Raw genomic sequence first — 72,089 nt, forward strand, 5'->3', positions numbered from 1 at the left:
CTGCCCGTATTTCTGTTTTATCATTACTTTTGAGTTCAGAGGCCCATAGGAATGCTCTGTTAAAGGTTTTGAACCAGACTTTTGTTCCGAAAGAGTTGCCCATTGAAAAGTTGGACCGGTTAGTTTCCAATATACAAGTTGATAATTTTTTATCTTTTTCTGAGGATGAGATCCCTTCTGGGATGATTGGTAGTCAGAAGTCTTTGTATATCACAGTTAAGTGTAAAGGGCATGTGTTGTCCCGAGTTTTGGTTGATAATGGTTCGGCTTTGAATGTGATGCCCTTAGTGACTCTGAAGAAACTTCCATTAGATAGTACACTTATGAGAACCTGCCAAAGTGTGGTTCGAGCTTTCGATGGGACTAAAAGAGAAGTGTTGGGCAAGATTGATGTTCCTCTAACTATTGGTCCAACAACTTATGAAGTTGAATTTCTCGTAATGGACATTATGCCTACGTACAATTGTTTGTTAGGAAGGCCTTGGATTCATCAGGCCAGTGCAGTTCCGTCTACATTGCACCAGAGACTGAAATTTGTGATTGGTGGAAGGTTGGTATGTATTCATGCTGAAGAGGACATTATTGCTTCTGTTTCTACTATTTCTCCGTATATTGAAGTGGATGAGCAAGTGATCGAGTTTTCTTTCAGATCATTGGAGTTTGTCAATGCTACGTTTGTGGCTGAAGGCAGGAAGATACCAAAACCTCGATTATCAAATTATACCAAGATGGGACTCAAGCTGACCCTTGGAAGAGGAGCAAATGTTGGGAAAGGGTTAGGAAGTCAGTTACAAGAACCGGTGAATCCAATATGCCCTGTTAGTAAAAGAGATCGGTTTGGTTTGGGGTATCAACCAACTCTGAGGGATAAGCTGAGGGGAATTAAGAAAGGTCAGGAAATAAGAAAGGCCAGATTAGCTGGTGAAGACCTTAGCTGGGAACCCATGACCTTCCCGCCGTTGAGTAGTATTTTCATATCTGAGGGGCATATGTTTCAAGGGAATTCAAGGAATAATAAAGTGATGGTTGAGAATGCCTTAGGATATTTAGGCATTAATGTTATAACTGATGATGAGTTTGAGGAAATGAGATCTATGAGCATTTATCTTGCACCGCCGGGCTTCGTGTTGAACAATTGGACCGTGGAAGAACTGCCTGAAGTTTACAAATCTGTTACAAAGTAATGCACTGAAACTTTCTCCCTGTTGTTCATACCTTGGGGTAATAGGTGATTTTATGTAAAGGGTTAAGCTGTTTGTTTTTTCTTGCTTTCAATAAAAGATGCATTATATTAGTTCCAAATGGCAAACATTCTCTCATGCATTTCATTCATTCATTCTTTGTTGTATAATGTATGTATTTATTTATTTCTATTTATTTATATGGGAAAAGATCCTCCCATATGTATATATGTATATATATCTTCTCTTTCATTATTTTTTCAAGAGCTCAGATATCAATAATATGAATGCTAATGACTCTGACCCGGATATTGATTTTGAGAAGCCTATATGTCAAGGGGAAATTGAGGATTGTGATGATGATGAGGGATGTGAACTACCTTCTAAATTACTGAAAATGGTGGAGAATGAAGATAAACAGATTTTGCCTCATAAAGAGTCTACTGAGATTTTGAATTTGGGGACGGATGAGGATAAGAGAGAAGTAAAGATTGGTACCACTCTGTCAGTTGGAGGACGATATGTGTTGATAGAATTTCTTCAAGAATACAAGGATATGTTTGCTTGGTCATACGAAGACATGCCGGGTTTAGATACAGAATTGGTTGTTCACAAACTGCCAATAAAGCCTGAGTGTAAGCCGGTACAACAAAAACTGAGAAGAATGAGACCTGAGATGCTGCTTAAGATTAAAGAAGAAGTGAAGAAACAATTTGATGTTAGGTTTCTTAAAGTGGCTAAATATCCTGAGTGGGTGGTGAATATCGTCCCAGTCCGAAGAATGATGGGAAAGTTCGAATGTGCGTCGACTACAGAGATCTCAACCGAGCTAGTCCAAAGGATAATTTTCCCTTGCCACATATAGACACTCTAGTGGATAATACTGTTGGAAATTATTTGTTCTCTTTTATGGATGGTTTCTCTGGCTACAATCAAATTAAGATGAACCCTGAAGATATGGAAAAACGATGTTTGTTACCATGTGGGGAATATTTTGTTATAAAGTAATGCCATTTAGATTGAAGAACGCAGGGGCAACATATCAAAGAGCCATGGTGACATTATTTCACGACATGATGCATAAAGAAATAGAAGTTTATGTCGATGATGTGATTGTCAAAGCTAAGACAGAGGAAGAACACATTGTGAATTTAAGAAAGCTCTTTAAAAGACTAAGAAGATGCCAGCTAAAACTCAACCCAAATAAATGTACTTTTGGGGTGACATCTGGGAAACTGTTGGGATTCGTAGTAAGCCAAAAAGGAATTGAAATAGACCCAGATAAAGTAAAAGTTATTCAAGACTTGCCAGCCCCACGAACACAAAAAGAAGTCAGAGGATTTTTGGGGAGATTGAATTATATAGCTCGGTTTATTTCACAGTTGAAGGAAAAGTGTGATCCCATATTCCGCCTTCTTCGCAAGAATAACTCAGGGGAATTGAGTGAGGATTGTCAAAGATCTTTTGAAGCAGTGAAAAGATATTTGTTGAGTACTCCAATCTTAGCGCCACCCATCTCAGGCAAACCATTGATTCTGTATTTGTCGGTTTATGAAAATTCAATGGGGTGTGTGCTGGGGAAACGTGACCAAACTGAGAAGAAAGAAAGGGCTATCTATTATCTCAGCAAGAAATTAACTGAATGTGAGACTAGATACTCACCCATTGAAAAGTTGTGTTGCGCTTTAGTATTGGCTACCCGAAGGCTTAGGCAATATATGTTGTATCATACTACTTGGCTTATATCGAAGCTTGATCCTTTGAAATATCTAATGGGTGTGCCTGTATTATCTGGAAGATTAGCTCGTTGGCAGATCCTATTGTCCGAATTTGACATCCAGTATGTAAACCAGATGACAATTAAAGAAAGTGCTATAGCGGAATTCATTGCAAGCAGGGCTTCGGAAAAATATGAGTTATGAGGATTTAATGTCTATTTCGGTAGAAGAAGCAGTGGCATCCACTAGTAAATATTGCTAGTTGAACTTTGATGGTGCTTCAAATGCCATGGGACATGGAATCGAGGCAATTTTGGTCTCACCAGAGGGAGAGCATTATCCTTTCACCAGTCGGCTTAATTTTGATTGTACAAACAATATGGTCGAGTATGAAGCTTGTGTTCTGGGTCTTAGAGCTGCCGTTGAACGCAAAGTAAAAATGCTCAAGGTGTTTGGAGATTCAACTTTGGTAATCTACCAACTCAGGGGAGAATGGGAGATAAAAGATCCCAAGCTTGTAGAATATCTTAAGTTGGTTATGGAACTTGTTGAAGAATTTGAAGAAGTAACTTTCAATTACCTCCCCAGAGAAGAGAATCAAATGGCAGATGCCTTGGCCACACTGGCAGCAGCATTTAAGATGAGCGAGCATTCAAATATAACACTCATTGAAATGAAAGCTTATGAGTATCCAGCCCATTGTTTTAATATTGAAGAGGAAGAAGATGAAAACCCCTGGTATTATGATATCTTGCAATATATAAGTTATCAGAGTTATCCAGAACAGGCCACTGAGAATGATAAGAGAACCATTAGAAGAATGGCATCAGGGTATGTTCTTGATGGTGAGACTCTATACAAGAAAAGTCTGGATCATGTCTTATTAAGGTGTGTTAACACGAAAGAAGCCAAGTTGATTCTTGAAGAAGTGCATGATGGAATATGTGGTACCCATGCTAATGGGCATGCTATGGCTAGGCAGATTATGAGATTTAGGTATTATTGGTCAACTATGGAAACAGACTGTATTAATTATGCCCGAAAATGTCACAAATGTCAGATTTATGGAGATAAGATACATACTCCTCCTCACCCGTTGCATGTAATGACAGCGCCGTGGCCATTCTCAATGTGGGGCATGGATGTTATTGGACAAATTTCGCCCAAAGCTTCAAATGGTCATCGCTTCATCCTGGTAGCCATAGATTACTTCACCAAGTGGGTAGAAGCTGCTTCTTATGCAAATGTTACCCAGTCTACAATATGCAAATTTTTAAAGAATGAGATCATTTGTAGATATGGTTTACCAGAGAGGATTATCTCCGATAATGCGTTGAATTTAAATAATAAGATGATGACTCGGTCTGTAAACAGTTCAAAATAAAGCATCATAATTCCACCACTTATCGCCCAAAGATGAATGGGGCAGTAGAGGCGGCTAATAAAAACATCAAAAGGCTCATAGAGAAGATGACTGAGACCTATAAGGATTGGCAGGAGAAGTTGCCCTTTGCTCTGTTTACTTATCGAACTTCAGTATGGACTTCAACTGGGGCAACTCCATTTTCTTTGGTTTATGACATGGAAGATGTCTTACCTATTGAGGTGGAAATTCCCTCACTTCGGATTTTATCAGAGGTAAAGCTCAATGAGACAGAATGGGTACAGGCTAGATATGACCAATTGAATCTGATTGAAGAAAAGAGATTGAAAGCTATTTGTCATGGTCAGATGTACCAAAAACGTATGATACGGGCACATGGTAAGAAAGTTCGCCTTCGAGAATTCCATGAGGGAGATTTGGTGCTTAAAAGGATTTTGCCTGTTCAGAAGGATTTCAGAGGAAAATGGATGCCAAATTGGGAAGGACCCTATGTTATCAAGAAAGCCTTTTCTGGGGTAGCTCTAGTCTTAACTGAAATGGACGGATCAGAATTACCCTATCCAGTGAATTTCGACGCTGTTAAGAGATATTTCGCTTGAGGAAAAATGAAAAATGATGAAAAAAATGAAAATAAAAAATGAAGAAAAGGAAAAATAAAAAAAAGAAAATGAAGAAAAGAAAAGAAAAGAAAAGAAAAGAAAAAATGAAAAAGAAAAAATGAAAAATAAATGAAAAATAAATGAAAAATAAAAAAAGAAAAAAAAAAGAAAAAAAGAAAAAGTGAAAAAAGAAGAAAGAAGAAAGAAGAAAGAGAAAAATGAAAAATAAAAAATAAAATGGGGTTCAAGATGAAAACCCGAAAAGGACGTCTTGAAACCAAATGAGGTCTCAAGTTGAAAACCCGCAAAGGGCGACTTAAGTTTTGTTTAAATTCAGAATTCGTGCATGGTGGAGGTTCTGAATTGATTTTGGAAGTGGAAAGAGCTCTTGATATGGGTAGTAACAATGACGTTTAGCGATCAGGGTTAAGACCAAAGATTAATGAGTCTCGATGAAAATAACCAGGAGAGAAATTGAATGCATATGAGATTCAATACTAGTTTAGGGTATCCAATGATGGAGATTTGGGAGTTTAGAAGTAGCTTCACACTCTTAAGCATCATCACAATTTTGGAGATACTTTCGATAGAAGCTACACTCGAGTCATTCTAACGGTGTGCCAGTTCAAAAGCATTTGCATTATTGATATTTGAAGATGCCTACTCTTTTGTTCTTTTGCTTTTTTCCAGTTAAAAGTTTGCCATGTAGTTACCTAAAAATTCTCTGCATTTTATAAATAAAGAGATGTATTTTCTTGTTAATTTCCCTTTTGCAAACATCTTATTTTGAAAAGTTAAAACATATAGCTTAACTTGAAGTACATGAGATAATTTTGTATTATTGTGCAAAAGGTTTTGGAAAATGCAGGTATTCTGAAGCTGACAATGGTTTAAACATGTAAGCTTGTGTGGTTACGGGAAACTAAAATCTTGGAATTCATAAGAAATCTCAGCCATGATAAGAAAACCCAAGGAGATTGTCATTAATCAAGAAGTTGGTTATGGGTACCAGTGGGTTTCCAAAAAAGAAATAAGTCAAGGTCCTGTTAAGCCGAGAGATATGGAATTGAGATTGTTAACTGGGGTAAACTGTTCAAATGTTCTATACTCAAGATGAAACCGAGTTCCATCGAGATCAAAAGGAGATAGAGTTCCTTCAAAGAAGAAAATGCATTGAATTGCATAATTGCATACATTTTAGGCATGAGTAGGATCATGGCATTCATAATCGCATGATGGCTTAAATATCTACAGGTTTCCCATGGATAGTTGAAGATTGAAGATATGAAAGCATCAAGATGAGGATAACTAGTTTTGAAATCTTGAAAAGAATGATGTTTAAACGACAATTGAGCCAAATTAGATTCACATATCCAATGTCTTCCAGACAAGTTTTCACGATGGAGATGGATTTTCAGAAATTTTCTCAAATTATAAATTCTTTAGTATAATATTTTTCAAACATACATTCATGATGGATAATGTTTGATTTTCAGGTTTGACCTTCGAAACAAGTCAATCTTAAGCCTTCACGGAAGAGTAGTGAAGCAAATCATTTATAAGCCTTCAAAGAAGAATAGTGAAGCAAACTCGTTTTATGAAGATTGTTCGAGTTCTATACTGTCTGAAGGAATAGAGAGCGGACCCGTTTTATTAAGATTGTTCGAGTTCTATACTCTCTGAAGGAATAGAGAGCGGACCTGTTTTATGAAGATTGTTCGAGTTATATACTCTCTGAAGGAATAGAGAGCGGACCCGTTTTATGAAGATTGTTCGAGTTCTATACTCTCTGAAAGAATAGAGAGCGGACCCGTTTGTTGAAGATTGTTTGAGTTCTATACTCTCTAAAGGAATAGAGAGCGGACCCGTTTGTTGAAGATTGTTCGAGTTCTACTCCCTGAAGCAAGAGGGAGCAAGCCCGTTTGTTGAGGATTGTTCGAGTTCTATACTCTCTAAAGGAATAGAAAGCGGACACGTTTGTTGAAGATTGTTCGAGTCTTATACTCCCTGAATGAATAGGGAGCAGACACGTTTACTGAAGATTGGTCGAGTCTTATACTCCCTGAAAGGATAGGGAGCAGACCCGTCATTCGAAGATTTTTCAAGTTTCATTTATCCCGAAGTAATAGTGGAGTGCTTTAATCTTTTGAAGTTCTCGTGGCTGGACAAATTTAACCATCTTTTAATCTTTGCTCTATTCTCGTTACACCTGAAATGAGCAGTTCTTTTACCTAGAGGTTCAGTTTTAATGAAATAACCACTCATCATCAGAAAGGGGGGGAGAGAAAAAAAATCACAGACAAAAAACAAAAAAAAAGAGAACACAGAGCAAAAAACGAGATAGGACCAGACATAGAAAAAAAAGACACACAGTAAGAACGGAGGGGAGAATCATTCGAGAGATTATCAAGCATAATAGAAAAAAAGGGAAAAGGAGTTTACACGAAAGGAGGAGAATCAAAGAACCCGATTAACTATCAGCAATTCCACAGTGTAAATAGAATACGAAAGAAAACAATAGTGTAATCTTATAATTCAAAAATAGATAAAGCAGTAAAGGTACGTTTTTCTGAGGAAATCTTCTTCAATTTCTTTTATTTTTTAGTTTGTAATTTTTGTTTGTTTGTTTGTATGTGTGCGATTGTTATTTTAAAACTGAAAATTAAGGGGGGATGTGGAAACAATTTGAGTAGGCTTTTAAGCATCCATCTTTCTTCAGTAAGTCCCCATTCAAGATCAATATAGAGTAATAAAAGAAAGAACTAAGCATTTCTCACATTTTTCTGTTTTTGAAAAGAAAAAAAGCAATACAATCAATTTTCTTACCCATGTCCGATTCACAAAAGAAATAAAATCAATAAGAAGTCCATTTTTCATTTTCAAAGGCTTTTTCCTAATATAATTTCGAACCAGAAAATGGGAATAGAAAGTTAAGGTCGTTTACCTTGGCTTTTGAAGACTGTCAGAGTATGCAGTAGTGCCGGTTTGTAGCGTTCTACATGGTGACCATGCTTGGGTGGCCAATTGGTGGTCGAACTTTTTTGGGTAAGGGGCACCGCTGGTCATGCATTCGTGAGTGAAAGAGAGGGGAGAGTGAAGAGTGAAGTGTGAGACGGCTAAATGGGTGTTTAGGTTTAGCAAGTTAATTTAGGTTTCTTTTAGTTAGGTTACATATTAATTTTTGGGTAAATTAGGTTTTAGTCCTCCTAAGTTTAGTTTTCTTTGCATTTCCGTCACTTTTAAAGTCTGTTTTTGGAAATTTGACATTTTAAGTTTGTCTTGATTTTGTTATTTTACAGATTTAGGTTGTTCAAATTTTTGGATTATTTGAGCTACTGTTCATTTAATTTTTCTTCTAAATTCATTTTAGTCCCTAATCGAATGTTTTCATGTATTTAATTTTGTCCCTTTATTTTACCTGCATTTAATTTCGGTCCCAAGTAGTATTGTTGTATCTAACTTTTATTGTTTTAGACATTTGAACTCAAAATTTTTTTTATTTTACTTTTTAGTCCTTAAACATTTAGGATTAGTATTTTAGGAAAATTACATAGATACCACTTAATTTGGTTTATTTAGGTGTAGATCCCTTGTTTATGTGTGTTGTTTTATTTAAGTCCTTGGTTTAATTTTCGATTTGCATGTTTAATTTTATGTGTATTTAAATTTAGTCATTATTTTAACATGTATATATATTTTTAAAATTTTTAGTTTAGCATGTTATGTTTTTGTTTTTATATTTGAATCATATTTGTACATTATAGGTTAGTATGCATGGTTTATAATTTTAAATTTAGAAATATATGTGTATAAATTTTTTTTTGTATGTCACGTTGTATGTCATTTTTGATTTTGTTTAATTAATTTTGGTATGACATCTTTTTTTGCATAATTTGTATGATACCCTCATGTGCATAACTCGACTTATAAATACATAATCGGACTAAGGGTAATACCCTTTTAATTTAAAATTATCTTGAGTGGCTTGTCTTAACTGATTAGAGAGCCGTTTTGACTATTTTAAATTAAAAGTGTATCCCGAAAGTGAAACCAAAAAATTGATTTGTCACCTAAAATTTGGGAACGAAAGAAAAGGAAATGTTCGTTTATTTAAATTTATCGAGAAAAGGTTTTTATAACTTTTAAGATCTGGTCTCGATATTTGTAAATAATTGAACATTCTTTATCTTTCTAAAACGACTCGATAATTTAAATTTAATTTATTTGAGTGTTTTTGAATATTTTTAAATTTACATCTTTGTTTTATGGGATCAAAAATCAAATTGAATTCAAATTTGTAAAGTTCATTGCAAAGACGCTAATTAATCGACTAGGTACCGTTTTAGGGTGTTGTGGGGGTGCTAATCCTTCCCTGCACGTAACCGACTCCCGAACTCGGATTTTGGTAAAGCAGACCTTAATTTGTTGTTTTAATTAAAATTAATTTTTATTTAAAATAACAAACATTTTTGGGTGCCCAATCACACCCTAATCAAAGATTGATGGCAACTCTTTGAACCGTATTTTTTCGATCGTAAAGGAAATCCAAAATTTTTCAAAACGAGAGGTTTTTTAAATCGCATCTGTTTTTAAATTAAAAATCAATTGAAAGAGGTAAATTAAAAATTAATGTGATTTTCAAAATTTCACATTTTAAAAAAAATCGTTTCGACAAAGGTAATAAGTTGTTACATTTTAGTAATGTATTATAGTCTTTCTAATCTTAATCTAAGTGTAAGTGACATGAAATAGACAATATATTAAACCCCTCACGCATGAGTCTTCTTACATACAATACGTGAATGTCAAGGATACAAGTAGTCTGGATGTCATCTCTCTTGAAAGCCTTCTACTATATTTAGAACCTAACTTCAGTGCTATCACAATAATTCTTGAAAGGCATTAAGGACCCATACAAATTTTGTGGGCTCTTGACCTATAAAGCCTTTTGTAAAATTGATTATTCCATGTAATCAAGAGACATTAAATCACCTGCATGGAATTGGACATTCGAGTCTACTCCTCGTAATCTTGTGAAAATACCTACAAATTAAACAAAGTTATAAAAAAATTCACTGGAAAATTCGTGGTAACACAACATTAAAATTTCAATTAGCAAGTCATTTAATAAATCATTAAAAAATATATTTGGTAAGCCATTAAAAATAAGAGAAAATGAGTAAAGATAAAAAAATAAGTTGAAAACATATTTATATGGAACAAAATTAAGCCCCACTCTATTTTTACAGTAACCCAATAACAGAAAGTGGCTGTCCCTTTTTCTCATATATATGGGGTAGTGGGAGGTAAGATAGTAGGCTACTCCCAACATCAAGTTGATGAGCAGCTTCCGTAAGAGACCTCCGAATTATGAAATATCCTCCGTGAGACTCGATCTCACGACCTCAAGGTTAAGAACCTTGTGCTCTACCAACTGAGCTGGATGGTCATTTCAGTAACCCAATAACAGAGAATGAGAAAAATCAAAGGCCCAAAAGAATCTATTTATTTTTCCAAGCGTAGGGATAATCTTATAATTAAAGGACATAAAAAATGATGTGACATCTTAAAATAATGTCACTGTATAACACTTCCTAGACCATGTGGTCACTATGTATCTCAAAATATATAATATATAGAAGACTTTCTCTCTTTCTCTCTTCTTTCCTTTAAATTATCACTTTCAAAATTTATTCACCTCTCAACCTAATCATCAATGCCTTTCCACTCAAATCAGAAAAGTTGGATCATAAAGGGTAAACTATACCAATAGTTCTCTTTGTTTTCGATCTAAACGATTTAGTCATCAGTTTTCTAATTAAGTGCGTTTGGTCTATTATTTTATCGGTTCATTCGGCTCAAGTCTTTCAACCGTTAAATTTCGTTAATCCATAATAGAAGTCTGAGTTGACAATTAAAAGATAAAAAAAATTCAAAACAACCTACATGTCTTCTTCTTCTTATCCTCCTACTCTTCTTTTCTTTTTTTATATAAATACCAAGTCTCAAATTCCCATTATCACGTCCATTGTCTACACTAGAGATAGGGCAGCTCCAAAATTCAATAGAGTGAGGCTAAAGTTACAACCAAAATAGCATGAATTGTAGAAACGATGTAGCTGCAGAACCCAAAGGGGCGTTTGGAGAAGATTTTTCTGATTAAAACATAAACTATGCCCCATGAGATTACTCTCAACACAATCAAATTCATTGTCACTTGCTGTTGTTCTTTGGCCACACATCGAGTCCATCAGGAAGCATAAATGTACCATCTACCTTAATAAAAATGAACCCATCCTTGCAAAAAGACAAAAAAATCTCTGAAAATCAGAGAAAAACAAGTACAATACCTGAAAGACTAATCCACCTTGACAAGGAACTGTAAAAATCACGGACCGAATCATGAAGGAAAAACCATTGAGTACATGGATAACTGAAGAATTAGCTTGACAAGTTGTGTCCCATGCCATCTTAAACGATTTTGTGTCGTTTGTCACGCCGTCACTTATCGCTCCGAATTGTCTTACGTCAGAAATATTGGTCGAACCATCAGCATTCCCGTCGTCTGGAAGACTCGAAAGCTCAGGTGCAGCCAATGAGGGTGACAAAATTTTAGATATTTTATGATAGTGACTATGATGCTTATGGTGATGGTGCCACCTACCTTGGGTTGAAACGAAAAAACAAAGGAAAAATATGCAGAATATGAACATCGACAAACGAGAATTCTTCATTTCCAAAGCTAAAATTAGTTTAACCAATGAGAACAATTCCCAAAATTCTGTAGGTAACCAAAAATTTACTGAAATTCTTTTCCAATAAAACAAAAACCAACTCAAATTGTGAAGTCACTGTCAAGAACTAGAGAAGGAAGCAACTTGCAGAAAAAAGTTTTAACTGAGTTTGGGTCTAAAATGCATGGTGAACTCAGAAAGGCCGAACGAATCTATCTATATATGTATGTATGTATGTATACACAAACACAAACAGATAGTGGAAAAGAGTATAAAAAACATCAGCAACTTTAATTAATTATTTTATGGAGTTTCTCATGAAGAAGAAGAAGTAATGTGGGTTATTTTGAATTTAATGGGGTTGTTTTAAATTTACACGTGTTTTTTTTTTGTTTTTTTTAATTACGTTAATGAGCTAATAGAAGTTAACGGTCGAAGGATTTAAAGCAGACGGATTGATAACGTAAGGGACTAATCACATTTAATTAAAAAAATCAGTGACCAAAGTCGATCAGAGCGAAAACAAAGAGAACTATTGAAATAATTTACCCAGTCATAAATTATCAATCAGTTGAAAATTTTATTTTTTATTTAGGATATATTATGGAATTGAGGTTACATCTTTAATATTTGTAAATATTAAAATATAATTAATTTTATAAACATATAAGAAAAATATGACATTACAATATTATAAACAAAAAAAATATTTTTAATTATAGTATAGATTCAAATTTTTATGTATTAATTTTTAAAAGAATATTAATGATAAATTTATTATTATGGTTTAATTTTAAAGAAAGTCAAAGTGCTCTATACAATATTTGTTGAGTTTTAGATATTTTTTAATAAAATGGACACTAAATTCACTCTTAGAAGATTAAAAATAAGTGAATTGAGAATTTTGTGGTCTAACCATCAGTGGAGACAATAGTTGATATCGACCGACGGTGATGAGCAACAATAATAATGAGTGATGACAATAACGAGAGACTTCGGTCAAATTTATAGGTCAAATTGATATTTTATTTAAAATTTATGGGTCCAAATGATATTTCATCTAAAGTTTAAGTTCAAATTAGTATCATACATAAAGTTTAGGGATTAAACTAAAAATTAAATCCTTTTAACTTGCCACATCATCATACGAGCTAACGATTTAGTGACTAAAAGATAATATTCAATAACGTAAGTAATTAAAATTTAATAAATCAATAATTTAAGTGACATAAACGTAACTGTTTTTAATTCAACTGGAAAAAATATATAAATATAAATTAAAAGTGATCAATGAAGTAGTTTAACCAAAATATAAACTTAATAATAGCAAATAGATAATCTTTTAAGCCTTCAACGGAACAGTTATTGCGTTCCCTTAATTTCGCTCCAGTTCTTCACCATTTTTTTCACATAACAGATCTCCTTCATCTGAAACTAACTTCCTCTCGTGACTCTCTGCCGTGCCTCCGACTAAAACTGTAGGTTCCGCCGGAGAATTTAGTATTGGCAGGACGAAGGTCTAAGTTCTTTACTATTCTCCCTGCTTTCTTCTCTGTTACCCTGTTGCATATGGTTGAAATGATGGTTTCTTGTAATTGGATTTAGAACCACAAAGATTTCCTTAATTTTCCTCAATTTTTTGAACGAAAAATAGAGAAAATAATCAGTCTAATTTTCTCCCACTTTCTATAATCCGATTTTCTTCCGTTCTTTCCTCAAACCAAACTGTGGAGCAACCGATTTCCTATCTCATTTTTTTTTTTTTGCTTTATAATTCACTTTTTCAGCTTTAAATTTCATTTAATTTGCTCTTTTCTTCCCTACTTTATTTATTTCTTTGTTTCTTCAGCTGAATGGAGTTGTAGAGATTGCTAAAAGTTCACTCAAGCCTTGGTATTCTTCTTATTCTCCATTGCCTTTCAACTTTATTTTGAATCCGTTTTGGAATTCGGTGATTCTTTTGCTTCGTTATTTTCAATTTTAGTTATCTATTGGCTGCAACTTTTGTCATGCTGAGAATATGTAGAGCCGTGATGTTTTATTTGGTGTTTAAGAACATGCATACTTAAATAAATCAAACGAGCGGGTTATGAAGCTGTTTGGCTGAGAATTACTTTATTTATTTATTTTGGTAAAGTTGAAAAATCATATATGCTTTTTATGATTGTTTTCCATTGTCTTGGCATTCAAAGGCATAGGATTCAATTACATTATTAAAAAAGTGATTTGCTGCAGAAGTTTTCCCTTCTGAGCCTTATTCAGGTTATCGAGATCATATTCTTGATTAGATAACTTCTGCATAACTACTAGACACCAACCTTTAAGCTACTGCTTCACACCATCTACCTGCAAAAGTTAACAGGAAAAGTGTCATACACTACCATGGGTTATTCTCATTTCTTTTGATCTAGAAGCGTCCAGCAGATCTACCATTTTTCTTAAACCTTTTATATGACAAAAAGTTGTTATTTAGAAATGTATGTAATTTTTGTATATGTTAAATAATTGTTTATATGCATCTTATTTTGCTAGAACTGTCGCGGGGGTTGGTTTTTTTTCATCCTGCACCTCAAGAGATATAGAGGTTTTAGTGCTTAGAGTACACCTTATGTCATTGGTAACACTTAAAATCACATTAATTCAATAGTACAATATAATAAGTAGGAGAGGTGAAAAGGGGAAAGAAAAGGAAAGAAAGCCAGAAAAAACCATATCAAATAAGTGATTTCAAACCAATTTTCCAAGAATTCTGTTAGCTGCCATCCTGAGCTTAACCCGCATATAGATTGGGCCACATATCAAGCGTAACACAATAACACTACAGACATTAATGCCTCTTCAACCACAAGTCAAGGCAATTATATACGACAGAAGTCTGCCACCCAAAAAGAAAGAATGTATAAACATATATCAAATAAAGTGAAAAGAACAGTCCATCTTTCCATACCTGTTCTTGATAATCTGTATTTTGGGTTGTGAAGAATGCGGTGTGGTTATTCCTATCTTATGCAAAGAAAGATGCAGTGCTGCAGGACAGGAAACGATTTCAAAAAGGAAAAAAAATTGATGATGATTTGTTCGCAGATAGTTGATCTGGATTGAAGGTAAATTGTAGATATTATTATTTGTTGGAACTTCTTAAGTTTAATGTTCAACATGTTCCGTGCTTTTCTATTGTCCATCACGCGTCTGTGCCTCGAAGCCATCACGTCTGTGCCTCGAAGCTCTACAGATAAATTATGATTAGTGGCACTAAAATCTCTCGCATTTACTTGCCCAAAAAATTAAAAATAAATATGTACGAAACATAACAGCCATTATTATGGCAGAAGCAGTTTCCTATTTCAACATTTTGATTTGATTCTGCTGCTGTTGCCTTCTTCGGTGAATATCCTGACTCCATATTTAATATCTTTGTTATTTACATTATGAGTCTAGGCTTAATAGCTTTATTTTTCTTTCTTTTGATGCTCTTTTTCCTGATTTTTTAGAATTGTTCTGACCATTCTAATATACTGATTCTGTTTATTAGTCAAAACTTCGCTCTGCCAGTCTTCAGTCTCCTCAAGACCAAATTTTGCTCCTTCAACTAATACTGAGGTTATCCTTCTCCATTTTCTTATTCCATGAGATTGAAAAGAATGCTTTCTTCTCATATATGCTGCTACATTTGTTTTTTCTCTTTGAAAAAATAAGGTAGACCTGAATTAGATTGCATGAGGAATTCATGTAATTTGCAAGGTTTCAATGGGCTGTTCGGAAACAATATCAGTGCCTAACCTTGCATTTGAATGCCAATTAGTTTTAAATTTACTTAATTGTAACTAAGTCCTTTTTTTCTTTGTATTTGGTTGTTGAGAATATGGAGGACAACAAACAGAGTATTTTATTTAGGGTTTCTAAAGAAATTAAAGTACTGGCTCAAGTTAGAGATAGTGGAGTATTTAGTTGCTGCATTATCCTCGCTTAAACGTTATTGTTATTATTTTTGTTATGGCCTAGCATAGGTTAAATTAATCACATTTTCCTTGCATGCTTAGTTTTTTTTTTTCTTTTGTTATCTCAAAATTAAGTTGTTGCTTCTGTTTTGCCTATTGACAAAAACTTCAATTGCAATATTATCTTAATTTTGTTTGATTAATCTGCGTCAATAGATGCCACCACGGAAATCAAAAACGTCTTCTGTAAGCAGTCTTCCTGTCATCCTGAACATTGATGACTTTAAGGTAATGAATCAAATCACAAAATGATTCAATATATTGTTAATTGCACCAGATGTTCCCAAATTGTTGGTCATATACTAACTTAGTTATTAAACTTCAAAAGATTCTAATTAAATCTCAAACTATCAGTATTATTCCAATTATGTCCTTCCCACTTTTCATTAAATGTTAGTTGGTGACACATGTCATCATCTAATTGTGACACATTTTATGTTTTTTTTAATTTTTAAACTTTTTATTTTTATTTTCCTTTTTATTTGATACTTTATTCTTGTATTTTGAAAAAAAATATTAAAATAATGAAAAAAACAAGTGTTGAAATCACATGGTGACACGTGTTGCTATTTAGCATTGACAAAAAATTAACAAAATGGATAATGGAAAGACCTGATATGGATATTAGTGATAGTTTGAGAACTCAATTAGAATGTTTTCAAGTTTAGAGACCAATTTAGAAATTGACCCATAGTTTTCGTGATGTCTGATGCAAGTAATCGTTAAATATAGTTTGAAATAAAAAACCGTCATAGCCTGTCTTACTTTTCTCATAAATTCATTGGTAAGTTTATGATCAAAATTCAATTGGTAGGGTGATTTTTCGTTTGATGCATTATTTGGCAACTTGGTTAATGAGCACCTGCCGTCTTTACGCGAAGATGAAGTAGATTCAGCAGATGGACACGGCATTGGAGGGACTGATGCTCTGCCAAATGGACATACACGTACAACTTCTGATGCTACAAAAGTTGCGCAAGGACTCAATGCACCTCTATTTCCTGAAGTAGATGCTTTATTATCACTGTTCAAGGATTCTTGTAAAGAGTTGATCGAACTGCGCAAGCAGGTGTGTTCTGTAATATGGGTTTGATGAATCTAGTAGGATTCATATTAATTTTAATTCTTGGTATTGGTTGAAGATTGATGGAAAACTCAACAGTCTCAAGAAAGAGGTTTCTACTGAAGATGCTAAGCACCGGAAGACACTAACTGAGGTCATTCTGCAGAGTTCCTTCCTACCTTTTCTTTGAAATCATCAAGTAAAAATGTCAATAAAATAAGAAATTATTTCTTTCATGCCTATAATTCAACAGTTTTATAGTGAATATTGAGATAAATTCTTCCTGTTTTTGTTTTAAAATGCCTTCACATTTTTACCTTGGCTTGAACCACAGCATGACATTATGTAAAAAATCAGATAATTTTTTTATGATCTTTCAAAATTATAAGTTTTTAGGTGAATGCGAATCTAATATGATTTTGGATCTCCAGCTGGAAAAAGGTGTAGATGGCTTATTCAACAGTTTTGCAAGGTTGGATTCACGTATTTCAAGTGTTGGGCAGACTGCTGCAAAAGTAGGAGATCATTTGCAGGTAAGATTGTTCATTGTTTTGGCTACCGTTAACTGGTTTATTTGCTACTAGTTGGTCTTGCCATTTTGCTAATTTGATAGCATTTCCTAAGTGCATTTATTTGTTATCTTTTGTGTTCAGAGTGCAGATGCTCAGCGTGAAACTGCTAGTCAAACCATAGAGCTCGTAAAGGTACTGTTTGTCTATTTTGTGTCCTATATATTGCTTAAATTGTGTTAACACGTTCACAATTTTCTTACTTGCAGTACCTGATGGAGTTTAATAGTAGCCCTGGCGATCTAACGAAACTTTCGCCTCTATTTTCTGATGACAGCCGTGTTGCTGAGGCTGCGTCAATTGCACAGAAATTACGTAAGATGACTTTACTTTTGTAAAGTTTTAGTTGTTGCACAAATTCAAAAGCTTTTTTATTACCAGATGTGTACATGAAAAGGAGTGAGTGCACGAGATAGTAATGAATTTGATAGGGTAAAAACAGTTTGAAAATTTGAACTTGGCTAGTTATAATATATTTTAGTATGGGCAACTTTTTCTATCTACAGCTTTTGGAATATTATTTTTTATGCTTCTAACTACTTTATAAACAACATTTTTATCTTCGGTAGGATCGTTTGCTGAGGAGGATATTTCAAGAGCTATGCCATCAGTTGCGAGTGGTACAACTGCCAGCAGAGGATTGGAAACTGCAGTTGGTAATCTTCAGGAGTATTGCAATGGTATGGTAACTGTTTTATTAGAGTCTTCTAGTATGAAACCCTTATGATCTATGAGAGTGGTAAAAGAGTTAATGAGTGACTTTAGATTGCAACGGGAATTTTGATGAAAAACTTCAGTTACCTAAAATAACTAGCCATTGTACCTAGTTCATTTTATCATCCTGGTCCTTTATGGAAGCTTTAGAATTACATTCTCAAGGGAAAGAATCCACTAATTCTGTATTATTAATGGGTTTGCCTATCATTTAATGACAAGTTTATCAAGTTTCCCATGTGATTTTATCTTTTTTTTTCAAATCTCTGTAGAGCTGGAGAACAGATTGTTGGCTCGGTTTGATGCTGCATCACAGAGAAGGGAATTGTCTACCATGTCTGAATGTGCTAAAATTTTATCTCAGGTATTATAAATTGTATATTACTCTATAAAATTGTAACTCAGTTATCAATTTATTCTATTTCAAGCAGGCTATTTAAATTTATGAGAGGGTGTTTTAATCAATTTGGAATGTCTGTATCTGCAAATTGCAGTTTAACAGGGGGACTAGTGCCATGCAACATTATGTAGCAACCCGTCCAATGTTCATTGATGTTGAAGTGATGAATTCAGACGCTAATTTAGTTCTGGGCGACCGAGTTTCTCCCAACTATGTTGCCCGTGGTGTTTCTAAATTATACAAAGATATTACAGGTCTAGAGATTGGTTAATATATGTAAATTGAAGGGCTTGAATTCATCAACAGAATTCTTGTATCTATGTTGTTTCTCCTGCAGATACTGTACGAAAAGAAGCTGCCACAATTATGGCAGTATTCCCTTCTCCTAATGATGTTATGTCAATCTTAGTTCAGGTGCCTTGCTGATTATGTTCTTCATGTTCCCATATTATTGCATTTCTTCAATTCATGTGCAGCAGCACCATTATGAATAATTTTTTTTTCTAATTATGGCTGGTTTCTTATATCACTTGCAGCGAGTTTTGGAGCAGCGAGTTACTTCTCTTTTGGACAAATTATTGGAGAAACCATCTCTTGCACATCCCCGTCCCATGGAGGAAGGTGGAATTTTATTGGTGAGTGAACTTATAGAAAATTCATCCATTTCTCCTTATTCTAATTGTAAGTAGAAGTGATGCTTGACTTCGTATCATATTGCACTTGAGGCTTCAGTATCTGAGAGTGTTAGCTGTGTCGTATGAGAAGACTCAAGAACTTGCTAGAGACTTGCGAGCTGTTGGATGTGGTGATTTGGATGTTGAAGGTAACTATATCACAGCAGCTCCTTTGCAAATAACCTTGTTCTGCATATTTCTTTTATAATGTTAACCACGTTTTTGGAATCAGATAATTATTATTTGATTAAAGTAGATAGTCTAGGGTTGGTTATTTGAAACTATTGATGGGATTTAATAAAAATAGACCAAAGTAGATAACACTTGTGTGGGATGAACTTACAATCAAGAGAGACTCAACAAATGTGAATTGAAAGTAATCACAATCAATAGCTATTTTATGCTTCTTTTATGACAAAATCTGAAATTTGCTTGTTATTACAGGTCTTGCAGAGTCTCTTTTTTCTTCTCACAAGGATGAATATCCTGACTATGAGAAATCCTCTCTTAGTCAACTGTGTCAAGCAAAGGTTTGCATTTAGATGATCTACTAATGATTCAATGCTTGATTTACTTCATTGTTGTAGCCTGTAACATCTGTGATTCTATGCAGTTGGAAGAACTGCGTGTTGAAAGCCAGAGAGTCTGTGATCCTAATGGAACAATAGGTCGTTCTAAAGGGGCTTCAATGGCTTCTTTCCCTCAGGAGATATCTGTTGCAGCTGCAACAGAGTTTGTGCAGTGGAATGAAGAAGCAATATCCAGATGCACATTATTTTCCTCGTTGGTAATAATTTATCCACTAATCGACGTTATGCTCACTTAGTTCTGTGCAATTTTTGTGCATGCTAAGAGACATGACTGAAATCACAAGGCTTGAGCACCTCAGAGGGGCTGTAGGGGAAGAAATTGAGTCTTTCCAATTTTTCTATTAACTATATTGCTCTTGAAGTAGATTTAGGAAAAGTCAGTATGAGTGAGAGAGTCAGAAAAAAAGAGAGAGAAAGAGAAAAAGGTCAGTCTTCCGCCGGTGGGAGTTGGACTGTATTCGTTGACAATCTGAGCAAAAGAGTCTCTAAAAGAGAGTTAAGGAATATTTTTCTTGAACAGGGTCAGGTGGTGAGAGTCTTCATACCAAGTGTGTTGAACAATCCAAGTACAAATCTTCTACGTTTGCCTTTGTTCAGTTTGGTAATGAAACAGGAATGAGGAAAGTAGTTGAAAATATAAACGGGTTGTGGATTGATGGGAGGAAAGTTTCTGTTGGAGTTGCAAAATACTAGAATGATCGACCAAAGGTTGTTGGTACATCTCGTTCTCTAGTTGGTGTCCAGGATAAGGTTACAGAAGATAAATCTAAACCAAGTGAGAAGGATGTGATTCAGAGTAGACTAAGAGATAACATATCATATAAAGATGTCTTGGTGTCGAGCAGTTCGCAAAAGAGTGAGTCGGAGCAAAAGGGAAACAAATATGACAATGTAGACAGGGGGAGAGGGAAGAAGAATATTTGGGAGATGCATATTCCTATTGAAAACTCAAGGTGGGTGAAAAGATCTCTCACGGGTATTGTGAAACATTCCTTTGAATTGGAATTGGTTTAAAGAGGCTTGGCATATGAAGCTTTTGATGTTCAAATTGCGAGTTGGGGGTATGTATGGAACTCTTGTGTTATCACATTCAAATCAGAGGAATTGATGAAGGATGCTTGGTCAAATAAAAGTGAGGAGTTATGGTTCTGGTTCGATCGGCTGGCGCCTCTGTTGAATGAAGGTGGAGTGCCTATTGCATTCTGTCTGGTGGAGTTGTTACAGTGTTCCTCTGCTATGTTGGTAAGAGAATTTCTTACAGAAGTTAGCTGGAAGGTGGGGATCATTGGAGGGCATCCAGGAATCGACTTTAACCAGGGAAGATCTCACGACGGTGAAAATTTTGCTAAGGGTGGCAAGTTCGTTTGATGTCCCGGAAGTGTTAACTTTAGGTTCCTATGGAAGATCATTCAAGGTGACTACTAAGCTGGGATCTACTTCAATGGATTCAAATTTTTTTCTTGGCAACTCGCCGGAAAAATTTTTCGATGAAAGAGTCAGTCATAGAGTCGTCAGAGGAGGAAGATGGGCCCATTATCGTCTAACATGGCAGGTCCAGTTCAACTTGTTTAGGAAGCTCGGCAGAAAGTTAACTTATGGATTGATCAGGGATTTTATGTCGGGGTTGGTGCAGCAGGTGAAGAATTTCAATTTTCAAAAAGAAGCTTGAAAGGGAAGGCATTAATGAAGGAGTGTTAGATTTTCATAGTTCGGGGAGTAGGGAAAAGGGAGATTATGTTAGGCTGGGCATTAAAAATAAGAAGGAAAATAATGAAAGGTTGCAGGCCCAATCAGACAGGAGCAGTGAGCCATTATCTCCCATAAAGAGATTAATTCCTGCTGTCACAGCAGTAAAATTGATTGGGCTCGGTAATGCTAAACAAAAACATATTCATAATGTCACTAGCATATCAGGGGATGGAGACAAAGCTAGGGGAAGTCATTGTTTATTGTCAGAGGTTGGTCTTAAGGATACAACAGGGATGGATGGTGAATTGGAGTCTGCTGAAGGATTGAAGTTGATATGTCTAAGAATTGGTTCGCCAACTCGTTCTGCAAGTTCTCTTTCCATGAAGAGCGCCCCGGTTGGGAGAAAGTTAATCAAGAGTCATAAGAGGTTTTACAACAGGTTCAGAGAAAGAAACTTCTGGTTGGATGTATCAGGAGGGGAAAGTGGTAGTAAGTCGGGTAGGCATTTAATTTCAAGAGGTGTTCATCCTAAAATTTCAGAGGCGGTTGTTCTGTCAAAAGGGGATTGTGATGTTTCAAGGGGGAGGAGCCTTAACAGGAGAAACAAAAGATCACTCATTAGGGATGCTTTAGATCATGCTAGTGTTTCTACACTATCCTCATTAGTTTTTCCAGTGCTGATGGAAGAAGCTATGGCTACATGGGAAATAAGCAGTATTTTGGGCATATCTTTCAAGGAAGGGAAGGAGGTTTTCCTACAAAAAATTATGGATTTGGAGAAAGGATTGAGTCAGTTTGGCTGAGTTCGTGGATGAATTCTGGGATTGTTTTGGTATCATTAAATTAGAATATGATGATAAAGCTTATTATCTTGTCTTGGAATATTAGGGGGTTGGGAAAACAAGAAAAACAAAGAGCTGTACAAAAATTAGCTTCAGAGAAAAAACCAACGTTTCTTTTTCTTCAAGAAACAAAATTTGAGATTTTACCAAGTTCTTTTCTAAGGAGAAGTGGGTTGAATAAGTTACAAGGGTTCGTTGTGTCACCAGCAGTAGGTTCTTCAGGAGGCATTTTAAGTTGTTGGGATGATAGTTGTTTTGAGCTAGAAGATCAGTATATCCACAAGAGATTTATTGTTGTTGTTGGGAAGTTCAAATCAAACCAATTTAGGTGTGGATTCATAAAGGTTTATGGACCGTCTGTGGAAGAAGAAAAGACTGGTTTCTTTGAAGAACTGGGACTGTTTTTAAATGGGTGAAATCTGCCTTTATGTGTGGGAGGGAATTTCAATGCCTATTTAACAGAGGAGGAGAAGGAAGGTAGAACACAAAATAGAAATTCCATGGAAATTTTCACTCTCTTCATTCAGCAAACGGGGCTAATTGATTAACCTTTAATTGGGGGGAATTTTAGTTGTAGCAATCGGGATTTTCCCACAGTGGTTAGGTTGGACAGGTTTCTGGTGAATGTTAGTTTCTTTTCTGAGTTTTCTGATATCACCCAATCGTTACTGCCAAAGTCAATTTCTGATCATAATGCTATTATTATGGAGAGTGGGGAAGATAATTGGGGTAAGAGGCTTTTTAGGCTGTTTAGCTACTTAATGTCTGAGGATGGCTTTGAGGAGAAGGTTGTAGAGTCTATTATGGAGTACAAGAAGGTTAAGAAAAGAGCAGGAATTTTGAGCATTCTTAGGAATACAAAGGGTGCTATTAAGACTTGGTCTAGGAGTAGGAATCAGTTTCCTCGTGAACAGATTTCTGTTATTGAAGACAAGATTCATCAGATAGAAAATAGTATTCAGCTAAATCAATTTACAAATGATGACAGTACAGCAGAGTTGAGGTTATTGAGGAATGAACTTTGGAGACTCTACAGAATTGAGGAGCAAATTTGGTTCCAAAATTCGAGAGAGAAGTGGGTTAAAGATGGTGACCGGAATTCTAAATTTTTTCACACTTGTGCTTCCATTAGGAGGAGGTTGAACACTCTAAATGCTATTAATGTTGAAGGTGAAATTTGAGGGATCCTGTTCTGATTAAGGCTATTGCCAGAGAGCATTTTTTCAAAGCTTTTAACCGTCGTACTACTTTGGAAGTGGAGGATATTAAGTTAAATTTCTCAAGAATTTCAGTGGAGCATAGTCTTATGTTAGAAAAGGAGTTTACAGAAGAAGAAATATGGGAAACCCTGAATTCGTATGATAGTAACAAAGCTCCGGGACCGGATGGGCTGAATATGGGTTTTTTAAAAAATATTGGTCTTCTTTGAAAGGTGATATTCTGAATTTTTTTCATAATTTTTCCTTGGGAAAGGATTGGGAGCATGCCATTAATCATTCTTTCATAACTCTCATTCCAAAAAGCTCTAATATTAGGGGTTTAGATGATTTCAGACCTATTAGTCTAGTAGGTGGGATGTATAAAATTCTTTCCAAATGCCTTGTGAGAAGGTTGAGATGTTGCATTGATGATGTTATAAGTGATTCACAATTTTCTTTAATTCCAGGTAGACATTTTGGACTGCTCTTTTATTGCTAATGAAGGAATTGACTTGTGGAGGAAGAAAGGATTGAAGGGTTGCATGTTGAAGGTGGACTTCAAGAAGGCCTACGATATGGTAGATTGGGACATTCTCTTTAAAATTATGGCTAAAATGGGGTTCGGATCCAAATGGTGTTGCTGGATTCGGAAATGTGTTACAACTGCTTCGGTCTCAGTGTTAGTTAATGGGGTTCCTACTGATGAATTTCCAATAGCTAGAGGTATTAGACAGGGATGCTCCTTGTCCCCCTTGCTGTTCAATTTCATTGGTGAGCTATTTCATTTACTGCTTCTTAAAGCAGTATCTTCCGGTCTGTTCAGCGGTTTGGTTGTTGGCAAAGATGAGACCTCTCTTAATTTTTCTCATCTGCAATTTGCAGATGATCTGATCATCTTCTGTATTGCATCGAAGACACATGTTCTGAATGTTAAGAGGGTTCTACGGGTTTTCGAAGTAATATCAGGCCTGAAATTGAATCTCACTAAGAGTAAATTATTTGGTATCAATATTAGTGAGGAAAAGGTAATGCAGTGGGCTAATACTATTGGCTGTGCAGTGGGTTATTTCCCTTCGAAATATTTGGGATTACCGCTAGGTGCTAAGAGGAATTCTATAACGCTGTGGGATCCGGTAGTGCAAAAGTTCTACAAGAAGTTAGCTGGCTAGAAGGCGAGGACTCTGTCAATGGCAGGGAGATTGGTCTTATTGAAGGCTGTTTTGTGCTCATTACCCACCTATTACATGTCCCTGTTTAAAATCCCTTCTTCCGTGATTTTTAAACTTAATTCCATCATGGCCAGATTTTTATGGGGTGGAGGGGTAGAGGTAAAAAAAATTCATTTGGTAAACTGATCGACAGTGTGCTTTGCAAAAAGTGCTGGTGGTCTTGGTGTTTTAGATCTTAATTATATGAATAGAGCTCTCCTAGGGAAGTGGTCTTGGAGGTTTGCGAATGAAAGGGAGACGGTGTGGAAAAAGGTAATATGCAGTAAGTATAATCTGGACCCTAGGTTGTTGATTTTTAAGGAGAAACTTCTTGCACATACTTCTTGGATTTGACAATCGGTAGTCCAAAATCATTTCAAAGAGGATCAGTTTGGAGATAAATTTCAAAGTCTGTTTGAAGTTCGTGTGGGCAATGGAGACAGAATCAGTTTTTTGTTTGATAAATGGGCAATTGATTCCCCTCTTAAAGTGGTTTTCTCGAGATTGTTTGTTCTATCTTTAAACAAAAATGGAAAGCTCAATGAGTTTGGAGAGTTTCGGTCTTCAGTTTGGTCTTGGCATGTTCAAATGAGAAGGAACTTGAGTGACTGGGAAATGGTTCAGTACTGTGATTTAATGGCTTTAATTCATAATATAACTTTGACCCATGAGTTGACAGATGGGCTGGTTTGGAGAGGGAATGGGGATGGGATATATTCTGTTAATTCCAGTATTAAGTCTTGTTGTCCTGTTTCGACAGTAAATTCCTTTTGGATGAGATACATTTGGAGAGGCTTGGTGCCTCCTAGAGTGGAGGTCTTTATGTGACAGGTGGTGTATCAAAGATTGTCAGTTAAACAAGAGCTACAAATGAGAGGAATTTCATCTATTGTAGATGTGACTTGTCCTTTATGTAAAAAGGAGGTTGAATCTTCATCACATCTATTTTTTACTTGCTTTGTGGCATGGACCCTATGGAATAAAATTTTTGAAACTTTGGGGAGTATATTCGGTTTTGCAGGCCAATGCTCAAAGTTTTATGTTAGATTGAGAATTTATGGTGCCTAACTCTAAAATTTGGTCCTTTATTCAGGGGGTGGTGCTATAGACTATCTGAAAATTTAGGAATGACATTGTGTTTGATGGGGGAACGCAGATTGATTTGTTTTTTATGGCAAGATGTAGGCTGGCTACTTGGTTCCTAGCTAATTTCAAGGAGGTCTCTATTCTAAAGGACTCTCTCATTACTGATCCATCTCTTGGGGATTGTTGCTCGAATTCAAGGTGTTCTATCATTGAAATTGTGTCTTGGTCTCCTCCTCCAAAGGGCTTTATTAAATTAAACGTGGATGCAGCAGTGAATAGAGATTGGAGGAAAAGTGGTGTTAGGGTATTTCTTAGAGGTGAGGATGGCTCGGTGATGGGTTCTTTTCAAGAGGCTGCTGGTCCAGGTCCTCCTTTGTTAAATGAGCTTATGGCAGTAAAGAGGGGCTTAACTTTCTTTGATTCGATTCATCAGCGGTTTAAGGAACGATTAATTGTGGAAACAGATAGTAAACTAGCAGTGGAGTGGGTCAAGAATTACGATCGCTGTCCCTGTGTCTACTTAAACTTAGTGAAAGATATTGTTATTAAGTTAAGGGACTTGAATGGTATTATTAGATGGGTTTCTAGGTCAGCCAATGTTGAGGCTGATAGTTTAGCTAATGCTGGTATTGGCTAGTTTTCTGTTGGGATTAGCTAAATTAGTCTTTGGGTTGGTTATTGTAAAGGGAGTGGTTATGTTTGTTTTTAAACATTATGTATATTTCGGTTATTAATGAATCCTAAGGCACTATTTTCCTCCTTCTGTTGATTAAGGAGCACCTTCTGCTCCATTAATCATGAAGGGAGTTTTTAACGAGGCCTACTTTCCTATCAAAAAAAAAATATTGCTCTTGAAATTGTCTAAATCTTAGCATTCCCTGAGTTTTTTAAGCTCCATGTGGGCGAATATTTTGTTTCAAAACTTTTAAACAATGCAATTCAAAGGCCTTATCCACCACCATGACTGGTACATTAAGTATCGTTACAGTGACATGATTAAAATATCTGAAATATAAAACACAACACTTTTGGTAAAAAGAAACTTGTGGAGTGATAGAAACCATATATAATGACTTAAATTTCATCAACAACTAATTTATTGCAATGTCTTTGACAGCCAGTTACACTTGCAACCAATGTAAGAGCAGTGTTCACTTGCCTACTCGGCCAAGTAAGTTGATTAATTAAGCATGCAAATCGTCTGGATGTTTTTCATGGGTACTGAATTAGTCTCATTTTTCAGGTTATCAAATACATAACAGATGGACTTGAACGGGCTAGAGATGGCTTGACTGAAGCTGCAAGTTTGAGGGAAAGATTTGTGATAGGTACAAGTGTTAGTAGAAGGGTGGCTGCTGCAGCTACTTCTCAGGTACATAACAGATTATGATTTATCTTATCCATTTTAAGTTTCAATTTAACAAAAAAATAATGGAAATAAGGGTGGTTAATTAATCGATGAACAGGCAGAAGCTGCTGCAGCTGCTGGTGAAACCAGTTTCAAAGCTTTCATGGTCGCAGTACAACGTTCTGGCAGTAGTGTGGCTATAATTCATCAAGTATGTTCAATGTCTTGGTTGTTTCTTGTAGAAAAGTTCACATATGAAAGAATATTTGAAGTTCATGATTTTGAATTAATCTTACCTTTCATCCGCAGTACTTTGCAAATTCTATATCTAGGCTTTTATTACCTGTGGATGGTGCTCATGCTGCTGCTTGTGAAGAAATGGCAACGGCAATGTCTAGCGCAGAGGGGGCTGCTTGTAAAGGGCTTCAGCAATGCATTGAAACTTTGATGGCCGAGGTAAGTGCTTCAGCAATGCATTTGTTGGTGTTGGGGGGGGGGGGGGGGGAGTAGATATACTGAATAAAAACTTGTTATTTGGAGGATTAGACTTTCATTCCTATGTCTAGTGTATGCTGTCTTTTGACTTTTCTTTTCGTCACCCACTTGTTGGTTCATCTTTTCTTAACACTATTATTTACTCTCCAAGTTATTAGATTGTGCCTGTTTATTATTCATCATAATTATCTCGGTGAAACTCCATTGTAGGTTGAGCGATTGTTAACAGCCGAGCAAAAGACAGCTGATTACCACCCACCTGATGATGGAATGATTCATGATCATCGTCCAACAAATGCTTGCACAAGGTTTGTTCTTCTAGTTTATGCTTCTACAACTTGATATGTGTAAGAAGAAAAACAACAGTAATAAAAAAGAAATAACGCCTAAACAAAAGAGTAGGAAAGCAGATGAAACTCAAGAAGAAGAAAAAAACTTAGGGTTAAAGGAAACATATATTTTTCTTTTTACTCAAAAGTAGTAATAATGATAAGATGTGCTTGTGATGTTTTTACAGCTTATTTATACTAAGGTTACAAAGATAATTTAATCCTAGCCCTAGATTTAAAACATAAAGGAAACTTATAATCCTAATTATAAGAAGTGTCTCTAATATTTGATAAAACTGAAATAAATAAATATTATAATTTTTTTGAAAAGTAGAAATTTTATCACATAATGAAAAGATACATTCATTGCTAGTGGCTTCGTTAAAAAACCTTCCTAAACCTAAATGGACGAAAAAGAGTGTGACCACAGCAATGACATACGGAATAAATTTGACCCTATCGAGAACGCAAAAGAAGACAACACCAGAGAACAACCCCACATCCAACCACAGTAAAAAACAAACAAAACAGTGTCAAACTAGTGCCACTAATCCCAAACATTATCCTGCAAAGCATTACTAAGAGATCAAACTTCCTCGATACGATCTGAACATTTCGCCCAAGACTAAGACAAATCCGGCCGACTTTATACAAAGATAGAAAGCCCCAAAATCATTCAGCTTTGAAAGCCTCCACCTGGACATTAGTTGTACCTATTTGCCAACTTCGCTAGCTGGTCAGCCAATGAGTTGTACCTTCTGGGAACATGCTTGACGTCGAACTTTTCCCCAAGTACTAGCGCTGTAACAGGGTGAAGAATATGCACCCATTCTGATAGAGCAGAAGCAAGACTCTGTAGCTAACTCACCACTACAATGCAGTCACACTCGATTATTAGCTCGAATACCTTGAGCCACTTTGAATCCATGAACAACTTAATTGCATCTTCGACGGATTTCTACTTGCACCGAGGATTCGTACCCGATTGGAACCGAGAAGCTTAGTAGCCAAATACCATTTAGATCATGAAGAATCCCACCAATACTTCCATCACATCCGTCCACCCGCATTGCTCCATCTACGTTAAATTTTAAAGATCCTATCGGAGGTGGGAGCCAAGACGGATGAGGCTTCACAACCTTCTTCAAAAGATCATCATCCGCAAGTGCTAAATCCGTTGCTAAAATTTTCAAGCTAAAAAGGGGAGTATGAAATTTAGCCTTAGACCAGCAAGCAACACGATATTTAATAAGAAAAACCAATTATAACACATCTAGCTTCTTTCTAGAGGTGGCAACAATTAGGTCATTCAGATCGAGTTCGGGTCGGGTCATTTTGAGTCTAGATTATTTCGATTTAGATTCAGCTTGGTTCGGTTTGGATCGAATTTGGTTCAAGTCTATGGAAATTCAGTTCAGGTCAGATATTGGGTTAAGTCAAAATTGGATCGGTTGATTTTCGAGTCGGGTTAATATGGGATCAGTTGGGTCCGGGTCGGGTCAATATCGGATCGGTTGGCTTCGGTTTGAGTCAACCATTAGATTTTTGGGTTCATTCGGATAGGTTTCAATTCGGGTTAACCTTTAAATTTCCGGGTTAGCCTTTAGATTTTCAGGTCAACCTTTAGATTTTTAAGTTAATCGTTGTCGCTCTTTGTTGTCATAACGTTTAGTGCTTCTCTTTAGTACTTATAATTTAAGAATTTTATATGAGTATATATTGTCACATCTCAAATCCAGAGTTGAAGTTTTAGTTTTAATCAATTGAATCAACCTTTAAAATTAATAATTTTATGTGAATATATATTGTCACCGTTCAAATTCAAAGCTAGAAGTTATTTCATCAAACATAGAGATGATGTATTAAATGAGGAAATATTATATTGAACCATTAAACTATTACTAGAAGTAGTGGTTAACTAGTAGTATAATAAAAAAATGAGAATAAACCATAGATCATTTTACTATTTATCAATTCTAAATTAGATAATAATAAATAAATAAATTACCTATTCATTTAGACTCAATTATAGGGTTAAAATTGGGTCGAAGTTCGGTTCGGTTCGGGTATGGGTAAACTAAATTTGGGTTACTTTTAGTTCGGGTTAATTTCGGTTTTGGTTGCTTTCAGATCAACTAAATTTCAAGGTAGTTTCGGTTTGATTCGGGTTATTTCAGATTTCAGATCAATTTTGGGTCATCCTGTTCGGGTCTATATCAGGTCTTAGATCGGGTAAATTGGTTTAGGTAATTAGTTACATGTAACACCCCTTACACACCAAATTTATACGAGCACTATGCAATAATGGATTCGTCACTATCACATCATTGCTAGTAGCTTCTAACTGAATGTTCAATTCCCTCACTGGCTTACTAGTAAGGCAAGAATAAGTAGAACCATAATCAATCAGTACCAAAATACTCTTGTCATACAATGGAAATATACCTGTTATTATCTCCGGGTCATCTCAATCCTCATTGGTCTTGAGGTTATACACTCGAGCAGTTGAGCATATTTCTTGTTGAGTATAGGACTCTGGCTGACTTCGTCCTCTGCCTCTACCTCTACCTTTTCCCCTCTAAGTCGTAGAAGCAGGTCTCTCTGGTTGCGCAGACTCACCAGCTATCATGGGACAATCTTGGATAAAATGCACGATGTCCCCACATTTGAAGCAGGCTCAAGAATCATTTTACAAAATCCCGAATGATTCCTTTCACAATGTGGACATTGTCTGACTTGGCTCTGGTTAGATCTCCCAGCTGTAGATCCTACTGACTGAGTTTGTCTGCCTCTCATTGGATTTGATCCTCTAGCTGAGGATGCCACTGACTCCGATCTAGCTTGGGGTCGAGAACCAACATCTCTGCCCCTTTTTGCTGGTGCAGAACTTGAAGAACCACCCGTTCTTTTAGATGTCTGAGCTTTTGGATCTCCAAACCTCTCGTTCTGAGCTCTTTCCAAAGCTTTGGCACGGTTCACCACTTCTTGTAATGAAGACAGGTTCAACACAATCAACATTTCTTTTAATCTTGGACGCAGACCTTCCACGAACTATTCACAAGCATCCTTCTCCGTTGGAATAAGTTCGGTAGCGAAGCGGCTCAACTTGTTGAACTCACACTCATATTTATACACTGTACGGTTCCATTACTTCAAATTCATGAACTCTTGCTTCATATGCCGGATGAACTGATCTCCTATATACTTATGCTTGAATTCCTCTAAAAACAAGGACCAAGTTATTTGATCACTAGTCATTCTCAGTGTAACATTGGTCCACCAAATTCTCGTTTGGCCTCGGAGCAAGGAGACTACTCCATCCAGCTTCTCCGAATCGGAACAAGGACATTCTTTGGCTTCACTTCTATATTCTGGATCTCTTAAACTCTTCAATTCATTCACAATATTCATTTCTGAGTTTAAGAGACATGAGGTTGAAAACACGCCAATAACACGTCCAAAGTCCGGAAGAAAACATCTTGAACACTCACAGGCACTCCAGAAGGTGTCTGTTCTTCACCTTGCCTAGCCAGGGCAGGTGAATTGCTACTCTCAGTTAGCCTATCATCTCCCGCTTCACTTCGAGAGCTATCTTGTCCGAACATCTAATAAGATATAACCAAATATTTCTATTAGCATAACATACTTATTACTCTTATCAGATCAGAAGTTCTTACTATCATGTTGGCATGTACACATTTAAAGACACTTTAGACTAGTTTATGTCGAGAATCAGTTAAATCATAGCTCTGATACCATTAAATATAACACCCCCAACCCGTACCCGACCCAGATACGAATCTGAGATGTCACATTAGACTTTTCAAAACTCGACTCTTATAAAATTCATGGAAATTTAAAACTTTCATTAAAATAAAATGCATTAATTTACATAAGTTAAACCAAAATAATACAAAATCGATCATAGCATGTATAATTTACAACTTGTTTACATGCCAACACACTTGATACAACAAAATACATACATTGCAATTTACTTATGATCTAATCTGCTAGTAAAGGTATGTTGTCCTTGCAACTCCTAATTCTGGCCATCCTGTTTCTTGGTACTTACGTGTAAATCACTTACACGCTAAGTTACAGACTTATTGAGACATAAACGAACATATAATAATGAATTCATGAACACGTATTAATACTATTCTATCGTAACAATCCAATTTGCATATATTTACTAACTATAGCATATATACTCATAATATGCACAAACGAAACTTAACTTATTATGAGAGTTCATTTTTAATTTATCTTTGAATGCCCATGTACATTATTGAGAATAGAAGGTACGTGAGTACACTGAGATTATGCACAAATGTTGTCACCACAGCTCAAATAAATTCCCATTAGGGGCACTGAAAATTTGTCCCGAATGACCACTATGTCCCGAAGGACCACTTATAATCCCTCGACTCTAGGCATGTCAATTATACCTACAGCTCTCATATTATATAACATGGGCTTAAACATGGATACATTTCACATTTTCATAAACTCTTTTATCACTTCTCATATAAACACATCATTCACTTCACATACACACATATGATCACTTTGTTATTTCACATACCTAGATTTATTCTCTTATAATTGCATACATTTATATTATATTATGTTACAGTAATTAAGAGTTATGCTAACACTTATCATAACCATAATATATGCATATATATATATATATAAGGAAAGCATGAAGTCAAATATAGGAAATAGACTTATCACAAGTCTTATTTCCATTGAATTATATCTATAGTATGCACTCACCTTAATCTTGCTTAATCACAAATTCACTTATAATTCTATCTCTTTGGATCAATCCTGACTTTGTGACCGTTCCGGAACTTGTTTGTGCTCTCAACCTGGCATTGGGGGCAGCCTACTATCCTACCTCCCCCTTACCCCATTACATACGGGAATAAGGGTCAGCTAATTTGGTACTATAGTCCCAGTATCAATACCTCTACTCTTAGGGTACCGATACCCTTCCTAGGTATCGATACCAAAATTAGGCTCGAAGTTTCCCTGGTATCGATACCCTTAACCCGGTATCGATACCTCTATGCTAGGGTACCGATACTACCTTCTAAGGTATCGATACCCTTTGAGTGTCTTCCTAAATTTTACTCTTGAAGTATCGATACCTAATGAATAGGTATCGATACCCCTTGCCCATAAATCACTTTTTAAGCCCAAAAATTACTTTATTTCAACTTAAACACTCCTTATTTCATCCCCTTTCATATTCTTAACTCATATAAACATGCATAAACCCATTAATACTCATTTATCACATCTTTAACTTCAAAATTCTATCCTCTACATGGAATTCAAGAATCATACTCAATTTTCAACATGCTCGAAATCCAATTCTAATACTTCATACTCCTTAATTCCACAAATGACAAGTCAAATTTAGTATTGAAATCTAATTAATACCTTCCTATCAAGATTTCACTTATTCTCTCTTTTCTTTAATCCCACATAACTTTCTTATCATTGACTTTTAAGGTAACTTAAGCTATCCTTAAGCTTAAGTATAATCTAAAGAACAAAACCTTACTTAAATTTTAGCTAATAATCAACTAATAAGAAATCTCACCTTTACTTTAGGCCTTCACGTATGAAGAAGAGAGGGAAAGTAAAGAACTCTGGAAGCTTAGATTTTTGCTTCATTTCCTATTCCATGTTGGTTAAATATAACTACATCCAAATTTAATTATTTCCTTACCAAAAGACTGTTTTGTCCTTGAATTCCTTCTTCTTTGTAATTCAATCCTACACAACATATTCCATATAAGTCCTTGAACTATTCAATTATTCTACTTTAATCACCAAATTCTTAAATTTTACAATTTAGTCACTAACTCGATATTGAGTATGTTATATTACGGGTCAAGATTGTCAGGTCTACTTCTTTTCTATTGAATACCTATTAGTTTGTGTATGACCAAATTGACCATATGATGCAAAACGCAAGGTGCTCCAAACAATCCTTCGATGCAAATTTAAAGGGAGGGACACATTCCATATCGTCATAAATCTGATGGGGTCGATAGGTAGAGCAATCGAGACACCCCATAAAGCGAGGAAGACTCCCCGAACTTCCTAATAAGCATCGCAGGAGAAAAATAAATGATCAACAAATTCCTAGAATTTCAAACAGGGTGGATAGATCGAAACTGGCAATGCGACCCCTGTCTTTATAAGTTATGCCCTGATTGGGACTCTTCGCTGAAGCACTCACCAAACAAAGGCTTCCACTTTAAAAGGAGCGATTATTAACCATTCGAACTTCCTCCAGTTAAACTCAACAGGCTCGCTAGGATATTTAAGATAAGACGTTGATTTTACTGTGTAAAGTTCATCGCTAGAACCGAGTCATTTGACCCAATCAGTAGATGATGACGAAATCACAAAATTGTTAAGAAGCCGGAGCAGCGCCTCCCATTGCAACTTTTCTCAATCGAAAACATCCCTCCTAAGCAAAATGTTCCAACTCCATCCCAAATCATTTTTCACACCAAATTATGCTATTGACCATTCTTTATTCAAGGCCAAGGCAAATATTCACGGAAAAATATATTTTAAAGGTCGATTGTCGATCCACCTATCATGCCAAAATATGATTATATTGCCATCTCCGACTTGTAGTTGGAAAAGCTCTTTCAAACTAAGATCCTCGCCAACATCACTATAAGTAAATAGAATTCCATGTCAAATCCAAGAAACCCCGTGCGGCTCCAAAATTGGAGGGAGGATAGTGGGGGTCGATGTTATACTTTTTAGTGATGGTTTGTTTATAGGGGCTCAATGGCTCGTTACAAAATCTCCAGCACTATTTTCCAAGTAGACCGAAGTTTTGAGCTTTAAATCCACCAACCCTAAACATCCGTACTTTATTGGTTTACAAACGTTGTTCCAGCTAATCCAGTGGATCCCCTTCCTATTTGACGAGCCACGCCAAAGGAACCTTGAAAAAAGGTTGTTCAACTTGTTGTAAACGGCAGCAGACATCTTGAATAATGACAGGAAAAAGATAAGGAGATTAGACAAGATTGACTTTATCAAAGAAATTATGCCTCCAAACGGAAGAGAAATAGATTTCCAGCTCGCTAGTTGATTATCCACTTTCTCAATCACCGGCTCCCACATCGAACGAGCATTACGTTGAGCCCTTAAAGGAATAACTAGACGAAAAACTTCGGCCAGACAACTAACACGGTTTGACCACACATGCACCTCGTTCTTTTTAGTGTTTAAACCGAAAACCATACATTTCTTCAAATTAAGTTCAAGGCTAGGTGCTAGTTCAAAAACTCTCAACACTCTTTTCGTATTCTGGACTTAAGTCTCCGAGGCCACACAGAACATTATCAAGTCGTCAACGTATTGAAGATGGGAATTCTCAACACCCGACGAGCCTTAACTTACTAAGTAACCAAAAAATAAACTAGCATTAATCGCCTTAACGATCATCAGGTTAAGCGTTTCATCAACTAAATTAAGGAGCAACTGCGAGAGAGGGCACCCCTCCCTAAGGCCTCTCACTAGCTAGAATCTATCAGTGAGGGAGCCATTAAGAGAACATAAATGGAAGCGATAGAGATACATTCGAAGATCCAATTACACCACCACGCGCTAAAACCCATCTCCTTCAAGACCCGCATAAAAAACCCCAAGACGACCAAGTCGTAAGTTTTCCTGAAATTGGTCTTAAACACCACACCTGATCTGCTACTCTTCCTCATCGAATCTATTCATTCGCAATGCTTTTGTCACATTTCTTGGGATTTTCACATTGTTAATGCTGGCAGTGAAGGCCCTAAAATTAGACTATAATTTCTCATATGCAACATACTTATTTATGGGATGAGCAGTGCATTTTCTTACCTCTCTTCCTAATAGCAATAGGAAAGTCATCAAGATAAACAACAATAGCCTCTTGGGAATCATTATTACCTTTTGTTTCAGCTGCAACAGGATCCGAATCTGGTTCTTGGCAAATGCTAGGTTGACTGCTTTCTTCAGCAACAACTTTCATTCTTCTTGAGTAAACACTGAGTTACTTCGTTGGGGAGTTATGGTTTCAAGGTCATTGTTAGGTGCATTTTTGGTAATGGTAGAAAGTGTTTTGCACGGACTAGAGTGTTGAGATAAGGAGGAAGGTAATTCATCAAAGTTATTTAGATTATTCCCATCACCCTTACTAGGAATTAGGACAGTGCTAACCGGCTGTGGAGAGACAGTAATAGGTAAAGAAAGGATATGCTGTAAAGAAATATTGGTTTGAACAGGTTGAAATTCCTTGAAACTCTCCCCCTGAATTTTTGTTCCTGAAAAATAAGGTTGGTTTTCAAAAAATGTAACATCAAATGAGACATAGGTCTTTTTTGTGGAAGGTGAGTAACACTTGTAACCCTTCTGACTCGAAGAATAGCCCAAGAACACACACTTTATGGACCTAGGATCTAATTTCCCTCTGTTGTGGATATGAACAAAGGATGTACACCCAAACACCCGAGGAGAAATATTTGAGTTTAAATGTTTAAAATGGGGAAAAACTGAAACAGAACCTTAGTAGGAATTTTGAAACTTAAGGTCTTACTTGGCATTCTATTGATGAGGTAAGTGGTTGTAAGAAGAGCTTCCCCCCAAAGATACTTGGGAGTATTAACAGCAAACATAAGAGACCTAGTAACCTCTAGAAGATGTCTATTTTTCCTTTCTGCTACCCCGTTTTGTTGAGGTGTGTTGACACAAGAAGTAAGGTGAACAATGCCTTTTTCCTTACAGAAATACCCAAGGGTTTTATTCAAATACTCACTCCAATTGTCACTCCTTAGAATTTTTATTTTTGCATCAAATTGGGGTTCAACTGTTTGATAAAAACTTTTAAAGAGAGACTTAACCTCAAACTTTTCTCTCATTAAGAATACCAATGTTGTCCTAGAGTAATCATCTGTAAAAGACACAAACCACTTATACCTAGAAATACTTTTGACAGGAGAAGGGCCCGAAATGTCACAATGGATGATGGAAAAAGGTGCTGCTAGTTCAAATTTGGTTGCAATATATGGTTTTCTGGTGTGTTTGACTATTTGACAAGTTTCACAGGAAAACAAAGATGGATCTTTATTTATAAATAAGTTTGGTAACATTTTGGAAAGATAGAAAAAAATAGGATGACCTAATCTAGAGTGCCATAACATAATTTTATTGGTATTAAGATCAGAAGATAAAACTGGTTTCCTAAGAGCACTGGATAAGACATGATTTTGAGATACTCTACCTCCAAGGGTGTACAATCCTTTGCCCAGCCTAGCACTGACAATCCTTTGCCCAGCCTAGCACTGTTAATCACCCTCTTCGAGCCCTGTGCCTGAAAAATGCAATTACCAGTGCCAAACACAACATTACAACCAAAATCTTTAATTAATTTGCTGACTGACAACAAATTGCATACAAGTCTAAGAACATATAGGACATTATGAAGTAGTAGATTTTTGTTTAATGTAACAGAACCACTCCCTTTAACTGTAGTGAGAGAGCCGTCTGCTATTTTGATAAAAGCTGGTAAGCTGCCGTCACTATATTCTTCCAAGAGATCAATATTTCCTGACATATGATCTGATGCACCCGAGTCTATTATCCATTGTATCGAGGAAGCATATGGATTTTTAACTTCATTAGCAGTATAAGCCACATTGGTAGGCTTGGCTGTCATACTGCTCAAAATCTGCTGCAGCTCCTCTATCTGTTTCTTGCTAAAACTGCTTTTGAGGAATCATCTTGAGAGGCAATATGGGCCTCCTTTAGAAACTTGGACTGTGTGGACTGCCAATCAGCTGGTTTTTCGTGAAGCTTCCAACATTGATCTATCATATGGCCTGGTTTCTTACAATGTTCAGTCCAGAGGCAATTTTTCCTCTGCTGTTCCTAGAGTTGGAACTGGTGACAAGTGCTGAAGCATCGGAAATTTGAAATCTAAAATCTGAAATCTGAAAATCAGATTGAGAGGGATTGGTCTGGGAAGTGATTTCGGATGCTGAGGAATCCGGATTAGCCATGGAAAAAATAGATTTGAACAGGAATTGATTTAAGAGAATCGAAAATTGAATTGATTGCTCTAACCTGATACCATGTAGAAAACAGAGTAAGTCTCTGTTATTTTTATTCTTGTATATTTCAGTTGGACATATTACATCTCTATATACAAACTATGTCTCTTAACTAGGAAACTCTAAGTTAGGAAAGATACTAATCCTAGGAGATGTAATCCCTTGAAATAAAGGATTGAAACAGAAAGAATAATTACAGAATCTCTTAACTTAAGGGATGGAACAGCTCATTTCTATAATTCCTACAACCTTACACTTACATAACCTACAAGGAAGTTGTTGCATCTAATCTGAAAGTTCAAGAACACCCCATCAAAGCCCTCAAAAGGATATGTCTGAAACCCTCATTCTCCTTTGATTGATGTTGTCAACACTTTACGAACAACCAAGGATTCACCTTGAACAGGGACACATCAATTTCTTCATTCTCTTTGACATACTCATCATAAATGGGGTCTAGGATAATGTCCTTTTGCTCTACCATCTTGGTTAAAGTCACCGTTTGGTTAGGACAAGGATAAGTACCATGTCCTTTTTCACCAAAAGTAAAACAATGAATATGACAGTTGCTACCAGTCTTAGAAATGTTCTGTCTGGCCCAGCAATCCTCAAGATTTCTCATTTTTCCTCCACCATGATTCATAAAAGCCTCATGATCGGTTTCGAAGGTTGTTTGTTTTGTTTTAACACTTAGACAGATCCAAACCCTCTTTGTACTACAATTCTTTCGAACACAAACTTTCTTGAACCAATATTGCCAACACGTGTTTCAGCCATTAAAGCATGTGTTCGTACATCTTTGAGTTGAATAATCGAACCACTCGCATCTCATTCTTGAATCTTGATAGACTGGTTTAATCCCGCAAGATAATGAGAATTTATCTGTTCATTACCCCTATTCAACTCAACTCTAATAGAAAGATTGTTAAATTAGAGTTGTATTCTTCCACTAATAATCCCTTTTGCCTTAACTAGTGGACCTTCTCGTATAACTCCACTGCATAATCAGCGGGTAGTAATTGTTTACGCAATTTTTCTTTCATGTGCTCCCATGTGTTAATTTTGACTTGTCTTTGCGTGCATGTTGCTCTTCAACTCTCTTCCACCGTTGATGTGCAATATCTTTTCATTTTTAGCTTCATAAGCATCACCTTCCTTATTTTTATCATAGGATTCCGCTTGAAATAATTCTCCAAACTAGCTTCCGAATCTAAATAATCTTTCGCATGTATCTTACCTTGAAAGTAAAAAACTTGACGACCTTTTGGTATTTCAAACCGATTGTGGGCACTTTTCTTAACCTTCATCCGAGCTTCCACTGGTTCCTATCATAGCATATCATGAATTGCACACGATTATTCTTCTATCGCATGTCCAATTGCAACCAAATTCGTCTCTTGACCCTGATTTCCTCTTGGACAGCCTTTACCATGTCCAAACATGGCTTCAAAGTAAATATTATCTTAAACCCTTGATCTAACGAGAATGATTACCAAGTTGATGTGGATAAGAAGAAAAACAGCAACAAAAAATAGAAATAGGAATGAACAAACGACTAAGAAAGATGGAACTCAGGAAAAACTTAGAGTTCAAGGAAATCTTTAGTTTTCTTTTAATTCAAAGAAATGATAACGTTAAGCTGTGATTGTAATACTTTTACAGCGTTTTTATATTAGGATTACAAAGATAATTTAATCCTAGTCCTAGATTTAAAACATAAAGGAAAATTATTATCCTAACCATCCAAAATATCTCTAATATTTAATAAAACTGAAGTAATAAATATTATAATAATATAAGCCCTTGTGTCACAACTCTTCATTTTTCTTGAAGTACTTTTATCCAACTTATGTGTACATGACCTTTTCAGATCCTCTAATACATGGATAAACTAAGAAAAAAATCTGACCATACCTGGCTATATTAGATGTATGCTTGTATCCAACAGTCGCACACGAGTCCAAGTGATATAGCTTCTAGTAAACTCTTGTGGCAGCATTAGAAACTCAACAGATGCGAAGCTGACTGGTTCTGAAACATGATGCAAGACCTTTGCCTATAACAGTTTGCACCAATTGTAGCTTCGTTTATGTTACACTTTGTTGTCTACTTGATAATTGAACTAAATAAATTCAGTTTCATGTTGTAGATCTCTTCTTTAGCCTTGCTGATGTAAAATGCAAATTTTATTAATTTCTGTTTCTTTTGTCTTTTTTCCCGTGTCTAGAGTTGTTTCTTATCTTTCTCGGGTCCTCGAGGCTGCATTCACTGCATTAGAGGGTCTTAACAAACAAGCATTCCTGACTGAACTGGTATGCTGTTTATAATTTGTTATTTCCTTGATTATTGTTTAGATATTTCCAGGACTTTTGAGTCTGCTAATTTACTATGTGTACAATCAATATTGAACAAATTACTTTCACTTTGCAAGATTGTTGTTTTATAGTTATGAATTAATGGATGCTTGCACATATCAAGAACTTCATCCATGCAATTGTATCAGTTTTTTATGTGATGCATTCCTTGATAATTTTCAGCATTTTTGTTTTATGTGGTATGTGCTAGAATCTGCTTTGATGTGTAGTAAAATGGCTAGTTGTATTAGAAGACTGGTGAAGGAGGTATCTGTTGAGTCAAAGGCCATGGTGTCACCATGTAAGGACACATCGTGGTGAAACATGGAAGTTAGGACAACTATCAAGTTCAAACAAATTTGCTCTAGAAACTTAGAAAATGGTAGGCAATGGTGCCACTAGTTAATCACTTGTTCAATGGACCAGTTAATCATTGGCATTACTCTCAAGATGTGAGTGATCTGATGTAAATCTTTTCTCTAAATTCTTTCAAGCTCCAGACATATTAGGATCATGTGGTATTTATTTATCTTTCGATTATATTTTTTTTGTTATTTATACTGTTTTGATAAGTTCTTATACCACATTCTGAAAGTAAAATGCTGATCATATTCATTTCAGGGAAATAACTTGTACAAAGGACTAATTAATCATTGGATGAAGTTCACTTTTAATCCCAGGTATTTCGCCTCGATTCAATTTCCTATTGCCAGTTGTTTTTTATCAGTGAAATGGCAACTGTTATGCATATGGTTTTGAATGTGTACCATAGAAAACTGTGTAGGTGTGATAGTGGTGTATATTTGTGGGAGTCTAAAATACAAACTGATAATATAAGGTTAAAAAAAGACTAATCGATTGTAACTAAAAAAAATTATCAAGTGTGCAACTCTTTAGAGTAAGTTGGGTAACATTTCAAGTTAAATCCATAAATATTACGTTTTGCATAGCAAATCATGTAAATTGCATAACTATTATATTTGTAACCTAAAAAATTACTGTCAAGAAACCCATGTACCATTCTCAATTGTAACCGGAATTATTACCAATTGTATTACTTTTTAAAGTAAACAAAGTAACATTTTAAGTTAAAACTCGTTACAAATTAATATTAGATTTTCCCGTTGCACAACATAACTATCGGCATATTCGTTTGCATGTCATTTTAATCTTGTGTACTGGTTTGCAGTGGAGGACTAAGACTGAAGCGTGACATAACAGAGTATGGAGAATTTGTGCGCAGTTTCAATGCCCCTTCTGTTGATGAGAAATTTGAATTGCTTGGCATGTAAGTTATTGCACTCATGGTTCACTGCAACTCTATTGTTTTTGGTCGGTATTTTACTGATGAACTATTTTGTCTTCAGATTGGCCAATGTGTTCATTGTTGCTCCTGAAAGTCTCTCCTCCTTGTTTGAGGGTACCCCGAGCATCAGGAAAGACGCACAAAGGTAATGTTCTGTCATCTGTATCTGCTTGTACTATCCGGTAGGTAATTGTTGTGCAGTGCAACAAGATGAACCGTAAAAACCCTAGGTTAAAATTTTCACTTGAAATCAGGGACGGAGATTGAACTTTATATCGGGTGCGAAATGTATATTTAATAAATTATAGTATATATTTAAGGTGTGAAATCATAAAATTTAAGAAATAAAATTAAACAATCAATAAAAAATATAAAAAAATAACTAAGTTATATGAAAATTTAATAATTCAAGTGGGCCATTGTCCCACCCACTCCTCCCTTAGTCGATCCCTATACTTGAAATGCATGTGAAGAAAGTCCTACATCTATCAAAACTTGACCTGAACTAGAAAAAGGCTCATCTTACCTCCTTACTCATTCAAATCTTACTCGATCAAAATTTGATCAAAATTTATTTTAATTTCGTAACTTCAAATTATCTTCTTAATTAGTATATGATGTTCATAATAAATGATAATCTACTAATTAGATCGAATTAAAAGAAATGATAACATTTTGGAAGTTTCAAATTGAAATCTATTGGGTATGAAAATTTGGGGGGGGGGGAATAGATGAAGCAGGTGATTTTTGTTTGTGAAGGTTCTTAATTTTGATTCGGATTTTGTATTATTCAGGTTTATTCAGCTTAGAGACGACTACAAGAGTGAGAAACTGGCATCCAGGCTTAGCTCCTTATGGTCCAGTTGAGGTCTCATCTTGCTGACCCCATAATATCTAGAACTAGCACCTGATTTATTAGCCTTATTGATCTTATTATTCGACTGCATTGGATTCATTTCGTCCCCCTAATTCTGTTTGATTTTCGTCTTTGTTCATAATAATCTTTAGAGTTAGGATCAATGTTTTAATAATGGGATTGATTATTGAACTAAGTGTATGTTTAATTTTGGGTTCAATCAATAATCAGTGGTTCCCACATAATTGCACTCCAAAACATCTCTCTACTTCTGCCTGTTGCAGTTTCTACGAATGATATCTGTATTCATGATAATGGCAACAACGATTTCTATGACAAAAATACAGTACGGTGAAAAATAACACTAGCAATTTATAAATATATCAATAAATATCTTTTTATTTTTAGTATTAATCTTAACATTCTATTTTCACTCATCTAATAATCTTAAATACATATAAAATTAAAAACAATTTGATATTATGTACTTAGATCACACACACATACATATATATTTACTCACTGAATTTTATTCTTTTTACTATTCTACTTATTGTACCTTTAATTTTTTTTAATTTAATTATTAAACTTTATACATTACATTTTTTTTGTCACCCTGTCGTATTCTTCCTTTGTTGGAATAAACTGATGTAATTTAAGGAATCAAAGATAAAAGTTTGGATGAGGCGCTAGATCTATTTAATTACCAACAATCAATTGGTCTAGTCGGATGAGACAATAGATCTCTTCAGTAAGGTCGGGTCGTCTTTACCTCTGCAGTACCTGATTCGGATTATTCGTTCAATAGATTGAATACCATATAGTTATACCAAAAAAAGATAAAAGTCTAGAGAGTAGAAAGAAGAAAATAAATTGAAGGGAAAAGCACATACATTTATTGAAGTTGAAGTGTTGTGTAAATACAAAAATAAATAACATCATCCTAAAATCAAGCAACAACCAGATTTATGATAAACAAACTCCTAAAATCTATAACAATAAGAAAAACAAATTAGAGAGAGAGAGAGAATAGTACGATTATTTTAACTAAAATTACAGTAGTTGAAACACAACTCGAACACTCCTCCTTGCTTTGGTTGTTGCAAACTAGGAGTTTCTATCTAAGAAATTCAAACTTGCTTCTTGATAGAGGCTTTGTGAACATATCAACTAGTTGAAGTTCAAATTTACTGTACTTTGGGCCAACTAACCCTCCGTTTGCACTTCATTTCTCCAAAACAAATAGGATTGTTAGAGATAAAAATTGCAGCTTGATTATCAACAAACACTTTTGTACATCTTTCTTGATGCAGGTTCAAATCCACCAAAATTTTTCTTAACCATGAAGTTTCACTGACAGTAACACTAGCTGCAATAAATTCAATTTTTATTGTAGATTATGTTTTTGTATTATATTTTTACAACACCATGAAAACACACTCGAATCAAATTTGAAACAGTAACCTGAAATGCTTTTTAAATCATCAAGTGACCTTCCCCAATCACTATCTGAATAGCCTTGTAAAACATAACCATGATTTACACAAAATCTAATTCCATGATCTAGTGTTCCTCTCATGTATCTAAGGACTCTTTTAGAACCAGCATGATATGTTTCAGTTACACAATTCCTGAATCTGGATAACAGACTTACATAATGTAAGATACCAGGTCTTGTAGCGTTAGAGACATCAAGCAACTAATTCGTCTTTTGTAAAAAGTTTCATCGATTTTTCAACTTTATCTTCTTTGGTCAACTTTTTCTTTTGACACATTAGAGTATTTATACTCTTGTATTCATCCATTCTGAATTTTTTTTTTTTTGAATTTTCTTAGCATACTTCTTCTAGCATATGAACACTTCTCAATTTTTGTGTTGTATCTCCATTCTTAAAAAGTAAATCATTTCTCCCTAATTCGTCATCTCGAAGGTTTGCGTCATATTTTTTGAACTTTCTAACAAGTTTTTCATTGTTTTATCTGACCAAAAAATCATCGACATATAAGGAAACAACAACAAAAATTGATTTCATCACCTCTAATTTAGAAGGTAATTTCATTGATACTTCTTTTGAAACTCGATTATATTAAGTACTCATTAATTTTACTATATCAAGCTTTTAACACGTGTTTCAGGCCATACAATGTCTTATTGAGCATGTACACATCATATTCATGCCTTTTCACTGTAAAATCTTCAAGTTGCTCGATGTAGATTTTTTCCTCCAAGAAACCATTCAAGAATGTTAATTTAATATCAAGTTGATAAAGTTTTCAACCCTTTTGTGCAGTTATCGTAAGTAACAATCTGATCGCATCAAATCTAACAACAGGAGCAAAAATGTCGAAGAAATCAACACCAAAAATTTGAGCATACCCTTTTGCCTGGCTTTATGCTTGTCGCCATCGAGATTCAGCTTTGTTATAAATATCCACTTCACTCCAATCACTCTTCTATCGGTAGATCTTTTTACCAGCTTTCATGTGTTATTCTTTTCGATCATGATGAGCTCTTCCTTCACTGTTGTAACTCATTTTGGATCATTCTCAGATTTTCAAAAATATGTTGGTTCAAATACATCCACATTGCATCTTTGATATATATCATCAAGTGATCTCATACCTCTAACAAATGTATCATCAATCGACTCATCTTCCTTGAATTGCAATTTTATAATTCAATCAAGTACTACAACTATTTGTTTTTCTATCCAATTCCACTCATCATTCTCCACAAAATGAACATTTCTACTTACTAGAGTTTTCTTAGTGTTTGGTTGAAAAATTCTATAAGCTTTAGATATTGTATTATAGTCAACAAAGATCTATACTCCTGTCTTTTTAGATATTTTATCCTTTTTAATTCGAGGAACATAAACAAAGCACAAGTATCCAAAAACTTTGAAATTTGAAAAAGAATATTTAAAATCATACCAGATTTCGAACGGAGTTAAATTTACAATAGCTTTTGTAGGAAGCTTGTTGGGAAAACAGATTGCAGTGTAAGTTGTCTCAACCCAATATTTCTTTATAAATTCTTTCAAACATCAAATATCTAGCCATCTCCATTAATATACAATTCTTTCTCTAACTTACTCTATTTTATTGTGAAGTGTGTAGAGCAGTAAGTTGATGTTCAATCCCCGCCTCTTCGCAGAAGATATTAAATTGATTAGAGGTATGCTTCGTGTTATTATCAGATCTCAAAAATTGAATTTTGTATTCACTTTGTGTTTCGATTTGTTTCTTGAATTGTCAAAATACACTAATAACTTTGGACTTAAATCTAAGAAAATAGATTTGACACATTCAAGAATAGTCATCAATGAAGATAAAAAAATACTTATTTTCATTTAGAGATTGAGTATTTTGAAGTTCAACTACATAATTATGCACCAATTATAATTTTTCAATAACTCTTCAAGTTGATTGTTTGCATGGAAGTCTCAACTGCTTTGCTTCTTTGCAAGCTCTACAATCTGAAATTTCATATTCAATATAAATGACACCTTGAATCAGTTCTTTTCTTTGTAAAATCAATACAGATGCATGATTGAAATATACAAGCTTCTTGTGTCAAACTTTAACATGAGGTTTTATTACTGAGAATACGATTTGTTCCTCCTTCAATGAATCAAATACAAAGTTCTTCTCTCTCGTTTTTACTTTGAACACATTATTATCAGTTACATCTTTGAATTAATCTTTGATTAAATATTGATTTAATTCAAAGACAATTTTAAAACCGTTTTGAATTAAATGACCAACACTCATAATTTTTTATTGATGTTACGTACAAATAACACATCTTTTATAAATTTTGTACCTGAAATACTTTCAATTTTCACAGTTTGTTTCCTTTGACTATAACACTCTCCATTGTCAATCTTTACTTTTGAAGCTATAGAAGTATCCAATTCTTTGAAGGGATCACTATCAAAAGTCATATGATTTGCACAACCACTCTCAATAAGTCATTTCTCATTTAAATGACAGGCTACAAAGTAAGCGGCCACAGAGAGTTTCTCTTCCTCTTCTTCGTCAACAATTTGAGAAACATTCTTCTACTGCAAATTTATGTGTGATAGACTTTTGTTGAGTATTGTTTTTACAAATTCCTTGATGATTTCTCATATTCAGACATTTTTTGCATTGTTGATTTGGATTTATCCAACATTTGAAAGGTGGATGATCATTTCTACCAAGATGTCTACAATGAGGGAAATTAGATTTTGTTCTTGTTTTTGTATTGGAAGAATCAAAACCTAGATTTCTCTTATTGTTCTTCTCATATTTCTTCTATTTATTTTACTTGACTATATTGCATTTTTATTGCTAACTTACCTTCAATAGACCCTTTAAATCTTATGAGCCTTCTCTGTTCTTGTGCCTACAAAGCATTCATCAATTCTACCAATGTAACCTTTGGCAAATCTTTAATATTTTTCAATGTTAAAATGATAGCTTCAAAATTTTCAAGAATTGTTTTGAACTAATTTGGAATCAGGAAATATAAAACTAAATAATCTTATTTTATTTGTGATTCCAAGTAACTTCTTAAAGAATTCATTCTCTGTCTCAAAATCCTTCATCTTAAGTCTGAAATTCAAACTCTCTGATCAAATTTAGAATTTTCATTCATATAATCCTTTCATCTCATTCATACCCATTCTCTAAGAAATTTCAAACTTCAAATGTGTTGAAAGCTGACAAATCCACTGAAAGTTGAAAAAAATGGGATTATAATTCCACCGAAAGTTGACAAAAATATTAGAAAACAATTCCACCGATTTTTTTGTTGAAAATGTGCAAGGGTAAAATACCCAATTTAGTCCTTATACTTTTATGGTATTTACAAGATTAGTCCTTAAGCTTCAACTATAAATACCCTAACCCATTTAGCTTCAAAACCATGCCAAATCATTCTAGCTTTCTCCAAATACTAGATAATTTAAAGAGTTTTATTGAGAGTTGTTTTTTCCTTTTTATCAAGAGAGAATTGTCATTGTTTTCTCCTTGTTAGATCGAGATAAGTTGTAATTCCTATTTTCTCATTGTGAAATTCTTCTACCGTTGCTCGTGGTTTTTACCCTATATTATTTAGGAGTTTTACACGTAAAATTTGTGTCTTCTTTATCTTTATTTTTATTTTCTCAAATTATCAGTTGCGATTTTGCTCTATTTGATAGTCGTATTCCGCAATAATTGGCATCAGAGCCAGATTAGAGTGTGTAATATCTACTTATTGTCTTTGTGGTTACCACAAAAAAGTGGATCCTCCAACATAAGAAAGTAAGAAGGTATTACTCATTCTTTGAAGGTTCCAGAGAACTATTCACGAAAGTGAAATAGTGAGAGCTATCCGTAATAGAAGCTATGACAACGGAATTTGATATTGAAAAATTCAATGGGAGATTTCTCATTATGGAAATTGAAGATGAAGGTCATCCTGAGGAAAGACGGTTGTCTAGCAGCTATCAGTGAAAGGCTGGTAGATTTCACAGATGACAACAAATGGATCGAAATGGATGAGAATGCTATGGCAAACTTTCATCTAGCATTAGAAGATGAAGTATTGTCAAGCATCGAGGAGAAGAAGACAACTAAGGAGATATGAGATCATCTCACCAAATTGTACGAGGCCACATCGTTACACAATAAAATTTTCCTTAAGAGGAAATTGTATACTCTCCGGATGCCATAATCTACTTCAGTGACGGAGCACTTAAACACGCTGAACACTTTATTTTCTCAGCTTATATCCTTAAGATGTATAATAGGAGAACAAGAACGTGTTGAACTTCTACTTCAAAGTCTACCTGATTCGTATGATCAACTCATCATCAACTTGACAAACAGTAATGTCACCAGTCTAGTCTTTGATGACATTGCAGCTGCTGTTATACAAAAAGAAAATCGGTGCAAGAACAAGGAAGACAGACAAGTAAATCTGAAACAAGTAGAAGCGTTGACAACGATGAGAGGGAGATCAACAGAATGTGGCCAAAGCAGCAGTCACAAACATGGTAGATTGAAGTCGAGAAGCAAGAAGAATTTAAAGTGCTACAACTGTAGAAAGAAGGGTCAATTGAAGAATGATTGCTGGAGTCTAAAGAAAAACTCCAATCCACAAGACAATACCGCAAACACTTCAGATGATGGAGATGCTTTATGTTGTGAAGCGTCAACCACCGTGGAAGGTAGAAAGAGATATGCAAATATATGGCTCATTGATTCAGGAGCAACATATCACATGACCTCAAGAAGAGAATGGTTTCATCATTATAAAACTGTCTCGGGAGGATCTGTGTATAGTTACAATGATCATGCCTTAGAGATCGTTAGCGTGGGAACCATCAAATTAAAGATGTATGATGGAACAATTAAAGTTGTTCGAGATATGCGGCACGTGAAAGGCCTGAAGACAAATTTATTATCCTACGAATTGTTGGATAATAATGCTAGCAAGATTGAAACACGGAAAGGAATAATGAAGGTGTTCCATAGAGCGCTTATGGTGATGAAAGGCGAAAAGATAGCTGCAAACTTGTACATGCTGAAGGGAGAGACTTTGCTAGAAACAGAAGCCTCTATTGCCTCATGTAGTTCAGATTCTGTAATGCTACGACCTCAGAAACTTGAACACATGTTAGAACAAGTAATGAAAGTCCTTGTAGAGAAAAATCTACTTCCAGGTTTAACAAAGGTATCACTTACTTTGTGTGAGCATTTCATAACAAGTAAGCAACATCGGTTGAAATTCAACACGTCAAATTATAGATGCAAACGTGTTCTTGAATTGGTTCATTATGATGTATGACAAGCACCAGTTACATCCCTAGGCGGAGCAAAATACTTTGTCTCATTTATTGATGACTACTCCAGGAGATGTTGGGTGTACCCTATTAAGAAGAAGTCAGATGTATTTTCAACTTTCAAAAACTTCAAAGCGCGAGTGGAACTTGATTCTGGAAATAAGATCAAGTGTTTCAGAACAGATAATAGAGGATAATACATAAGTGAATAATTTGATGACTTTTGCAGGAAAGACGGCATAAAAAGACAGTTAACAGTGGCGAACACTCCTTAACAAAATGAAGTGGCATAGCGGATGGACAGAATCATGTTAGAAAGAACAAGAGCAATGTTGAGAGATGCAAGCCTAGAAAAATCATTTTGGGCAGAAGTAGTCAATACCGCATGTTATTTGGTGAATTGAGCTCCATCAAATGCAATAGAGCTAAAGACACCAATGGAGATGTGGACTGGTAAACTAACTGATTGTTCAAACCTCCATATATTTGGAAGTATTGTGTACGTGATGTACAACTCCTAAGAAATTTTAAAGTTGGATCCAAAATCCAGGAAATGCAAATTCTTGCGGTATGATGATGGTGTAAAGGAGTATCGCTTGTGGGATTCCACTGCTTGCAAAGTGATCATCAGCAGGGATGTTATCTTTGTAGAAGATAAACTATAAAGAAAAGAAGACAATGATAGAGCTGAAAAGTCAGAGACTATGAAAATTCATGTGAAAAAAGAGGTTGAAGAAGGAGATTCTTCTAAAGTAGAACCAGCACATGATGAATAAGAACAGAGAGTTCTAAAGCTCCAATAACTTGTCAATCAGATCGTGTGAGAAGACGTCCCAATTGGAACTCAGATTATGTTATAGAAGGTAATATTGCATACTGTCTTTTAACAGAGGACGGTGAGCCATCAACATAACAAGAGGCAATAAATAGCTAAGATGCTTCACTTGGATGATGGCGATACAAGAAGAAATTGAAGCCCTTCATAAAAATAATACATGGCACCTTGTGCCACTACCACAAGGAAGGAAGCCAATTGGTAACAAATGGGTCTTCAAAATCAAGCAAAATTATAACACCCCCAACCCGAATCCGACCTAGATCTGAGTCTGAAGTGTCACATTGACTTTTTAAAACATTTACTTGTATAAAATAGTGAGTAATTTAAAAACTTTTATAACATATTACTTATTCAAAACGTTTATAGAACTATACAAAGCTTATATAATTCAAATCTTTTAAATACATGCCAACTAGACTTTTATACCATAAAATACATTTAAATCATCTATTTTCTGATCTAAAACTTTGTAAGGAAAAATCCTGACCTGACTTGCACCTCAATAATTCATAAGCTTGTAAGAACCTGCGTGTGAAACACTCACACGCTAAGTCTATGACTTAGTGAGGCGAATAAATATATAATGTAAATTCTAACTTGTAATGATGCAGGAACAACTATTATGATCATATCATACACATCATATCAAATCATCTCACTCATATGCTTTTCATATAACAATTACATACATATCATCATTTATGTTTTTATCTTGCTCCCATACTATTATACTTCATATCTCTTATTTCTTATTCATATGATCTCTTACATTCATATTCTCTAACTTATAACAAATTCTTATATCATCATATATAAGTCATTTATACTCACTCGCATATACATCAACATCTATTCATGTAACAGATACAATAACCCATACCACACATATATCATATCATGCAATTCATATACATATATCACATACATTGATTTCACAATTATCTCTTTATTAGCCCATCTACACATGTGAGAACTATAGATATGTGAGTTTATAGAGGTTTTGCACTAATGTTGTCACCACAGCTCGTATAAATGCACCAAAGTGCCACGTAGAAATGCACCGTAGTGCCGCGTAGAAATGCACCGAAGTGCCATATAAGGTTGTCCCTAAGGACCTCGTAGAAAATTCCTTAAGAATCATATACATATGCTAAGGATCAAGTATATGTCTCAAAAGACCTCACACATGTTCCAAAGAATACATATATGTCCCGAAGAACCGCGTAGACCCTCGACTCTTGGCATGCCAACTATACCCTTAGCTCTCATGACACGTAACATGGGCATTATTATCATGTCATTTCATATTCACACATTCCTAACACTTATCTCTTATCATATGTCTGATATCTTATAATCATGTAATCACATAGCTCGTGTCATTTCTTGGGAAATCATACATATCATGTAAGACATATCAGACATGTACACACAAATCACTTCCATATAATTCACATGATTTATTATCTCATAGATCATATCACATTTTCATAATTTCTATCAACTTTTCATATTATTTCACATTTCTTGTATCATATTCTTATGACTTCTCATAGATATATATATTATTTATAAACTTGCATTCCCATGATTTATAATCTTCTCTTAATCAAATATCTCATATTTAGTAACATATATCATATAGGTATATACTAACTTATATCATTTCCTATAGCTTATGCTTTCTTTTCTTATATTCACCTAAATCATGTAACCTATGTCATACTTATAAACACTTATCACTTCTATTATTCCTCTTATATATTAATATAATCTCTTTACTTAGTTCAGTTCCACCTAGCTCCTATCATTTTTCTCATATGCCTTCATAGATATTTACCATCTACCTCATACCTTAGTTTCATTTAAGCCCATGAAATTTTTACCATATAACTTATTTTACTTATTCATATAATCACTTATGTTTATGCATCCTAACTTAATTATTATTCTCATACAGTTTTACAACCTTTCTCATGTACTCACTTATACCATATAGTATAATTTATACTTGGTCCTCTTATGCTCACATATTCATTTCCTTCCTTATGTCTTTCTCGCATAACTTATCACATATGAAAGTCTTCTAATAAATTATCATCAAAAGTTCCTAATATATATATTATTCTCGTATTATTATATAGGTCAATGCTATTTAAATTATCCCACTTTTCCTTTCATCCCTTAAGTTGATTATACTAATTCTCTTATATCTAAATCCAGTAATTTATATCTTGTTCCATGTCTTCTGCCACATTCTCTTGTTATCACATAAGTAATTTGTATTTTACATAGTTCATGATCCTATAACTTATATCCCCGTTTCATATAGCTCGTATAACATTTTTCCTATAATACCTAAATCATTGCCATATAACACATATCATATAAATTCATACCACATAACATGTAATACAAACTAAACATATTCACGAAATACCAAGCATAATCATACTTCTAATCATACAATCATATATTCAACATATTGGAAACAGACTTGTCGCAAGTCCAATTTCCATATACAATACGCATATTCTAATAATATGCACTCACCTTGGCATCACTAAGTTCCAATCTATTTTTATAATTTCCTCTCTTGCGATCGAATCATAACTTGATAATCATTCTGGGACTTGTTCGTGCTTGATATCTATACAATCATTCATTGATACATATTAGAATCCAATTTATATACACTAATCTATCATTTCTTAGACCAAAAGAAATGTCTATTTCAATTTCCCCTTGAAGTGCATCGATGCATTCTACAGTGCATCGATGCATTCTACAGTGCATCGATGCATTCTTTAACATGTGCATCGATGCACTACCCATGCATCGATACACAAATTACCTTTGATGTTTTCATTTTAAAGGGATGCATCGATGCACTCCTTATGCATTCGATGTTTCTTCTTTAAAGAGTGCATCGATGCACATTGAATGTGCATCAATGTGCATCGATACACCTTGCCTAGAATTTGCATTTTAAGCCCGAAAATCCATTTAATTCAACTCAAATGCTTCATATTTCATCCTCTTTCAAATTCCTAACTTATATATACATGTTTAAACTCATTTATATTCATTTACCTCTTCTTGAACCTTAATATCCTCTCCTCTTTATTAACTTCAAGAATCAAACCAGATTTTCAACATGTTTTAAAACTCATTTTATCACCTTATATCTCTCAATTTAACCCTTGACAAGTCAAATTCAACTCCAAAATCTATTAACTCCTTCTATTTCACTAATTCACTTAAAAACTCTTCATATTTGATCCTTCATAACTCATCCATTTTGAAGTTTCAACATACTTTAATCTCTAAATAATCTTTCTTAGCACCCCAAGAATCAAAACTAAGCTTAAAACTTAAGAATTAACCAACTGAAATTAAGCTTACCTTTGCTTGAGCTCTCACGTGGATGAGCAAGAAGAAGGGAGAAGAGTTTTCCAGATAACTCTCCCCACAAGCTTATCTCTTTATTAAGAGATAAGATAATTATCTTTAGATAATAAAGACCATTTTGCCCTTAATCTCCTTTAATAATTACTAATAACTTTTAGGAAATATCTCCATATAAATCATTGAACTATTCAACTTTTCTACTTTTATTCCCAATTTCCTAAATTTTACAATTTAGTCACTAACCCGATATTGAGGATGTTACAAATCTCCCTTCCTTTTAAGAAAATTCGTCCTTGAATTTTCATTGTACATACTAATAAGAACATATCTTTTAATGTTCTTATGTTGTTTTCTCAAATTTATTCCTTACACAATTGCAACTAATGATTTGCCTTCAATTTCCAAATAACTCAATCCATTTCGATCTTTTCTCTTCTTTTATACACTTACTTTTGACCGTTGAAAATCAATTTCCAACCAATGACTTACTTTTTCCTCCATTCCCATCACTTTATATCATAAATCAATCTATTTCTTCATTAATCTCTAATTACCTTATAACAATAACTCAAACTCTTATTCCATCATCATTTGACCAAAGGACAACCTTAACTCTTCTTCAAATTTGATTAAACATACATTTTACAGAATCAAACAATCTTTTCACATCACCTTGCACACTATTCTTACTTCTATAACAAAATTATCGTCTACTCCTCCATATAACCTTTATCATATATGATCCTTTAAACTCAATTCTTTTCATTCTTTATTCTATTATTTCTTTATTCATTCCAAATCAAAATCTCCTTATACACAAATCGTATATTTCCTTTCATTTTCACATATTCTTGCCCTATCACCTATACTAATCTTTGTGTATCAATCTTCATTGCATCCTCGTAACTTTGATAACTCAATTTATATATACAAAACTTCATTCTTTACCATCTCTTATTCATGTATTTCCTTGTCTACATCATATCTATATGATCAAAACCATATCTAAATCCACATCATAATTGATTAACTCAACTTTATATTTTCTTGCAATCTTATTATTCTATCACCTTTACTCTGACAACTAGTCAACAACATCTGTTCAATCTAGAGCACAAGTCCTAATTAACCAATCATATACCTCCAACCTTTCATCATTTCTAAATTCTTATTTGTACTTTAAGGCACATGATCTTTTCATATTATTTTATACTTCTCTTTCAATTATTACTTTCCCTCAAACATAAGAATCGTTATTTCCTTCACTATATCACATTCATATGATCAACATATTTTTTATCGTGTAATCTTGTTAGCCAACGCTAACTCTTTCTTCTAGAGTACAAACCCTTATTATTTCCACACTCTTGCTTATACACAGTACTACCCCTTGGTTTCCTATCCATAACTCTGATTTTATTCATCTTATAAACATATCACTGATGCACTTATTCTTGAATCCTTTTTCAAATTCTAACCACATCACTTGATCTTTTAATGTTCTTATGGTGACATTTGTTCACCATATTCTATATTATCCACGTAATAACGAACTTCTCAATTTAATTTCTCCACTTTGAAGAAATGAACACCTTCTAGCATTATCTTAATATCATTTATTCAAAGGTCTATAATAACAGAACCTTCCTCAAATTCACCCTTGAGCTCGGGTGCTCATAACTCTTTTAACTATTTCGATACATTTATTTTATGAATTAACGAAGTATATAATTGAAAACACATTGGAACATCTTTCAACATCATGATTCATTCTCTAATCATATACATGCATTCCCTGAGGTTTTCGCTCTTCTCCCTGCCAGACCAAGGCAGGTGAATGTTATTACCTTCAGGTCTATCGCCTTGTGCTTCACTTTGGAAGCTCTCATAGATTCATGTGCTCATATTATTTCTTCTATCACATATCACGTGTGTATATGATCATCCAATTCATATCATATAACATATGTCATTTGCATATGTTCACATATCTTCTATCACATCATATAAACACATATATCTCATAAATCATTCTCAAGTATTCACTTATCTTATAAAACATAACAATTTAACTTATTAACAAGAAAGCACACTCCATACCCTATCAGATCAGAAAATTTTCCACTTTGTGTTGGCATGTGTACTTTTTAAAACACTTTTTGACTTCGTTTTTAGCCTATAATCGGCTAAACCTTAGCTATGATACCATTAAATGTAACACCCCAACCCAAATCTGACCTGGATCTGAGTCTGAGGTATCACATTAACTTTTTAAAACATTTACTTGTATAAAATAGTGAGTAATTTAAAAACTTTTATAACATATTACTTATTCAAAACGTTTACATAACTATTCAGAGCTTATACAATTCAAATCTTTTAAATACATGCCAACTAGACTTTTATACCATAAAATACATTTAACTCATCTATTTTCTGATATGAAACTTTGTAAGGAAAAATGCTGACCTGACTTGCACCTCAACAATCCATAAACTTGTAAGAACCTGCGTGTGAAACACTCACACACTAAGTCTATGACTTAGTGAGGCAAATAAATATATAATGTAAACTCTAACTTGTAATCATGCAGGAACAACTATTATGATCATATATACACGATATATCAAATCATCTCACTCATATGCTTTTCATATAACAATTACATACATATCATCATTTATGTTTTTATCCTGCTCCTATACTATTATACTTCATATCTCTTATTTCTTATTCATATGATCTCTTACATTCATATTCTCTAACTTATAACAAATTATTATATCATCATATATAAGTCATTTATAATCACTCACATATACATCAACATCTATTCATGTAACAGATACAATAACCCATATCACACATATATCATATCATGCAATTCATATACATATATCACATACATTGATTTCACAATTATCTCTTTATTAGCCCATGTACACATGTGAGAACTATAAATATGTGAGTCTATAGAGGTTGTGCACTAATGTTGTCACCACAACTCGTATAAATGCACCGAAGTGCCACGTAGAATTGCACCGTAGTGCCGCGTAGAAATGCACCGAAGTTCCATATAAGGTTATCCCTAAGGACCTTGTAGAAAATTCCTTAAGAATCATATACATATGCCAAGGATCATGTATGTGTCTCAAAAGACCTCACAAATGTTTCAAAGAATATATATATGTCCCGAAGGACCGCATAGACCCTCGACTCTTGGCATGCCAACTATACCCCTAGCTCTCATGACACATAACATGGGCATTATTATCATGTCATTTCATATTCACACATTCCTAACACTTATCTCTTATCGTATGTCCGATCTCTTAGAATCATGTAATCACATAGCTTGTTTCATTTCTTGTGAAATCATACATATCATGTAAGACATATCAGACATGTACACACAAATCACTTCCATATAATTCACATGATTTATTATCTCGTAGATCATATCACATTTTCATAATTTCTATCAACTTTTCATGTTATTTCACATTTCTTGTATCCTATTCTTTTGACTTCTCATAGATATATATATTATTTATAAACTTGCATTCCCATGATTTATAATCTTCTCTTAATCAAATATCTCATATTTAGTAACATATATCATATAGGTATATACTAACTTATATCATTTCCTATAACTTATGCTTTCTTTTCTTATATTCACCTAAATCATGTAACATATGTCATACTTATAAACACATATCACTTATATTATTCCTCTTATATATTAATATAATCTCTTTACTTAGTTCAGTTCCACCTAGCTCCTATCATTTTTCTCATATGCCTTCATAGATATTTACCATCTACCTCATACCTTAGTTTCATTTAAGCCCATGAAATTTTTACCATATAAATTATGTTACTTATTCATATAATCACTTATGTCTATGCATCCTAACTTAATTATTATTCTCATAGAGTTTTACAACCTTTCTCATGTACTCACTTATACCATATAGTATAATTTATACTTGGTCCTCTTATGCTCACATATTCATTTCATTCCTTATGTCTTTCTCGCATAACTTATCACATATGCAAGTCTTTTAATAAATTATCATCAAAAGTTCCTAATATATATATTATTCTCGTATTGTTCTATAAGTCAATGCTATTTAAATTATCCCACTTTTCCTTTCATCCCTTAAGTTGATTATACCAATTCTCTTATATCTAAATCCAGTAATTTATATCATGTTCTATGTCTTATGCCACATTCTCTTGTTATCACATAAGTAATTTGTATTTTACATAGTTCATGATCCTATAACTTATATCTCCGTTTCATATAGCTCGTATAATATTTTTCCTATAATACCTAAATCATTGCCATATAACACAGATCATATAAATTCATACCACATAACATGTAATACAAACAAAACATATTCACGAAATATCAAGCATAATTATACTTCTAATCATACAAGCATATATTCAACATATTGGAAACAGACTTGTCGCTAGTCCAATTTCCATATACAATACGCATATTCTAATAATACGCACTCACCTTGGCCTCACAAAGTTTCAATCCAGTTTTATAATTTTCTCTCTTGCGATCGAATCATAACTTGATAATCGTTCCGGGACTTGTTCGTGCTCGATATCTATACAATCATTCATTGATACATATTAGAATCCAATTGATATACTAATATATCATTTCTTAGACCAAAAGAAATATCTATTTCAATTTCCCCTTGAAGTGCATCGATGCATTCTACAGTGCATCGATGCATTCTTTAACATGTGCATCGATGCACTACCCATGCATCGATACACAAATTACCTTCGATGTTTTCATTTTAAAGGGATGCATCGATGTACTCCTTATGCATCGATGCACCAATTGCATTCGATGTTTCTTCTTTAAAGAGTGCATCGATGCACATTGAATTTGCATCGATACACCTTGCCCAGAATTTGCATTTTAAGCCCGAAAATCCATTTAATTCAACTCAAATGCTTCATATTTCATCCCCTTTCAAATTCCTAACTTATATATACATGTTTAAACTCATTTATATTCATTTACCTCTTCTTAAACCTTAATATTCTCTCCTCTTTATTAACTTCAAGAATCAAACCATATTTTCAACATGTTTTAAAACTCATTTTATCACTTCATATCTCTCAATTTAACCCTTGACAAGTCAAATTCAACTTCAAAATCTATTAACTCCTATTTCTCTAATTCACTTAAAAACTCTTCATATTTGATCCTTCATAACTCATCCATTTTGAAGTTTCAACATACTTTAATCTCTAAATAATCTTTCTTAGCACCCCAAGAATCAAAACTAAGCTTAAAACTTAAGAATTAACCAACTGAAATTAAGCTTTCCTTTTCTTGAGCTCTCACGTGGAGGAGGAAGAAGAAGGGAGAAGTGTTTTCCAGATAACTCTCCCCACAAGCTTATCTCTTTATTAAGAGATAAGATAATTATCTTTAGATAACAAAGACCATTTTGCCCTTAATCTCCTTTAATAATTACTAATAACTTTCAGGAAATATCTCCACATAAATCATTGAATTATTCAACTTTTCTACTTTTATCCCCAAATTTCTAAATTTTACAATTTAGTCACTAACCCGATATTGAGGATGTTACAGAAATGGTGACGATCAAGTTGAGAGGTATTGTGCAAGACTGGTGGTCAAAGGATATGCTCAAAAAGAAGGTATTGTGCAAGACTGGTGGTCAAAGGATATGCTCAAAAAGAAGGTATTGATTTCAATGAAATCTTTTCTCCTGTGGTTCGACTAACAACAGTTCGAGTAGTTTTGGAAATGTGTGCTACATTGAACTTACATCTAGAGCAGCTAGATGTTAAAACAGCTTTTCTTCATGGAAATCTTGAAGAAGAGATTTATATGCTCCAGCCTAAAGGTTTTGAAGAAAAAACAAAGAAGAATTTGGTTTTCAGGTTGAACAAATCTCTATACGGTCTAAAGCGGGCGTCGAGGTGTTGGTATAAGAGATTTGATTCCTTCATTATGTGCCTTGGGTACAACAGACTTAATGCAAACCCTTGTGCTTATTTCAAGAGGTTTGGTGATAACGATTTTGTTATATTATTGTTGTATGTGGATGATATGATGGTTGCAGGACCCAACAAAGATCATATTGAAGAATTGAAGACACAACTGGCTAGGGAATTTGAAATGAAGGACTTGGGATCAGCAAACAAGATTCTAGGGATGTAAATTCACCGAGACAAAAGTAATAGGAAGATTTGGCTTTCACAAAAGAATTACTTGAAGAAGATCTTGTCAAGATTCAACATGCAATATTGTAAGCCAATTTATACCCCTCTTCCTATTAACTTCAAATTATCATCCAATATGAGTCCTAGCAGTGAATAAGAGAGGATGGAGATGTCTCGAGTACCGTATGCATCGACAGTGGGAAGTTTAATGTTCGCTATGATATGCACAAGTCTAGACATTGCACAAGCAGTGGGAGTGGTTAGTCGATACATGGCGAATCCAGGCAAAGAGCATTGAAATACAGTAAAGAGGATCCTGAGATACATCAAAGGGACCTCAAATGTTACATTATGTTACAGAGGATCAATTTACTTATCAATGGGTATGTTGATTCTGACTATGTAGGGGATTTGGATAAAAGCAAATCTACTTCAGGATATGTGTTCAAAGTTACTGGTGGAGCTATAAGCTGGGTTTCAAAATTGCAGTTAGTTGTGGATACATCTACAATAGAGGCAGAATATGTAGCAGCTACACAAGCCAGTAAATAAGAAATGTGGTTGAAGATGCTATTGGTGGAGCTTGGGCACAATCAAGAGTATGTCTTTCTATTTTGTGAGAGTCAAAGTGCCTTGCATTTAGCAAGGAATCCAACATTTCATTCAAGGACAAAGCATATACGAGTCCAGTACCATTTCATTCGTGAAAAAGTGGAAGAAGGGACGGTAGATATACAGAAGATCCATACCAAAGACAATATAGCAGATTTCATGACGAAGGCGATCAATGCTGGTAAATTTACTTGGTGTCGATCCTCTTGTGGCCTGTCAGAGACGTAAGGAACATGAAGGTACGAGGTAGAAAGAATGGTGTGAAGATATGATTGGAAAAATCAAATCTTCAAGTGTGAGATTGTTGAAAGTTGACAAATCCACCGAAAATTGGAAAAAAATGGGATTATAATTCCACCGAAAGTTGACAAAAATATTAGAAAACAATTCCACTGATTTTTTTGTTGAAAATGTGCAAAGGTAAAATACCCAATTTAGTCCTTGTACTTTTAGGGTATTTACATGATTAGTCCTTAAGCTTCAACTATAAATACCCTAACCTATTTAGCTTCAAATCCATCCCAAATCATTATAGCTTTCTCCTAATTCTAGAGAATTTAGAGAGTTTTATTGAGAGTTGTTTTCTCCTTTTTATCAAGAGAGAATTGTCATTGTTTTCTCCTTGTTAGATCAAGATAAGTTGTAATTCCTATTTTCTCATAGTGAAATTCTTCTACCGTTGCCGTGGTTTTTACCATATATTATTTAGGGGGTTTCCATGTAAAATTTGTGTCTTCTTCATCTTCATTTTTATTTTTCTCAAATTATCAGTTGTGTTTTGCTCTATCCCATAGCCGTATTCCGCAACAAAATGTTGACTTTATTGTCATGATTAAAAATTAAACCATTTTATTAACATATTATGTCATCAAATCATTAAACTTTTAATGACTGTTAAGATAAATGACCACATATTAATTAAAATGAAACTAAAATGATAACATCTTAATTAAAATAGAATGAAAGTGATTAGAGATTAAATTTTTGAATCGATTGATCATACTTTTATAAAACTAAAACAAAAATACCAACTTTCAAATTTACCATTTTTAACTAAAATTGCAGCGGCAGAAGCACAACTTCAACATCTTAACTCTGTGATGACATGATTTTTTTCTTATTAATTTTTAAACTATTTAATTTTTTTTCATTCTTCACCGCCACCCATTTATCGCTCTTCTTTCTCACCCATTTGTTCGCATTCTCCACCCACCCATCGAGTTTCTGATTACTGGAAACAACATACATGATGGTTGGGTTACAGAAATCGAGTATGACAGGTACGATGAGGCTCATATTTTTCATTTCAATATTGCATCTATACAGATGAGGCTCTATGGTTGCGAGTGCTTGCTTGGGTGCAGGAACCATTAGTCCGATAATGAGGTAGATGAGATGGTTGACTCATGGAAACAAAAAGCGCAACGATGTCGTCGGTGATGGCAATACCGATAGCCATATTTTAGGGTTCTCAACAAACCCAAATTATGGTCAGCAAAGTGTTAAATTCGGACATCAGAAAGTCAGTAACCAAATCGATCAAAGAAGGGTGAATAGCAGCGTTGGCGGCATCCATGTCGGTGATTGCTTCTTTTGGGTTTCTCATCATCACTGAGCTTGAACGATAAGCCCACTAGTAGTGACCTTATATGCCCACCGACAAAGCTCCACGAGTTGGTCATGTGATTCATGTTTTGGGCTTGTTTAGGTTTGACAATATTTTTTTAAGTATATATGTATTTTGTATGGGCTTTGGTTCTTGGGCTTGTTTACGGCTGAAGTTAATGGCCCAACAACTATGACAACCCAGCTGTGAAGATCCCCAATTAGCTCTACTAGTTCTCCATGTTCAACACTCAAAAAAAAAAAAAATTCTTCAAATTCAAGCACGAAGTAGGTTATCTCAATGGTTAAAAGGATGATTGTTATCCTTAAAAGTTTAGGGTTAGAGCACCAGCGACTAAAAGGTAGTTGGCGTTCATTATCTAATAGTTGAGAGTCTTTAGAATATATACTATCACTTGTAATCATCCTAAGATTAATTAAAAAATTATCTATGTTCGAGTGAACCAAAAGACCTCAGTGGTTAATAAATTTGTTATTATGCTTTGAAATCTCAGGTTCGAGTACCGTGAATGTTAGAGATATGATCATTCATTGTCAAATGATTTAGAACCTTTAAAATAGATAATATCTTATATTCCCTCCAAATTTATTGAAAAAATTCACCTTATTCAATTGCTCCACTTTCAGTGCGTCCACGTTATGCAATATCTAAATCCTTAAATCCATGCTAGAAAAATAATCATATTTGCATATACATAATGGATTAAACAAATTAATTAAATAAAGTTAGTTATTGATTGATCATGCAAACTTTTATATCCAAACAATTATCAATGTGATAAACAAATATATATTTCTCTATTTTCATCTCCTTGAATTGTTTCATCTCCTTGAATTGAGTTTAATAATGAAGATTTTTTTTTATTAAGTTAAGGTGATTATAAATTAGTATTTGTTCTAAATACTCTCAATCATTTGATAATAAATACTCAATCACCCTTACTACAGTTGGTGATGCTCGAACTTGGAACTTCTAAAAATAACAATCATTCCTTTAACAACTGAAATAATTTGATTCGTACTAATAATGAAGAATTAAAAAAGATTATCACGTAAGTAAATATTAAATCAACTTATCTTAAACTTTGTAGGATGAAAGATTACATCGTTAATCAACATTTGCATCATCCAACACAACTATGAAAAATTGTAGATATAACTATGTTTCAATAATAGTAGTGATGCAAAACAATAATGTTAACATTAACTAACAAGTAATAATAAAATATTTAAAAAAATAGAATGATTTAATTTGTTGCGGTAGAAGTCTTTCGAAATAAATAGAATGCTTTAATTTGTTGCGGTAGATGTCACTGATTTAGAAATAATTTTATTTGGATTAGTGTAATTTTAGAAGTGGACGTTATCCTTCAAGATTAACACGGTCTTCTAAACTTTATACACTCGAAGTGAAAAAAACGAAATTCATTTGAGTTAGTTTCATCGACAATAGATAAGAATATCAAATTAAGTGTTCCAATTAAGATGAGAGATCTTCTTTTTCATAAGAGTAATAGACTGATAAAATTATTAAATGGCTTGTAACACTCCAACTCGTACCTGACCTGGATACGAGTCTGAGATGTCGCATTGACTTTTAAAACATTATTCTTATAAAATATCAAAACATTTGAAATCGTATTAAGAAAATACAATAATATACTATTATATTATGCTTCATTATAAAAATTTGAAAAAAAAATATGTATTTATGAACAGTACCATGAACAGTAATGAACAATATCATGAACAGTTCTATAGTGCATCGATGCATTGCTACAGTGCACCGATGCACTAAAAATTCGAATATAAATTGTGCATCGATGCACTGCTACAGCACTACTACAATACTGATACAGTGACTTTCGTAAAACGTTCATAAAACTCATAAAAATTTAACCGTTCATTACTATACATTTACATTTACATTTACATTTACATAAACACGTTTAAAACGTTACAAAACTCTATCATATGATTTTACAAACTGATTAGAACATATCGGATTTAAACCTTTATTTACATACCAACCACTATCCTTATTACAAAATACATGCTATACATTTCTTTTCTGATCTGATCTATGGAAAAGAGAAACTGACCTGTCTTGCATAACTCTTATCAATCTTCCTCTTCTCAAAACCTACGCGTGAAACAATCACACGCTAAGTCGTTGACTTAGTGAGGCATATAAAATATATAATAAAACTATATAACATTTCATATAATAAAATGCATACATATACATATACATATACATATACCATCATCATCATAATTTCTATTTATCATATGATTTTGTACTTATCATTTCGGTATATCATATAACACACATAACATCATATAATTCATGTAACATATTTTATATCACCAAAACATATACATCATATGCATTGTATTTGTTATTGTCTCTTTATTAGCCCATGTACATTTTTGAGAACTTAAGTTATTTGAGTACATTGAGGTTGTGTACCACTATGTTGTCACCACAGCTCGTATAAATGTCCCGAAGGACCTATTCAGAGGTCATAAAGAACCTCGACAACTATCCATAGGTCCCGAAGAACCTAGGTAAATTGTCCATATGTTCATTAGAATATAGGTATATTGTCTATATGTCTCAAAAGACATAGGTAATTCTGTCCATATGTCCCGAAAGGCATAGGTAATTCTGTCCATATGTTCTGTAAAACATAGGTAATTCTGTCCATATGTTCCGTAGAACATAGGTAAACCCTCGACTCTTGGCATGCCAACTATACCACTAGCTCTCATATTACATAACATGGACATTATCATTTATGACAGTTCACATATTCACATCACTTGTTCTTTCTCTTCTATCACATACCACATGTATGTGTAACCATATGTTTCATATCATATCACATATATCACGTATTGCATATTCATACATCACATAGTTCATATCACTTTGTATGGAATCACATAGGTTGTTTCATATAGCTTATTTCATTTCTCCTTTGTTCATATACATATTTCATATCTTATTCACATATTTTCATATATACATCATATAGCACATAGAATAACATATAAACTTATACATAAATCATTTCCATGTGATTCACATATCACCTATCTCATTGCTTATATCTCTTAAGAACTTAATCACTTGTCTCATAATTTCATATAGTCATATATCACTTATCACATGGTTTACATCTTATGATCATGTAATCATATCAAACATATTCACACACATAAGAATCACCTATTATATCTCATCGACATATCATTTCCATACCTTTATCATATAGCTCATATAATTTTTCCTGCATATTCATGTCACATAATGTATATGGTATAAACTCATATCATGTATCATAATATGAAATGAATCATATATCAAAGTGTTAAATCTAGACTTATCACAAGTCTAGAACTGAATATACTACTATAATCATGCTATGCATATACACTCACCTTAGCCTTGCTTTGAATAAATCCTAATCCTTCGATTGTTCCAGAATTCGTTTAGGCTCTGTATCTACATAAATATAATTTTCAAGATGATTATCAGAAGCCTAAACCTTATACTTCGATGCTATTAACTTAAACGAATTTAATAAACTCATATTTCTAATTTCCTTTAGGAGTGTATCGATGCACTATGGATGCATCGGTGCCCAACTTAGATTCGAAATCCCCATGCATCGATGCACCCCTTAATGCATCGATGCACCTTTAAATTTTGTCTTAGTGCATCGGTACACACTCATAGTGCATCGATGCACCTGTCATAATAGGTTATTTCATTCGAAAATCATCAACACTTCACCCAAGTTTTCATGTATAAAATCCTTATTATTATACTAAATTCATCTATAACAACTTTAACCAATTCCTATCATTCCAACACCTTATAATCTTCCATATTTCATCCAAATTCTTAAGGCTAAGAATCATACCAAATTTTCCATGTTATCCAAACTTAATTCTAACACTTCTAACTTCTTATTCTCATAGATGACAAGTCAAATTCATCTTCCAAATTCATTTAAACCTTATTATTCAAAATTTCACTTAAAAACCCATTTTCTTTAATCTATTATAACTCTTTTATCTTTTGATTTTAAGATAACTTAAGCTTTCCTTAAGCTTAGTTATCATCTAATGATTAAAACCCAACCTTTAATTCAACAAACAACCAACTAATTAAGAAACTCACCTTTGCTTGAGCTTTCACATGGAGAAGAGAAGAAGATGAAGAAGAGAATTGCTTGGAAACTTATATCTTCAATCATGCTCCACATGGGTATTATAATACCCATTAATTATTATTTAATTATTTTCCTTGTTCAATGACTCATTTGCCATTTGACTCCTTTAATATTTACTAACAACTTTCAGGAAATATCTCCACATAAATCATTGAACTATTCAATTATTCTACTTTTATCCCCAAATTCTAAAATTTTACAATTTAGTCACTAACCCAGTATTGAGGATGTTACATGGCTACTATCTATTTGAACTACCCTTAAATATATGTAACTCAGTCCTCATATTTAACCCCCATTATTTACATTACTGGCATCTTGTGCCAGATATTTAATACATTGAACATTAAAACGCTAAAATTTAAATTATTAAAAAATTAATTTAAAGACCAAATTAAATGTAAAAACGTTTTGAGACCATATTGATTTTTTTAAAAATGTTTGAGAATTTTAAATACTATTAAGTCAAAAAATATTGTTAAAAAGATTTGAATCAGTGCAAGTTAAATTAAAAATCTAGATTCCATGTTTTACTATTTTTCAAATTTTCAAAACAGATTCAATGAAAATATTGAAAACATCTTTTTATGTTTTTATATTTTTACTTATTTTTATTTTAATTTTTCAAAAATCATTTTCTAATTTATAACTAAACACGTTCTATTTAACGTTTTATATTTTTTAAATAAATAAAAATAATATATATTTTCTAAAACCAAATTCAACCTAGATTTAACTACAACTCTACCTTGTTAAAATCTCATATTGAAGCCTTGGGCCCTACGATGTTTATTTTATATAAATTTAAAGTTTTTTATAACATGTAATTATATTAATTTTAATTAGGAGAAATTTATAATGCTCGACGAGTACTGTTGAGTATCACTAACGATGAACACCATTAATTTAATTTATAAAAATTTAAAATTCTAAAGGACTTAAAGTATAGTTATAAACTAGTTAAAATTTAAAGGTAACTCATTTAAAATAAAATATTAATTATATTATTTTTCATAATCTTTTTAGGAAAACTATATCAGAGACCATATAACTATAGCTCATTTTCATTTTGACCACCAGTTTTTGAATTTTTGTCAATCAGGTCACTCAACTATTTAAGTGCATTCAATCATGCATATAGACACCCGTTTTTGTCTGGGTCTACAAAAATATTAATTTATTATTATTATTAGTATTATTATTATTATTATTATTTACATTATTTACACATCATTTTTTGCAGGCCTTAAAGCCCAACCAGTTTACAAGAACCCAGGCCCAAAAGCCATTACAAAGCAGCCCACCAGAATTAACCCAACAGTTAGAGCTTAGCCCAGACCCAATTAGAATCCGGATGACCCAACAATCGACCCGAACCGACCCAACACATGCCCAACATTACAAGACTCGATTCAGCAGCCCAAGATCCGACCCTACTCATCGACCCGACTCGAGGCAAATAGGGTTTTAAAACCCTGACTATAGCTGATGTTGCCACCAATCCCTGTTGCCGCCGCCGATTATCCCCACTGCCATCGAAAACTCTAGCCACACAATGACACCCATCCATCGAACAATGACCCACTAATCCATCAAACAGTGACATAGAAAGCAGATATCAATCAGAGGTAACCCAAATAAAAAAATGAAAAGGAAATCAAAATGATATCCTAAGGGGATTCACCTCCTCATATTCATATGCAATTTAAAAGGGAGAGTCAACCAAAGAAAGAGGGCATTCGGGACCAGTTGAAAAAAAACAGAGAAAAAAAGAGAGAGGAACGAGAGAAGAAATACGAGAAAAAATATGAGATTTGAACCACAGCTAAAAGAAAAAAAGAAAGAGGAATAAGATGAGAGGGGAGGGGAGAGAACTTACCTCGGTCAAACGCCGTTGAAAGTCGAGGTCATCGGAGTCGAATAAACCAAAAGGTTTCTTCTTAGATCTGCAACGATTGGGCCATTTTCAGGCAAACGGGGCCCCGATCCATGCTCAAGGCCAAAGGGCACTCCTAATCGTACCATTTTCTCTCCCCTCTGGCGTCGATGAGCGGCGGCGATGACCGATCAGTGGCAGCCTACTTGGTGGAGCTCCACCGGAATCTGGGCTTCGGTTGAAGGCTTGAGAGATTTTATCTCTCTCTCTCTCTCTCTTTCAAACGAAGAAGCAAAGCAAATAAAGGTTGAGGGTTCGGTTTGGATCGACATTGGGCATATATATGTGTCACTAAACGACGTCATTTATAGAGGGACCAAGAGAGCATTTAGCGTATGGGTAAATTCTTCTTTGAGTCCCTCATTCTTTGTAACCTTTTCATTTTAGCCATCGATGTAATGTTATTTCATTTTTAATTCGATCTTCAGTTTCATTTAAGTTTTATTTTCATCCCTATTTATATTTAAATGTTGAAATGTTCGTATTTAGGCCTAGGTTATTATTCTTTATTTTATTTGTACTTAAGCAATATACTTTCTTTATTAGTTCATTTCAGTCCTTATTTGATTAATTATTACATTTTCATTAGTTTTTTTATTTTTGCTATGGTATTTATAAATGTTTCATTTTAGTCACTGATGTTAGGTGTTTGTGTATTTTGGATTATATTCGATTTTGGTCCTCAGATTTGTGCATCTTTATTTTGGTCACTGATTTGGTATGAATGTATAGGTTTAATTATTATTTAATCCTCCATGTTTCTAGTTTATATTATTTTAGTCCTTAATGATATTTTGTGTAACACCCCCAACTCGTACCCGATCCGAATACGAGTCTGAGATGTCACATCGACTTTTCAAAACATTAAATAATTTTAGGCTTTTACTAAATACAACTGAATAATTTACATAAAATATAATCATATGATTTTACAAAACCAATTAGGAATAACGGATTCAAATCTACGTGTGAAACACTCACACGCTAAGTCTTTGACTTAGTGAGACATATAAAACATATAATGTAAACTCTTACTTATAACGATGCATGTACAATTGATACTATCATATCATACAAAACCATATAACATTTCATATAATTAAATATATTCATATACATAACTCATCATTTTCATCCTTACCTCATTTCATTATCATTTATATCTCTTAGTCATTCTTAATTAAACAATACACATAACAACTTACATTCTATCATGCAACAATTATCCACCTGCACATATATTATCAATCACAAAGAATCACACATAGCATCATCTAATCCACATAACATGTCACACATACAATATATTTATATTATTGCTTTATTAGCCCATGTATACTTTTGAGAACTTAAGGTATGTGAGTACATTGAGGTTTTGCACAAATGCTGTCACCACAGCTCGTATAAATTGCACCGAAGTGCCACGTAGAATTTTAACCGAAGTGCCGCGTAGAAATGCACCGTAGTGCCATATAAGATTGTCCATAAGGACCACATAGAAATTCCTTAAGAATCGTATACATATACCAAGGATCAAGTAGGTGTCTCAAAAGACCTCATACATGCTCCAAAGAACACATATACGTCCCGAAGGACCACGTAGAATTGTCTCGAAGGACCACGTAGAATTTTCCCGAATGACCGCGTAGACCCTCTACTCTTGGCATGCCAATTATACCTCTAGCTCTTTTGACACATAACATGGGCATTATTCTTTATATCATTTCATATATTAACATAAACACATGGTTCACTTTCACGTAGAGCATTTCCATATGAGTCATATTCACATGTCACATGGCTTATATCTTGTTCTTATGTCCTTTCATAGACATATATTCACATGTTCACATAGTCACATAGATTATATTCTTTCTCACGTAGTCACATAGGTCCATGTCATATAACATATATCACACAACACATAGCTTATCACATATACCTTCTCTCATGAGATGTCATCACGTAGCTTATGTCACATAAATTGTATTACATATACATATAGTCACGTAGATTACTTTTACCTAACTTCTATAAACTTTTCATGTCATTTCACATTTCTTTTATCTTATTCTTATGACTTCTCATAGACATATATATTAGTTTATAAACTTGCATTCACATTATTTATAATCTTCTTCTCATAATCAAATATATCATGTTTAATAATATATATCATATAAGTATATACTAACTTATATCATTTCATATAATTGGACGTATATTAAGAAAATATGATAATATATTGTTGAATTATGCTTCGTTATAACAAATTTAAGGAAAGAAACATTTTTATGAATAGTATTATACGGTATGAATAGTACTATATTGTATGAACAATACAATGAACAGTACCATGACCAATGCTACAATGTACCGATGCACTGCTACAGTACTGCTATAGTAACTTCAACTCAACTTATATAAAACTCATAAAAATTTAAGCTTTCATCAGTATAAAGTTACCATTTACACACACAACACACACACACACACACAACACACACACACACACACACACACATATATATATATATATATATATATATATATATATATACGTTTAAAACATTACAAAACTCAATCATATAATCCTTGTAATCCATTCTTCATATTGTAGTTCCATTTAAACACATAAATTTTACCATATAACTTATCTTACATATTTATAAAATCACTTATGGCTATACCTCCTAACTTAAATATTGTTCTCATAGAGTTTCATAACCTTTCTCGTGTACTCACTTATACCATATAGTATAAATTATACTTGGTCATTTTATGTTTACATGTTCATTTCATTCCTTATGCCTTTATCACATAATTTATTTCATATTCTTATACAATCATATAGATCATTTGTATTATTTTACATGACTTATCACAATAACATATACTTATGCACACATATAAATCATAACCATCATAGGCTTGTGCTTATGAATCATGCATTTAAACATGGGAATGAGACTTATCACAAATCTTACCCAATGATGTATACAACATCTATATATAATGTTATGCATGCATTACAAATCAAATAACATTTTAGGAGTCACTTCTTACTATAGTAACTCTGTCACTGGCTCATCGCAAGCCAATGTTTGTTCTATAACATAAGTACAAGTTAAATTGCACTCACCTTAGCCTTGCTTAATTTCCAATCCACCTCTAATATTTCTTTCTTTGAATTGAATCCTAATTCGTTGATCGTTCCAGGATTTGCTTACGTTTGATGTCTACATAATCATACATTGGTACATATCATTATTCTAATTGGTATACTCTAATCTTTCATTTCTTATTTAAGGTATGCATCGATACACTCCATAGTGTATCGGTGCATTCCTTAACGTGTGTATCGATGCACTACCTATGCATCGATATACCAATTACATTCGATGTTTTCCATTTCAAGGGGTGAATCGATACACTTCATGTGCATCGATACACACTGAATAATTTCTAGAAATTCACCTTTGATGCATCGGTACATGTTGAATGTGTACTGATGCACACTAGCTCAGAATTCTAATTTATGCACGAAAATTACTTCATTCTAACTTAATTGTGCCATATTTCAACCCCTTTCATATCCTTAACTTACATACACATGCTTAAACCAATTTATACTCATTTATTACATCTTTAACCTTAATACCTCTCCTCTTTATGACTCCAAGAATCATACCAATTTCAGATGCTCTAAATCCAATTCATCTTCACATCTCTTAATTAAGTTGATGACAAGTCAATTTTAGTTTCAAATTCAACTTATCAACTCTTTTCCAGAAATTCACTTAAAAACCCATTCTTTTTAATCTTTCATAACTTCTTATTCTTTTGATTTTAAGACAACTTAAGCTTTCCTTAAGCTTAAGTATCACCTAAGGATCAAAAC

General features: G+C 34.0%; 1 protein-coding gene and 1 long non-coding RNA gene across 3 annotated transcripts; one reads left to right on the forward strand and one right to left on the reverse strand.

Moving 5' to 3' along the window:
* Window positions 1-12,996: 12,996 nt before the first annotated feature.
* Window positions 12,997-42,722, forward strand: LOC120158648 (exocyst complex component SEC10b-like). Of its 2 annotated transcripts, XM_039169459.1 has the most exons (28): window positions 12,997-13,133; window positions 13,466-13,509; window positions 14,641-14,720; window positions 15,149-15,216; window positions 15,771-15,842; window positions 16,429-16,683; window positions 16,757-16,831; window positions 17,109-17,210; window positions 17,331-17,381; window positions 17,456-17,561; window positions 17,816-17,926; window positions 18,233-18,324; window positions 18,455-18,614; window positions 18,698-18,774; window positions 18,897-18,995; window positions 19,093-19,183; window positions 19,479-19,564; window positions 19,648-19,821; window positions 26,766-26,819; window positions 26,892-27,020; window positions 27,115-27,207; window positions 27,306-27,452; window positions 27,702-27,799; window positions 40,184-40,268; window positions 40,932-40,990; window positions 41,500-41,598; window positions 41,678-41,761; window positions 42,411-42,722. In XM_039169459.1, the coding sequence occupies exons 5-28, from the start codon at window positions 15,771-15,773 to the stop codon at window positions 42,481-42,483; spliced, it is 2,472 nt and encodes an 823-aa protein (XP_039025390.1). In that variant the 5' UTR covers window positions 12,997-13,133; window positions 13,466-13,509; window positions 14,641-14,720; window positions 15,149-15,216; the 3' UTR covers window positions 42,484-42,722. The 2 variants fall into 2 exon arrangements, with proteins under 2 accessions (XP_039025390.1, XP_039025391.1); XM_039169460.1 differs by lacking the exon at window positions 14,641-14,720.
* Window positions 27,963-39,731, reverse strand: LOC120158649. Its single transcript, XR_005519259.1, has 3 exons — window positions 39,697-39,731; window positions 38,057-38,061; window positions 27,963-28,081 (listed from the first exon to the last, which is right to left on the reverse strand). It is a non-coding gene; the product is annotated as an uncharacterized LOC120158649 (long non-coding RNA).
* Window positions 42,723-72,089: the final 29,367 nt, after the last annotated feature.

This window comes from Hibiscus syriacus, unplaced genomic scaffold (genome assembly GCF_006381635.1).
Source record: "Hibiscus syriacus cultivar Baekdansim isolate YM2019G1 unplaced genomic scaffold, ASM638163v2 tig00111330_pilon, whole genome shotgun sequence".
NCBI classification, from domain to species: Eukaryota; Viridiplantae; Streptophyta; class Magnoliopsida; order Malvales; family Malvaceae; genus Hibiscus; species Hibiscus syriacus.

What these genes read in the sequence shown, in the direction of transcription:
- LOC120158648 (XM_039169459.1), top strand. Translation starts at nt 15,771, where the DNA reads ATGCCACCACGGAAATCAAAAACGTCTTCTGTAAGCAGTCTTCCTGTC. An exon ending in GTGCTAAAATTTTATCTCAG is followed by an intron (nt 18,325 to 18,454) that starts GTATTATAAATT and finishes TGCAAATTGCAG; the next exon opens with TTTAACAGGGGGACTAGTGC. An exon ending in AAGTTCACTTTTAATCCCAG is followed by an intron (nt 40,991 to 41,499) that starts GTATTTCGCCTC and finishes ACTGGTTTGCAG; the next exon opens with TGGAGGACTAAGACTGAAGC.